Below are 72,089 nucleotides of genomic sequence, written 5' to 3' on the forward strand. Positions count from 1 at the left end.
TATATATGTACATATATACACACACCCACATATATAAAATAATATGTTTATTTATTCCATCTTGTTTCATAACTATTTTTGTTTTATTTGTGTTGATACAGTTACATTTTGTTCTGTTGTTGCCTTTTAACTGAAGTGCCAGTATGTATGACATGTGTCAGATCAGCCTATGTTGTGGTGGCTGGTCATTATCCTGTCTGGTCAACAGACTGAGGCCCCTGCTGAAGAAATACAGAGTCACTGTGTACTTGTCTGGCCATGACCACAATCTGCAGGTATGTAAGTGAGTGCACGCTCAATCATAAAAAATATCATGTGTACATAGATTCATCAAGGAAGTGTATCTCAGTGTGTTGTTATTTGTCTGTCTGTCTCTTTGACAGTTATTTATTCTTTTTCATATCCCACTTATCACACTGTGTTTGAGAAGAGTATGTGCAAGATTGCCCCTCTCTGTACAGGCGGTGGCATTCACTAGTGGGTGCTACAAAGACTGTACTTGTTGATAGTTCAAAGCTAGTTGGCATCATTTTCTGGCACCAAGACTGGCATGTGCCCACATTACACAATCACAGGTTTTATACATTTCCAAAAATTAGAAACCATCCAGATAGTTATTGGGTTAAATGATACTTTGTTTCATTGGATATTACTGGTCAATATAATTAGTCATAAAGATGAAATCTTATTTATTTTATATGAGCACAGTGTTGACATATTGTTCCAGGAAGATGAGCATTTGTTTTTCCTGCAGTAGTATAACTTACAGTCCAACAATTGGCTTCAACTTATCTCAATGAAGTAAATGATTGCACAATGTGATGGCTACTGAGTAAAGACAGCATTAAGAATGGTACACTGTAAGCCTTATCTTCACTATGCAAGTCTGTATGGCACAAAATGACCGTAAAAAAACTAAAGTCACTGCACAACAGAAGCAGAAAGGGAGGGGGGATTGAAAAGATGGAAACAATAACATAGAATGATACACTGTGATGGAATATCTGGTAACTTCATCTACCACTTGTATGATATGGTTCTATATTTAATTTTATAATTACCTCAACATTATGAAGTTATCTGTGTGTCTGTAAAACACGTTGGAGCAAGAGGAATCTACTGTGCAACGTGAGTGTTGCAGTCTAAGCATACAGATGTGTTGATTGTCAATATGTGTGTGTCAGTGTAAGAGGGAATCAATGTGCTGCATAAAGCCCTACAATGAAATAAGATTGGAAACAAGTGGTGGATATGAGAACAGTTCAATCAGGAGAGACTTTAACTTGACAGTTGAATAATTTTTTTTATTTCTATGCAATTAAGTCTTTTGGCATTTTGACCCCTATGTGATGTCATCGGCATCAGAGGGGTTGATGGAGAAATAATTATGAATGACTCTGCTGGACTGGACCATGGCTTCGGATTAAACCGGAGGAGATTGGGTTGAAGGGGAGTTACAGCGGATCACTAATGATAGCTGACTGCCGGGGAGAGGAGAAAGGATTTCAAATTTGATCACAACCGCACGACTGGCTGGATGAGATTGTGGCAATATCTGAATGGCCATTCAAAATGCCCACAATCAGCTGATTAATAAGAAGAAATATATATAGAGAGATAGATTTGTGAGTAATTGAATATTTCAAATTTCAAATTTATATAGCACGGTATCACAACAAGCAGTTGTCTAAGTATGCTGCACAAAAGTCCAAGTCCAAGAAGAAACACAAAATCCAACTTGTTCCACACCGAGCAAGCATGAGCAACAGCGGGGAGGAAAAACTCCCAGGTGTAAGAAACCTCCGGCAGAACTGGGCTCTGTGTGGACGGCCTCTGCCAGGAACGGTTTATGAGAAAGTCTTCCTGAATTATACTTCCTACTTATACTGCGCAGCATCATGTTGCAGCTGAATACCCCTCATCTTACCCTCCTCTTCCAAACATGAAAGAGAACCTGTGGCAGCCTTCACTTGTCATAAAAACTCAAGAGGCATTTAGTTTGTCCAGTTTTTACTACTGTAAAAACATGGCGGACTCTGTAGAGAGGACCTGCTCATCATGTAAATATAAAGTATTTGAATATAAATGGCTCATTCTAAGAAAAAGACAATCGTACAATTTAGATAAAACACACTAGTGAAAACATCACTAGGATTACTTTGTATTCAGTTTCTGCTCCCTTTCACCTAAATCATACACACTGAACCTTTAATGAATTTTGTCGCTGTATTTTGGTCTAATTGAGCACAACATTGATGCCTTTAATGCTGTCTGTCTCTGTATTTTTAACAGTTCATCAGAGAGGATGATGGGAGCTCATATGTAGTCAGTGGGAGTGGGGTGGTCAGCGATCCTGACACCACTCACCAGGACAGTGTTCCTCAGTCCTGGCAGCTCTACTCCAGTCCTGTCAATCACACCATAGGAGGTGTGGCTTACTTCCAGGTCACTGAGCATAAGATGACAGTCACCTTCATGCAGACTAACGGAAATGTGTTTACCGCACAGAGCTGCCAACACGTATAGTCAGAAGTAATGGAATGCTCTAAAACTGAAGATATGATTACTGATATCTTTGGGTGATGGCATGTTACTATTAAGTGAAATGTGTATATTCATAGTATTTTGTACTGTATGTCATGTTTTACACATGTAACAAAATATAAACTGTTTTATGTCTTTTGTTGTGCATTGTATTTCATGATGGAGGCCTCAATGTGCAGGATGAATTATAGCTCTACTTGCATACAAGTAAGTAGTAGAGCAATAGTAGAGCCAAGTTGAGCATTGTTAGGTTTGCAACCAAAACATCTGCTCTGGCATTTTCACTCAAAATTGGACCAAATTAATATTTGATTGTCATATTACTGCTTTTATTTGTTCAAGTTTTTATTTACTTTGCTTGCTTTTCAGTCAAAGCACTTCCGTTTTTTAAAGTGCTATATGAATAAAGTGTATTAGTAGTAGTAGTATCAATATTATTATTATCGTATAGTATTCAAGTGAGTTTACTATGAGTGAGTGACGACAACAAGTTTCTGGAATCAGTGTGGGCGCCCATCTGCCTTGACTAGAGGAGAATAATGGAGGAGAGGAGAGATGAGTGGATAAGAGGGGAGAGAAGAGAGAGAGAGAGACAGAGAGAGACTGTTGTTGTCATAAAAATATAAATATAATGAATAGTGATACATTGAGATGCAATTATATTATTAATAATAACAGTTTATCATCATCAGCATAATCATAATATGGTGGTAGTATTAGTAGTGAAATTTGGAGAGAGAGGGAGAGAGATAGAGAGATGGAAGCACAAACAATGGACTTTAGTTACATGAAGTAATATGATAAAAATATGGGGCCACAGGCACAGTTCAGTGCATGTTGGGAGTTGTAGAAGAAAATTGTTGTTGTTTTCTCTATTTCATTTGATATTTTTATGCACCTTTCAAGTTCCTGCTTTTCTTCATGACATCGATCTTTGTGTTTACTGTATCTACTTTCCCAGGAGGATGGCTTTTGAGACAGCTTTCCTGATTACATGTTGTTATGGCCTGGCTGGCTGAGACCATAACAATAATAATAATAAATGTATTTATACATAAAATGCAGCTAAAATGTATTATCATAGCAACAGGTCTTGAGTTGTTTCTTAAAACTATCAATAGAAGAAGCTTGTCTGATGTGTGGTGGGAGTTTGTTCCAAACCTTTGGATAGCATAGCATAGGAAAGCATAGCAAGAGAAAGCTGCTTCCCCAAACCTTTTATAGTTTGTTTTTGGGACATTGAGCAAGCCCGCTGTAGACGACCTGAGGGAATGATTTGTAACATATTCCGATAAACAGTCAGAGATGTATGACGGTGCTGTACCATTAAGAGAATTAAAAACAAGTAAAATAATTTTAAAATCAATCCTCAGTGATGCTAGAAGCCAGTGTAAAGACACTAAAATAAGAGTAATATGGAATCTTTTACTATTTCTCATTAAAACCATGGCTGCTGAATTTTGCAAAAGCTGTAGGCGATCGATGGATTTTTTCAGTAATCCTGAATAAAGTGCATTACAGTAGTCCAGGCAAGAAAGTATAAAAGCATGAATCAACTTTTTGGCAGTTTCCAAAGTGAGGTACAGTCTTACTCTTGCAATGTTTCTTAAATGATAAAAGGCAATCTTTGTGACATTGTTATGTGTGGATTAAAATCTAGTCCTGAGCAACACCCAGGTTCTTTATTTTTGATTTGTTTTGCTGCTCTAACTTTGCTGATAATCTTTTGTCCTTGAACATCAGTACCAATTACAAGATTTTCAGTTTTATTTTCACAGGCAATTTATAACTTGGTTTGGCGCATCAGAGTCATCTGGCACTAAATAAGGGAAGACACATGATGGATCAGATTTTTCAAAGAACTAAAACAAAAAAGAAATTCAACTGATAAGGCTGACAGGAACTGAATTCCAGACCAAAACAATATCAAATTAATGCTACAGAAATCAAAACTCATCTGAATGGCAGGATAAGCATGGCTATTATTATATGAGGCAGTGGCCAGCTACCTCTACTTCACTGATGGCCCCCAGCTCCAGCCAAAGCAGGATCTTGCAACACAAGACACACAAGCAAGTATACCTAGGCAAGATGCTGAACCCCAAATTGCCCTTCATTGAAATAAAAACTGTATGAATATGTGTGTGAATGGGTGAATTGCAAACTGTATTGTAAAGTGCTTTGAGTGATCATCAAGACTAGAAAGGTGCTATATAAATACAAACCATTTACAAGCTCTCACATCACAGTGTGAATTCAATTTACTTGAACCCCCAATGCATACAGATATGCCACATCAGCAGGGGTGCTGAAGCTGTTTATCACATGACTTAGTGAATGATTGGAACATAATTGTATAATAAATTAGCCTGTCCAGGACTTCCTGGAGTTGTATTCACATTTATTTTCACAGAGACCCCTCCATCGGCAAAGAGATGAGTAGATAATGAGTGAATTTTCTTTTTGCGTTGAACTATCCATTTAAGTGATGATTCAAAACCTAAACTCTGAATGTTGACCATTAGAAAGAATTGTACTGCCTTGTGTGATGTCTCTCCCCACTCTGCAGTGAGTAAAACACATCTGAACAAGCCACAACATTTTTATTCTTTCACAGAATTCCCCAAGTGGTCGACAGGTAACAAATGCATGGAATACTTTTTCAGCATTCTTTGAGACGAGATGTTTCTCATTTTCATATTTTGTAGGTGGAAGAAGGCTGTCCCAGAGGCTTGTTTTCATGTAACTCCAAGGTTCCCCACAGTAAAGCTGGGGGCCAGGCTTAAGCCATGCAAGATAACTGAGTTCAGACCAAGCTGCAACATCCCGGGCTGAGCGCTGAGGCCAATACGGAAGTGCAAATAACTGCAGTTCACTGGGTGGCCACTTGAGACTGGCTCCAACGCCAGACTTTAGAGCAGAATTAAACCTGTTTACAGCCTGGTTCAAAAAACGGTTTTATTCTCAAACAGTAAGTTCTTCCTTCATGACAACTCTGGGGAGGGGTGATTTTTTTTCTAACTCGCTCGTTTAGATAATATAGAGGTTTGAAATTGTGAATGATTATCACTTGATTGACATGTGACGTCACCGTTAGCTCGTCACTCTGGCTGTTAGCCTGTGGTCTGCTCGGCTTCACCTGAGCTAACAGGCCAATCCCCGTCACCTAGCACGAGCGGAGTCTGTGGAGGAGTTTTCACTCACATGTCGGATGAATATCATCGTTTGTTGTTCGGCTGATGTCCTGACGGAGAAGTGGAAGACGTCTGTGCTGCAGTGTCTGTGGTGAGTAAAGTACTGTCTTTGATTTACGTGTCAGTAGTGATGAGGCCTCCTTGAGGCCTCCTTGAGCTCACCGGTCGTAGCCAGAGGTGTGTTCCATCCAGGGCCGAAGGTGATGTTGCTTACTGCGGGGTTAACCCCCTTCACTTTCACCAGCAATTGGAAAACAACACACCGGAGCTCCGCTTCATATCAACTCGTTACGCTATAATGTGATCCATATAACGTTATTAAAGATTTAAAAAACAACAAAGATCTTACCAGCCTATACACCTCTCCTACACAGGGGAAGACCACGCCTCCACGACACACACTTTCATCAGAAATGAAACTTATCTCTCTCTCTCTCTCACGTGTCTGTGTGTGTCGGGTCAGATCAAGGTGATCAGTGGGACCTTTCATGTGACACCTGCATTTAGAGACGCGGTCTTTCAGTCGCCTGCAAAGACCCCCTCCTTTGCGCTTACCGTTCTGAACGCTGTCTCTGTCCATGCGCACTGTATGGAAGCCCTTGATGGTGGTGTTGTCGTCGGGAACATCCTGGTGCAGCCATGTCTCCGTAAAGCACATTAAACTACACTCACGATACTCCTTCTGACTTTGGACCAGTGCAGTCAGCTCGTCCATCTTATTCCCCAGCGATCTCACGTTTCCCATGACAACGGAGGGAAGACTCGGCTTATAGCTCTTCTTGATAAGTCTTTGTTGTTTCACAGCCTCCCTTTTCCTCTGTAGTTTTTTGCGTCCTCTGCATCCCCTGTGTGTCCGTATCAAGATTTCAGCCGGAATATCGTTGTCCGTGGTCACCGGAGGTCGCTCGCTCTCTCCAACTCCACGCAGGGAAAGACCGCGTCTCTAAATGCAGGTGTCACATGAAAGGTCCCGCTGACCACCTTGATCTGACCCGACGCACACACACACACACACACACACACACACAGACACGTGAGAGAGAGATAAGTTTCATTTGTGTGTGTCGTGGAGGCGTTGTCTTTCCCTGTGTGGCAGGAAAGGTGCAAAGGTAAGATCTTTCTTGTTTTTAATTTTTAATAACATTATACGGCTCACATTATAGCGTAACGGGTTGATATGATGAAATTATCAAATGTCTGCTGCAGAAGAGTGTTGTAAGAGTAGTGTGGCTCCTTTAAGAGAAGGGGCAGTGTATATGTGTACGCCACACATATACACGCTGTATGGAGTGGGAGAGAGCGAGCAAGAGAGAGCGAGTGGGAAGGATGAGAGACGGTGAAGGCAGCAGGGGCAGACAAGTCCCTTTCAGGTAATGCAATAACTTTATTACAGTTTCCCTTTTTCCAAATGAACAACTGAGACGATCCCTCATGCGATTAGTTTATCATTAATACCATGGCTATTTTGTATGCTACTTCAACTGTTCTTTTATGGGGTGCAGTTTGTAAAGCAGCTCACGCTGAAAATAACAGCAACATTTTGTCACATTTAGCTTCAAACCATGTTTAAAAAAATTTTGAGAGTCACTTTTTTGCACATTTACAACAATATTTGTTAACTTAGAGATATTTTGAATATTTAAATCCAAATGTTAAATGTTACACTTAAATGTTAAATATAAATGCTAAATATAAACCTAAATGTTAAATTTAAATCTAAATCTAAATCTAACTATGCAATCTAAATGTTAAATCTAAAAGTTAAATCTGAATCTAAAACTAAATGTTAAATCTAAACTAAATGTTAAATCTAAATCTGAATGTTAAATCTAAATGTTAAATCTAAATCTAAATGTTAAATCTTAATCTAAGTCTAAATGTTAAATCTTAATCTAAGTCTAAATGTTAAATCTAAATGTTAATTCTAAATCTAAATGTTAATTCTAAATCTAAATGTTAAATCTGAATCTAAATCTAAATATTAAATCTAAATGTTTCGGGTGAAACTAATTATTTAACTAATATGCAAATTCAAATGCCGGTAACAGGAAGTACCAAAATAAAAGCTCGAGGAGGTCAGAGTGTGTTTATAGTGGCAAATAATGGGAAAAAAAACATCTTATCCGGGGAAATGGACTCTTGGACATGGAATATCGTTTTAATAACTACATAAAATAACAAACACGTTTGGAGAAACTTTATTTGAAGAGTACTTTGAGTTTTTAGTGTCACTTTTATGAAGACGATTCACGATATTCCATGTCCAAGACTGTTTATTTGTATAGCGCTAAATCATAATATACATTATCTCAAGGAACTATACATAGAAGGTCAAGACCTTCAAATCTTGTTTAATATAAAGAAACATAACAGTTCCCACAATGAGCAAGCACTTTGGTGACTGTGAAGAGTAAAAACTCCCTCACTTACAGGGAGAAACCTCTAGCAGAACCAGGTTCAATATGGACGGTCATCTGCCTCTACTGGTTGGGGTGAGCAGAGAAAAATGGGGAGAGAAGAGAAATAGTGGGGAGGGGGAGGCGAGAGAGACCTTACTCTAGTTCTCTTACTAGTTCTAGTTACTTACTAGTCAGCTCTTACTAGTTAAAATGTAAACAAACACAGTGTAAAGAAGTTATTGATTATCAATGATGGCAGCACCAATTAATATAATAATTAATTAAGTATTGTTGTTAATAATAATAATAATAATAATAATAGTTGTTCTCCTTCGGTTCTGGAGTCAGAGGTATCTGCAATGAGAGAGAGAAAGAGAGAGAGGGACTATGGGAGAAAAGAGACACGTCAATAACATAGTTTTTGACATTTATTAAAAAAAATAAATGAGTGGGGGGGGGGGGGGGCAGAGAGACAGAGAGAAGTGGAAAAGTGCTCTGTGGATGATGGGAGTTTCCCCTGCAGTCTAGACCTATAGCAGCTTAAGGGATGGTTCAGGACTCACCTGATCCAGCAAGGCTTTATCAAAAAGGAATGTTTTAAGTTTAACCGTAAATGCACAGAAGTTGTCTGCCTGGTAGCTGAATGCTCTACCTCCTCTTCTACTCTTACAGACTCTTGGAACCACAAGAGAGCCTTTTTTTGGGAATGAAAACACCTACTGTAGATGCTTGAGAGAGAGTCTGAGCCAGGGACAGTAAATATGGTTGAGGTTCCATCAATAAGGTGAGTAATAAAAAATGTGATACCTTACAATATACTGTGGTGTTAACTGTGTTCTGAGAATGTTTTTGAAATCTGTGGGGATTTATGTAGATAACATTTATTTGACAACTTGTACCATTTCTATTTGGGGGGGCAATTCACGGCTATGCTCAGTATCAAATTCTAAATCCACATTAAAAAATTGAGGAGTAAAAAAATATGAAAAGATGAGGAGGGGGGTTGATTTTCATGTGATTTTTATTGTGTTGTAGACTGGTTTGTTTTAAATGTCCCCCAGGCAAAATGGAACGTGCGTAACTTGTAGTGACTACAGTATCAGTATAGTGCCTGGAAAAGATAATTTTGGATACATGCCTCGAGCTGCAACTGACAACTGACACAGAAAGTAATGCATGTAAGACACATTGTCATCATCCACAGGGTCTCCTCCTGTGTCCTTTCACCTCCCCTCTATAATGTGTATACTGATGACTGCCGCAGCTGGCATGACAACAGATTACTTTTCAAATTTGCTGATGACTCTGTGACAGTCAGTCTCCTCCATGCCTTGGGATGATTATTAACTATGATCTCTCTGATGTTCCTGATGATGGCTGTTTGTATTACAGATAGCAAGTGGCTGATCCCTTATTCAGTAGAACATGTACTTGTACAATGTAACTTGTACAATGCTCAATGATATATATATCCATTTCAGATTTCTGCAACATACCTTGTAATTTTATCCATAATTAATTATGAAAATAAATCCTGTTTATGATTTTTGATATATGACAATTTGATTGTGACTGATCATAATTCAAGGTCAGCTTTAATTTGCCTCAATTCAAGATACTTTAAATTAAGTTTAAAGTGAGAATGTCATCGTAGAAATCCTGAACTTGAATTGTGACTAATGAAGCATTGTGTTAGTTCATGCAGGACACAGAGTCATGTGCTCAGCTACCGATAGGTTTATGGGTACTCGTCAGTCACCCACCAATCACAGCCCATTCTCTCACCAAATTGGTCTCTTTAAATACGACCTCATCCTCACTGATCCCTGCTCAGCTCTAACACTTTTAGCACTGTAATGGAAATGTTACATTTTTGTATGTATGGTGGCTTAAGAGACTTGAGTTTTATGGCCTTGAGAAACCACAACTTTATGGTATCTTTTAGTATCTCTGATTGGGATCAAACAACTGGGTTCTCACAGGGGGGGTCATCCACAGAACATGTAAACAAAAGGACAGGATGTCTCCTCCAGTGAGTGAAACTAAAGAAGGGTAATATATACCTTTGCATGCTTAGTGGGAGGGGGCTGTGAGTTATAAGAACACAGATTATCCTATGTTCTTTGCTCATTTGTGCATGTCAATCAGGTGATGTGTACTAATGAGTCCATCTGCAGATGCTGAATTAAACTTATAGAAAGAAGTGTTTGACTTTGTGCTTGTTTCACAGAAATTGCTGCCGCAGCAGAGAGTACAAACACGGTTGTGGTAAATTATCTTAACCAAAGTACCTTGCCTGCTACGCCCACTGGGGGGTTCTGCATATGTTCCCTGTCTTAACTTAGCACGCTGCTCAGCTAACCAGGGAACATCCAAAGAATGGAGCCTTCAGCGCCAATCATAACTGTGTCCCCATTGGCAACAAATGGGTAAATCATAACAAAGGGTTCCTGACTGAACTCGGAATTAAATGGTTAATATCTGAAACTATAATAGTTCAACTGAATTGTAGTTATCTAATGTTATTTTAATGCTACCATTACCTGTCTTGACATGTACCGTAGATGCTTGAGAGAGTGTCTGAGCCAGGGACAGTAGACATCACTGAGGTTCCATCAATAAGGTGAGTATTGAAACACATGATATTCTACAATATACTGTGATGTAGATTCTCAGAAAGTTACAGAAATTTGTGGGGAAAAATTGTTTGCAGATGCTATGAATGTCGTGTTAATTTCTGACACTCAGTTCACATTTATAGAGTTGGCTTGTTTTGTCAAGAAACCATCCATGTAAAATAAAAGAACATGGAAGAAATTATTTATCATGTATTGCTATATTTATTTCTTTATCTGAATTCTCTGAATTTTTATCAGAACTAGTTCTTAAAACAGATCAAATCATTATAGCCGGTGATTTCAATATTCATGTAGATGTTGCCAATGACAGCCTTAGTTCAGCATTTAAATCAATAATAGACTCGATTGGTTTCACTCAACATGTGAATCAACCGACCCACTGCCTGAATCACACTCTTGATCTTGTCCTGACATATGGCATTGACATAGAAAATATAACAATATTCCAACAGAACCCGCTTCTGTCTGACCATTTTTTACTTACATTTGAATTCTGAATTGTTAATTACGTCAATTCTGGACGGAAAGTCTATTACAGTCGATGTTTATCTGACAAAACTGTTCACAAATTTAAACAACTGCTCCCCTTCTCACTTCCCTTCCCTCTCAGCCATGTGTCAGTACAATACAAGAAGATTATCAAAACCTTACTCCCACACTAGTTGATAACTTTGTAAATAGTACTGCAGCCTCACTAAAAACAGCACTTGAAGCTGTCACCCCATTAAAAAAGAAGAAAGTAAATCAGAGGAGATTAGCTCCGTGGTATAATTCCCAAACGCGCGTTCTAAAACAGACATCGCGGAAGCTAGAAAGGAAGTGGCGTTCCACCAATCGCCAAGACTTCCACCTAGCCTGGAAGAATAGCCTTATAAATTACAAAGAAGCACTTAGAAATGCCCAAACCTCTTATTATTCATTACTAATAGAAGAAAATAGGAACAACCCCAGGTTCCTCTTCAGCACTGTAGCCAGGCTGACAGAAAGTCACACCTCTACTGACCCATCTATTCCTCTAGATCTGAGAAGCAATGACTTCATGAGCTTCTTCGCTAATAAAATTACAACCATCAGGGATAAAATCCACCACCACCTCCCAGTGAATAACACGGATACATTGTCTGGTCCTGAAACCGTAGCACCAGATTTATGTCTAAACAAATTTTACTCTATTGATCTTCCTGAACTGACCTCGTTAGTTTCATCATCTAAACCAACTACTTGTCAGCTGGACTCTGTTCCAACTAGACTTTTTAAAGAAGTCCTCCCCCTAATTGACAGTTCCATTTTAAATCAGATTAATATGTCTTTGCTAACCGGCTACGTACCACAGGCTTTTAAGGTAGCCGTTATTAAACCTCTGCTTAAAAAGCCTACGCTTGATCCAGAGGTTTTAGCTAACTATAGACCCATATCCAACCTGCCCTTCATTTCCAAAATCCTAGAAAAAGCCGTTGCTAACCAGCTGTGTGGTTACTTAGATAGTAACGGTTTATTGGAAAAATTTCAGTCAGGATTTAGAACCTATCACAGCACAGAAACAGCACTATTGAAAGTCACTAATGACCTTCTTATGGCATCAGATGATGGACTTGTCTCTGTCCTCGTCTTGTTGGACCTTAATGCAGCCTTCGACACAATAGATCATAAGATTCTGCTACAGAGATTAGAACAACATATAGGAATTAAAGGAACAGCACTACACTGGTTTAAATCATATTTATCAGATAGATTCCAATTTGTTAATGTTAACAATGACTCCTCCATGCACATGCAAGTTAATCATGGAGTTCCACAATGTTCTGTCCTTGGACCAATACTGTTCACCTTATATATGCTCTCCTTAGGCAACATTATCAGACAGCACCACATACAATTCCACTGCTATGCAGATGACACCCAATTGTATATTTCCATGAAGCATGATGAATCTAATCGCCTAGTTCAACTTCAGGAATGTCTCAAAGATATCAAGGCGTGGATGACCCAAAATTTTCTACTTTTAAACTCAGACAAAACTGAGGTTGTTGTAATTGGCCCTAAACATCTCAGACAAACACTGTCTGACCAGATAGTCACTTTGGATGGTGTCAGTCTGGCTTCCAGCTCCACTGTGAGGAACCTTGGAGTGTTGTTCGACCAAGACATGTCATTTGACCCCCATATTAAACTAGTGTCTAGGACGGCTTTCTTCCATCTGCGCAATATTAACAAAATTAGAAACATCCTGTCTAAGCAGGATGCTGAAAAACTAGTCCACGCGTTTGTAACCTCTAGATTAGATTACTGCAACTCTCTATTAGCAGGATGCTCCATGAAGACTGTTAAAAGTCTCCAGTTGGTCCAAAATGCTGCAGCACGAGTGCTGACAGGAACTAGAAGGAGAGATCATATCACTCCTGTCTTAGCTTCCTTACATTGGCTCCCGGTAAAATTTAGAATAGAATTCAAGATCCTGCTCCTCACTTTTAAAGCCCTCAACAATCACGCCCCCTCATATATCAAAGAGCTGATAACACCTTATTATCCAAGTAGATCACTTCGTTCCCAAAACACAGGCTCTCTAGTGGTTCCAAGAGTCTGTAAGAGTAGAGCAGGAGGTAGAACATTTAGATATCAGGCTCCTCTCCTGTGGAACCAGCTCCCACTCTGGGTTCGGGAGGCAGACACTGTCTCAGCATTTAAAGTAAAACTAAAAACCTTCCTCTTTGACAAAGCCTATAGTTAGGGCTGGATCAGGTGAGTCCTGAACCATCCTTTAGTTGTGCTGCTATAGGTTTAGACTGCTGGGGGAACTCCCATCATGCACTGAGCACTTCTTCACTTCCCTCTGTCTCTCTGCCCCCCACACCTGTTTATTTATTTATTTATTAGTTTTAACATGTCATCATGTCAAAGTGTCACTTTGTCCTCCCATAGTCCCTCTGGCTCTTCTCTCTATCTCGTTTCAGATAACTCCGGCACCGGGACTACAGGACAACAACGACCACCATCACCATTGTCTTCATTTATTACAATAACTCAGCAATTCATTAATATATCTAGTCATGTTGTAGATCTATACATTGTTATTGTTATGGTTAGTCTTGATTTTGATGGTGCCAAATTGTTACTGGTCTCTCTCTCTCCACCTCATCTCTCTCTTCTCTCCCCCGCTTTCCAACCATCTCTCCTTTCCTCCCCCCTTACTTTTCTTTCCTCACCCCAACCGGTCGAGGCAGATGACCGCCCACATTGAGCCTGGTTCTGCCAGAGGTTTCTCCCTGTTAATGAGGGAGTTTTTCCTCTCCACAGTCGCCTGTGCTTGCTCATTGTGGGAACTGTTGGGTTTCTCTATGTTAATATTGTTTTAAGGTCTTGACCTTTAAATGTAAAGTGCCTTGAGATAATGTAAATTATGACTTGGCGCTATATAAATAAAATTGAATTGAATTGAATTGAATTTACCATTTGCACATTCAGTATGGCCAGAGGCATTATGTTTTCAAGTTGTCCATCCATCTGTCAGTCCCATTCATGTGAATGCAATATCTCATGAACAACTACGTTATGTTAGTCAAAGGTCAAAAAGTCAAGCTCACATGGCTTTGCATTGTTTTGAATATAATTTATCAAGATTGTCCAAAGGAAATATAATTACATGTGGCACAAACATTCATTTGGACTCAATGATGACTTGAATAGAATTCAGTTGTCAAAGATCAAATGGCAAGGTCACTAGGACCTCACAAAGCACACTTCTTGCCTTGTATATGTGATATATCCGAAATGCCTTCAGGGAATTCTTTCACATTTGCCACAAACATTCACATGAATTTGGGTTTCATTTTGGTAGCCAAATGTCACAGTGTTCTCACAAAGTATGTAAATATTTTTCCTTAAATTGATATCTAAAGATCAGCTCATGGGAATGTCGTCAAACTTGGTAAAAATATTAAATTCAATTCAAAGATGAAGGGTTTTATTCCATTCGAAGTTAAAGGTCAGAGTAACATCACTGTGAATGTGATATGTTAGGACTGTCAGTAGGGAATTTCATTATATCTGGTAACTTCGACTGCTTGAGGGAATTTCTTATCAACGTTACATGAGTTGTCACTTGGATTTCAGCCCTCTAGCTGGTCAGGGGCCTAAACAGGGTTTGCAGACTCTTGGTTCTGGAGCTTTTTGGAAAAATTACAATCCCTTTCAGGGCCTTCCCAAGGGCCTAGGAGCCCCAAATTTGACCCACTGGTCACGATGGGCTCTTTGAGCCTGCATAACTGATTTTCACCAAAACTGCAGAGGGGCCCAGGTGACCTTTGTGACTTTTGGTATCAATTAAGCCCATTTCTGAAGTTCCATTTTGATAGCAGCACCTCATAGTAATGGTTAATATTTACCAGTGTGTTAGGTGAATGTGTATATGTGCTCAGGAAACTATTTGTAATACGGTATGTTCTTGTAGCGTGAAGTAATGTTGATAATTACATGACGACGATTAAGCTAACATTAGGCACATTAATCTCCTGCAATGCTAACTGTGCGTCGTCTGTGGAATAGTAGTACACCGTGGCTGTGGAGAAACTATTGGCTATTCTATATTTGCGTTACTGAGTGAGTATAGTGTTCTTAATTGTGAGTTGCAATATATTATCAGTGTTGGGACCTGGTATCTGTGAACCATAGTTGGGCCTACATGTGTAGTCAAAAGCCTGACCGCATGTCTCCGTTGCTCTGGAGACAAAGTAGAGCTTCCAGAACTCAGTCTCCCAGGGTGCTTCATCTTCACACATAGGTGGTAAAACTGCTCCTGGAGACAACTCTCAACCACTATTGGTCACTGTGTGCCCCATGACCCACGAGGTCACCAGGCCAATATTAGCCGAGTTCCCCTCTCCTCGCCCTCTTCTCTCTTCGCTTCTTCTCTCTTCTCTTCCCCTGCTGACCTCTCCTGGAGGAGTAGGGTCTGGCCCTGCTCTCCCAGCCAGGGAGACTTCCTCCCTCCACAAGCTCCTCAACTTCCAGCAGACCTGCCTGGAGCAGACTGCTAAAAAAAACTTCCAAAGGCAGCGACGCGAGAGCCTTCCTAAGAACTTCAGCACAACTGGCCACGACACAAGGTCTGACCAGCAAGTGCACAACATTAATGGTGCCCCCGTGTGAGGGAAAGTCATTAATACCAACATTAATGATGCCCTGTGTGAGGCAGAGTACAGTTGGCAATAATTCATAATTATGCAATATTGAAAAAGAAAAAAAAAACTGAAATAAGTGGAATCCTGAATTTTCAGTCAAGCCAAAGTTTGAATTGAATTCCACTAGTCTGCCACCGGAGTAGACATTCAACCGTACTTACAAACAAGTGTATTGTGGTGAAATTGTATTTGTGATTGAACCCTTTATTAATAATAAATTATTAATAACAACCATTCTAAGTCCTCATAGTGTTACACTTAAAGCTTGCTATTGGTGCTAATAACTCCAATTGAATATTCCTTGTCAAATTTTAAGAATGTCTTTTAACATTTGAATATCTCATATTCAATGTTAACTGGTCAAGCTGTCAAATTTCCTGTAACTGTTAAGTGCTGTAATTAAGACATAGCGTGGCCCCGGCCCTATGTAACAGAGCTTATACCTGACTGTTACTGCCAAGCATTTCAGCCTAAGTTGGATAAGAGAGCCTGAGAAAGAGCCACAGCGTGCTTCCAGCCCTGTGAATTTATAGAACCCCTAACTGTCACTGCCCTGCATATCATTTAGTGTGATTAAACCATTTTGGTGAACTGATTTACCCACCATAATTTTGGTTAGGCTAGTGTACGACCAAAACTACACTACAAGGTGTCTGCCAGAGCAACACCGTAGCCAACCACACTGATTTGTTGATTTATATACCTTGTAAATCTAATCCTTGTATTTCAGACCCAACAATGGAGAACCCCTGTGTAGAACAGTTTGTTTCTTCCCTTGCACAAAGCCTGAACCCTGGCTACCCTGAATTCATCACTAAGTTGAACTTCAGTGAGTGTAGGAAAGAGATAGACTCACTACTTGACGACAGGTGTGATGCACAGACAGCATCCAAGGGTCCATTGTTGAGATGTTTGCTTTTAAATTTCCACAGGCAAACCAACCTTGCCTATCAAAGCAAAGCAGCCCTAGAACAGGAGGCAAAAGCCCTGAGAGCTCAAAATGCTCTTCTCCTCCAGGAGGTTCAATCTGCTAATAAGAAAGCCCTGCACTATTTAGAAGATCTGCAATCAGCAGAGTCAGATCTCTATTCACACAAGGAGGAGTTCCTAAAACTTAGATTAGAAGGCCTGGCCTCATGTCAGTTGTTCAGTCAAAGTGATTCTGGTTATTCCAATTCACACTCCTTCAATAGTGCAAAGTTAACTCCCTCTTCAGTCCGAGGATGGGACAGAATCCAATCCGACCCTAAATCTTTGGGAATTAAGTCACCTCCTGAACCTCCACTGACAGACAGAGGTTACAGCTCTCTAACTTCCCACCTCTCTGACACTCACATTGATGACACATGCAGTTTATCCTCCAGAAGATATTCTGCCTCATATTCTTCTCAGCCACTGATGCATGACACATTTTTCTGTGCACAACTCTCCGAAGCGGGGAGTACAACATTCCAGGATAGTTTAGCTCCTCCCCCTCAACCAGAGAGACCTGTAGCAGGTGATGCACGTGCCCGGACCTCACAATGTCCGCGTTTTGATTTGCTTGAGTTTCTAGCTAAAGATATTGGACAATTTGACCCAGGAAATGGTGATAACAATGTTGACAATTACTTTAGGGAACTAGATCTCAATCTAATTGACATGCCAAATGCATCAGAGAGAGAGAAGGTCAAACTTGTGTGGAAAACCAGCTCTACAGCTGTTCACAAGTTTATTCAGACACTTCCTGCCAGTGTCATAAATAACTTTACAGAGCTCCGTCAAGCACTAGTCGAGGAATTCTCCTCTACTGTTGACGAGATAACATCCATTGTTACAGCATCCCAAATTAAACATTCCCGTCGCGAAAATCCCAGAGATTATTTCAGACATTTAAGAAATGTTTATTTTCAGGGAAAGAACACACCAGGCCTAGAAGAACACCCCACCTTCAAGTCCTTGTTCTTGCGTAACCTACATCCATGTATACGCACACATGTGGTACTGATGACACAGCAAGGTAAACCTTCAATGCAGCAGATCAGGAAGATGACACAGGTAGCTTGGGAAACTGTTGTCACTTCCAAGGCTACAGTAGGTGCACCTGAGCCTGTCAACTCAAACACCAAGGTGTCAAATACATCCGCCGCCTCAAAACTTCACCCTCACAACAAACCAAAGGGGGGTGACAAAAGGCAGCGTAGGGACACAGAGCGTAACCGCCATGTCCACCAACTTCCCGGAGATAGGCATTCCCACAGCAGAAGCTGTAGGAAGTCATACACTGACATTCTGGCCCAGACACATTACCAGCCACTAGACTGCTCAGATGATGACCACAGCATCTCTGAATACAGTTCAAATCATAGTTATAACCCAGCAGACAGTTACAGCCCTGAGCCACGACACAGGCATTCCAGAGCTCGCTCCTCATGGCCGTAACCAACACAGTCTCTAATCTTTGTACTGACAGTAGGTATGACATTTCTTGCAGTTTATAGGTAAACAGTTTTGTTAGCAACAGCAGCAAACTCCAAAAACCTAAATTCTGATTAAACTTAGACACCACTGTCAACTTTGTAAATACATTTGGACAAACTACTCTCCATTCACTGATAATAAAATCCATATATGTCCTTTCACGACACATGTTAGGACATGAGAACATTATCACACAAAACAATGATACTGCCATTTGGATTCTGAGAAGGTTGAAAGATTTATGACACCCTTCCGGGCGAAACCTGCCCTGTTAAAATGTTAAAGTCTCCCAGATCAGACTGAGTCCACATTGACTAGCATCCAGTGAACAGAAGACTCTTGGATAGTCCAGAAATGGCCTTATCATTGTAGGTGCCACTCTTTCTGCATCTTACTCTAACAATTAACATGTCTAACTTTCCTTTTCTCACTAACCTAGTGAAGAATACAGGTTATTCATATTGTACTGTCATTGTGATCTGAATTATTTGTCAAACTTGACTCTTGCTTAGCCGATACAGTTAGTATAGACAAATGCCCAGATGTTAAAACCCAAATGAACTGAAAAATAACTTTTCCAGTTGTGGACTACACATGTTTGAGCTTTGCCCTCAGGAACACACGTCAGGTCCGATCCTGCGACCGAAGGGGGGATGTTGGGACCTGGTATCTGTGAACCATAGTTGGGCCTACATGTGTAGTCAAAAGCCTGACCACATGTCTCCTTTGTTCTGGATACAAAGGACAGCTTCCAGAACTCAGTCTCCCAGGGTGCTTCATCTTCACACATAGGTGGTAAAACTGCTCCTGGAGACAACTCTCAACCACTATTGGTCACTGTGTGCCCCATGACCCATGAGGTCACCAGGCCAATATAAGCCGAGATTCCCCTCTGCTAGCTCTCTTTCCTCTTCACTCTTCGTCCCCTTCGGCCTCTTCCCCTGCTGACCTCTCCTGGAGGAGTAGGGTCTGGCCCTTCTCTCCCAGCCAGGGAGACTTCCTCCATCCACAAGCTCCTCAACTTCTAGCAGGCCTGCCTGGAGCAGACTGCTAAAACCTTCCAAAGGCAGCGACACGTGGGCCTGCCTAAGAACTACAGCACAACTGGCCACGACACAAGGTCTGACCAGCAGATGCACAACAGGATCCACAAATCAACAAGACCACGTCACTGGACTTCGAACAGCACATCCAAAAAGGACCTTACCCTCTTTTTCATGGATGGGTAACACAACTGGGCTTTATTATTACGCTAGGCTAAGCAAAGGACTGTTTAATCCTATTTCTATTTCATGTGATGTTTATAAGTTTGACTGTTGCTGTGATATTTGGTAATGTGTTATTTGAAAGTTAATGTTAGTTCTGTTATGCTGATCACTTCTTTGCATGCATCTGACTACTTTCTTTAACCTGGCACCAACACCTCACACACTCATCTCCACAAACTTAACACCTACATGTGATCTCAGCCACATGGTCTCACCACTCCAGGGGGCCTTTTGTCTTCATAGTGGCCAGCCGCCATTTTGAAATCTCAGTCACTCACTCACACACACAAATACATGCATACTCGCATACACACCTGTATATAGTAAGTACACCTTTTGTTAGTTTTTGTGTTAATACTTTTATTATTCTCATAATAAATGTTTTTCTCCAAAACATGTCTTAGTTAATGTTGCATAAGTGTGAATTTTGCCAACCTCTACACTGTCAAGAACTCCATATCCTTCAACTTTGCTAGCTATTGATGTGGTAATTTTGGTTATAGTTATATCTTTTCCCGTCCTTTGAAGGGTGGTGCCCCGATTTATCTTTTATTAGTTTAATTATTATTTAATATTAATATTTAATATTTCAGTGATAGCCACATTTATTGAATGCCTAAAAGCACACCATTTAATGGTGCCCTGCGTGAATGAAAGTACATAATCGTACCCCGCGCGAGGGAAAGTACATAATAACAACATTAATACCAACATTTTTGGTGCTCCGTGTAAGGCAAAGTCATTAATAATAACATTATTTTGACGCCACGTGGGGCAGTGCACAACACTGGGTATTTTACAGACAACTGTTTGATAAAGTGGTATCAGAGGGGGAGGGTATAATGATTTGGGGTGGAGACCTAAATATCAGACTACATCCAAAGCTTGATTGTTAAGCCAGTGGAACACAGAAACCAGGGATTAGTAAGAAGTTTGTAAGTTTAATGTCAAAATTGGGAGTAGGTAGATAGACAGATAGATAGACATACTTTATTCATCACCGAAGGGAAATTTTTACATAAAGAGTAATTGATGTTTGGAAAGAATTAAATCCTAAGGGAAAATACTATACATTTTTCTCAGCACCACATTAAATATACTCCAGGATAGATTATTTTTTCATGTTCAGTAAGGACAGTTACAGGATCGAAAATTGTGAAATTGGAGTGAGAGACATATCAGACCTTAGTCCTGTATATATGACTCTGGCTATGTCAAAAGAACAAAAATCAACACTTTGGAGGCTAAATATAAATGTATTAAAAGGACAAATGAAGGACGAGTTTATTAAAGAAATTCAGTTGTATGTAAGGGAGAATGATAATGGTGAGGTGTCTCCCTCGGTGCTGTGGGATGCGTGTAAAGCTGTGATTAAAGGAAAACTAATTGCTAAATCAACATACTTGAAAATGCAAAAACAGGAAAAACTCAATAAATTAGAATCAGAGCTTAAAAAATTGGAAAAAGAACATAAAAAAAATGTGGACAAGAGAATAAACCAAAATATCAAAAGAGTTAGAACAGAGAGAAATTACATCTCAGGACAAGAGATTCAAAAAAAGCTGTTGTACATGAAACAGAGATACTACGAAGCAGGAAGTAAATCTACAAAACTGCTGGCGTTCAGATTAAAAAAGCAAATGGCAATTAATAACATACAAAATTAAGGACTCAGCTACAAATCTACCAAAATATAAGACGGAAGAGATACATACATGTTTTGAAACATATTATAAGAATCTATATTCCCAACCAAAAAGAAATAATAAACATAAGATAGCCACATGGCTGGATTCCTTAAATTTACACAGGGTGTCAGAGGACCAGAATTCAGCTCTGACAAAGGAAATCACAGCAGAAGAAATAAACTCAGCGATTCAAAGCTGAAGACCAACAAGGCTCCAGGCACAGATGGATACACCTCAGAGTTTTATAAAGTGCTCGGAGAACCAATGATCCCCTTGCTAAATAATGCATTTAACTGGGTGCTAAAAGAGGGAGATATCCCGAACTCCTGGAGCGAAGCCCACATTTCGGTTATCCCGAAGGAAGGAAAGGACAAAATGGAGTGTTCTAATTTTAGACCAGTTAGTGTCCTTAACCAGGACTATAGATTATTCACCACTATCTTAGCTAGACGTTTAGAAACAATTTTGCCAGACATAATTCATCAGGACCAGACGGGTTTTATAAAGCAGAGACAGACACAGGACAATATCCGACGTACATTACATGTTATGCAAAACATTATTGAAAAAAGAATAGAGGCGATAATATTAGGATTGGACGCAGAAAAAGCGTTTGACTCTATCAGGTGGGATTTCCTATATATGGTGCTGGAGCGATTTGGTTTTCATGCAACGTTTGTACAATACAATACAATCATTATATAATATAATAAACCTACAGCCAGGATTAGAATTAATGGGAATCTCTCAAACGCTTTCATATTAGAGCGGAGGTGTCACAAGGGCTGTTCAATTAGCACGCTATTATTTGCTCTCTATTTGGAACCCCTGAGTCAATGGATAAAACAAAATGAAAATATAAAAGGTATCAACTTTAAGGGAAATGAACAGCATTATTTGCAGCTGATGTATTAATATACTTAACAGATCCCACTAAATCTCTTCCAGCACTCATGTCAACACTTGAGGATTTTGGCTTATTTACTCTACTGTAACTTTACTTGAGAATTCATGTCCAATTATGTCTCTGCTCTGCGGTGGACAAGTATAGGAATGTTTTATACTGTTGTAAAATTGTACAGATTATGTAAAATATTGATGGAATATTGATATGTGGAATCAATAAAAAAGATAATTTAAAAAAAAAAGAGCTCTGGGTGTTGCAGGTCAAAAGATCAAATTTGGGGCCTTTTGGGTTCAAATTCCACCTGCCTCAGTTCGAGCCCCAAACCACCCGGGGGCCCCCAAATTGTCAGTAGAGGTTCCCCTGGGGACCCAGGCAGCGCAAACTACGTTCTGGTCGCCGCAGCCGGAAGTTATTTTTCTTAATCTCAGGGTGTGAAAGTTTAAAATACCTGAAAAAGGGAGTATTTGAGTGAACGATAAATGGACACAAACCTTTCTCAGATCATGTGTTTTATGATTCATTATCAGGGTAACCACCTACTGTAAATACAAATGCCACAATGTGTACAATTACTGCTGAATATCTACAGAACTGAAATATAACATACGTCAATAGACGATACTGAAATATTACTATAGACAATGTACATCCAAACAGACATTTAACATGTCTAAGCTGTCACCTAGCACTTGCATTCATTAAACAACTTTGGATACCAGTAATAAAGTAAACATAAGCATGTAAGATAAACACATACAGCATTCCACAAAATATTCTCTAAATCGGCTTACTTCTAATATACTGATAATATATTGCAACTCACAATTTAGAACAGTACACTCACTCAGTAACGAAAATATTTCAGGCAACATAAATATAGAATAGCATACTTGCAATAGCATACTTGCAATAGCATACTTGCAACAACATAATCACATAGTTTTTGTACTACTATTCCACAGACGAAGCACAGTTAGCATTGCAGGAGAATAATGTGACCTAATGTTAGCTTAATCGTCGTCATGTAATTAACAACATTACTTCATGCTACACAAATATACCGTATTACAAATAGTTTCCTGAGCACATATACACATTCACCTAACACACTGGTAAATATTAACCATTACTATGAGGTACTGCTGTCAAAATGGAACTTCAGAAATAGGCTAAAATGATACCAAAGGTCACAAAGGTCACCTGGGCCCCTCTGCGGTTTTGGTGAAAATCAGTAATGCAGGCTCAAAGAGCCCATCATGACCAGTGGGTCAAATTTGGGGATCCTAGGCCCTTGGGAAGGCCCCGAAAGAGATCGTTATTTTCCCAAAAAGCTCCAGAACCAAGAGGCTGCAAACCCTGTTTAGGCCCCTGACCAGGTAGAGGGCTAAAATCCAAGTGACAACTCATGTAACGTTGATAAGAAATTCCCTCAAGCAGTGAGTCCAAGTTACCAGATATAATGAAATTCCCTACTGAAAGTCCTAACATATCACATTCACAGTGATGTTACTCTGACCTTTTACTTCAAAGGGAATAAAATCCTTCATCTTTGAGTTGAAGTTAATGTTTTTACCAAGTTTGACGACATTCCCATGAGCTGATCTTTAGATATCAATTTCAGGAAAAATATTAACATACTTTGTGAGAACACTGTGACATTTGGCTACCAAAATGAAACCCAAATTCATGTGAATGTTTGTGCCAAATGTGAAAGAATTCCCTGAAGGCATTTCTGATATATTGCATTTACAAGGCAAGAAGTGTGCTTTGTGAGGTCCTAGTGACCTTGCCATTTGATCTTTGACAACTGAATTCTATTCAAGTCATCTTTGAGTCCAAATGTATGTTTTGGCCACATGTAATGATATTTCCTTTGGACAATCTTGATAAATTGTATTCAAAACAATGCAAAGTCATGTGAGCTTGACCTTTTGACCTTTGATTAACATAACGTAGTTGTTCATGAGATATCGCATTCACATGAATGGGACAGACAGATGGATGGACAACTTGAAAACATAATGCCTCTGGCCATACTGAATGTGACCATGGTAAAAAAATAAATATAGCAATACATGATAAATAATTTGTTCCATGTTCTTTTATTTTACAAGGATGATTTCTTGACAAAACAAGCCAACTCTATAAATTTTAACTGAGTGTCAGAAATTAACAAGACATTCATAGCATCTGCAAACAATTTTTCCCCACAAATTTCTGTAACTTTCTGAGAATCTACATCACAGTATACTGTAAAATATCATGTGTTTCAATACTCACCTTATTGATGGAACCTCAGTGATGTCTACTGTCCCTGGCTCAGACACTCTCTCAAACATCTACAGTACATGTCAAGACAGGTAATGGTAGCATTAAAATAACATTAGATATCTACAATTCAGTTGAACTGTTATAGTTTCAGATATTAACCATTTAATTCCGAGTTCAGTCAGGAACCCTTTGTTATGATTTACCCATTTGTTGCAAATGGGGACACAGTTATGATTGGCGCTGAAGGCTCCATTCTTTGGATGTTCCCTGGTTAGCCGAGCAGCGTGCTAAGATAAAAACAGGGAACATATGCAGAACCCCCCAGTGGGCGTAGCAGGCAAGGTACTTTGGTTAAGATGATTTACCACAACCGTGTTTGTACTCTGTGCTGTGGTGGCAATTTCTGTGAAACAAGCACAAAGTCAAACACTTCTTTCTGTAAGTTTAATTCAGCATCTGCAGATGGACTCATTAGTACACATCACCTGATTGACATGCACAAATGAGCAAAGAACATAGGATAATCTGTGTTCTTATAACTCACAGCCCCCTCCCACTAAGCATGCAAAGGTATATATTACCCTTCTGTAGTTTCACTCAGTGGAGCACACATCCTGTCCTTTTGTTTACATGTTCTGTGGATGACCCCCCCCCCCCCCGTGAGATCCCAGTTGTTTGATCCCAATCAGAGATACAACGAGATACCATAAAGTTGTGGTTTCTCGAGGTCATAAAACTCAAGTCTCTTAAACCACCATCGTAAACCTTAAAGTTGCCCTTTTAGATTAACAATTTGGTCAACCATTTGGTCAGTCCTCCACATACATCACATGTCTGATCATACAATTATACATACACAAATGTAAAATTTCCATTACAGTTCTAAAAGTGTTATAGCTGAGCAGGGATCAGTGAGGATGAGGTTTATGAGATTTAAAGGGACCGCTTTGGTGAGAGAATGGGCTGTGATTGTTGAGTGACTGACGAGCACCCATAAACCTATCGGTAGCTGAGCACATGACTCCGTGTCCTGCATGAACTAACACAATGCTTCATTAGTCACTATTCAAGTTCAGGATTTCCACAATGACATTCTCACTTTAAACTTAATTTAAGGTATCTCAAATTGAGGCAAATTAAAGCTGACCTTGAATAATGATCAGTCATAATCAAATTGTCATATATCACAAATCATAAACTGGATTTATTTACATAATTAATTATGGATAAAATTACAAAGTATGTTGCAGAAATCTGGAATGGATATCTATATCATTGAGCATTGTACAAGAAGGCAAGTAAATTATTTTAAAATAAACAGCATGGAACATGGACATGTTACTACATGTTCTACTGAATAAGGGATCAGCCACTTGCTATCTGTAATACAAACAGCCATCATCAGGGACATAGTCATCAGAGAGAACATAGTTAATAATCTTCCCAAGGTACTTGTACCATAGTTCTTTACAAAGTCTACCACCTGCCCCTTGATGATAGTACTCTGAGAGTTTGAGGGCTGATGCCTAAAACTCATTTCCTTGGTTTTTGTCACATTTAGTACTAAAAATGCACAGTCACACCAATACAGATTCATAATCCACAATGGGACCATGGCTGTTCTCATCTGCATGGAGGAGACTGACTGTCACAGAGTCATCAGCAAATTTGAAAAGTAATCTGTTGTCATGCCAGCTGCAGCAGTCATCAGTATACACATTACAGAGTGAAAATGAAAAGTGAATGATGACAATGCCTCTTACGTGCATTTGTTTACCCTCACTTTCTGTGTTAGTTGTCAGTTGCAGCTCGAGGTATCATGCATGTATCCAAAATTATCTTTTCCAGGCACTATACTGGTACTGTAGTCACTACAAGTTACGCATGTTCCATTTTGCCTGGGGGACATTTAAAACTAACTAAGTTTACAACACAGTAAAAAATCACATGAAAATCAACCGCCCTCCTCATCTTTTCATATTTTTTTACTCCTCAATTTTTTGATGTGGATTTAGAATTTGATACTGAGCATAGCCACGAAATTGGCTCCCCAATAGAAATGGTACAAGTTGTCAAACTTATGTTACCTACATAAATCCCCACAGATTTCCAAAACATTCTCAGAACACAGTTTACATCACAGTATATTGTAAGGTATCACATTTTTAATTAAAATGGTAAAATGATCAATGGTTGTATTTATATAGCGCTTTTCTAGTCTTGAAGACCACTCAAAGCGCTTTACACTACAGTTTTCCATTCACCCATTCACACACACACATTCATACAGTGCTTCTATAGCTAGCACTTTTTATTGTTCTATTGGGCAGTTTTGGGGTTCAGTATCTTGCCCAAGGACACTTTGGCATGCAGATGGGAAAACTGGGGATTGAACTTCCGACCTTCTGGTTGGAGGACGACCGCTCTACCCCCTCAGCCACAGCCACCCCCTCAGCCACAGCCACCCCCTCAGCCACAGCCACCCCCTCAGCCACAGCCACCCAATTACTCACCTTATTGATGGAACCTCAACCATATGTACTGTCCCTGGCTCAGACTCTCTCTCAAGCATCTACAGTAGGTGAAGACAGTTGGTGTTTTCGTTCCCAAAACACAGGCTCTCTTGTCGTTCCAAGAGTCTGTAAGAGTAAAACAGGAGGTAGAGCATTCAGCTACCAGGCAGACGCCTTCTGTTCACTTAAGGTTAAACTCCCATCATCCACAGAGCACTTCTCCACTTCTCTCTGTCTCTCTGCCCAACACATTCATAGCATCTGCAAATGTATACTATATAACAACAATCAACACGGAGGTGTGTTCCATCCAGGGCCGAAGGTGATGGTGCTCACTTCGGGGTTAACCCCCTTCACTTTCACCAGCAATTAGAAAACAACACACGGGAGATCCGCTTGATCTCAGAAATGAAACTTCTCTCTCTCTCTCTCATGTGTCTGTGTGTGTGTCGGGTCAGATCAAGGTGGTCAGCGGGACCTTTCATGTGACACCTGCATTTAGAGACGTGGTCTTTCCCTGTGTGCTAATCTCATGAACGCCTTGTGGGAATTTCTTCAAATTTGGTAAAAACATTCACTCAGATGCAGAGTTAGGGAAAAGCTGATGCAGTGCGTGTATTTCATTTTCACAAAAAAAAAACAATGACTGCAAATACAGAGGGCGTCTCGATAAAGAGGGAATGATTCACAAATCAAAAATCCTACCTTCCGTGAAGGGATAAGAGAAAGAAAAACAACACTTAACTAAGGTTAGTTACTAAATCAAATCACCTCCTGCGAGGGAATTAACTATAAACATTAACAAAAAAACAAAACTCCTACAATGAGGGACAATACTTTTAATATAAATATGAACAAAAATCTCCTTCAATGAGGGACAAGATCTAACAATAACTAATCTAATGAAAGGAGCTATGAAAACTAAGAGGCAAACGCCAACAAAAAACACTCTTAACGAGGCAACCGACTGTAATTGTGGATCTTTGACTAAAGGCTGGTGAGGCTCGACAAGGGACAAGACACACTAGCACAGGACAAAGGGGAGACGCAGACCATAAGCACACATGGAGGAAATGGGAAACAGGTGAGCATAATCAGGATCGGGGAAGACAATCAGACCGAGGCACATGAGGAAGGGCAAGTGACCTGAAACGAGAGAAAAGTTACTTTTCAAAATAAAACAGGAAATCACAATACAAACATGGAGACAAGACAAAAACTTAACTTGATTTTACTGTGGTGTGACATTATTCCCAAAAATCCTTACTACGCAAGTGCTGTGATTGGTCCGCTCAGAACGTAATTTCCGGGAGTTGCTTTTTCCGGTCTTTCTTCCTACACCGCCATTTTTAAAGTTCTTGTGTACCGATAGCAGCAATGGACCAACTGGAGGAAAGACTCATCGAGGAGGTCAGGAAGTACGACCACATTTACAATATTTCGTCCAAGAACTACAAAAACTGCCAAATGGCAAACAACTCGTGGCGAGAAATCGCCCAAAACACGGGGTTGGAGGTTGCGGAGTGCACAAAGAGATGGAAGAACCTCTGGGACAAATTTGTCCGGCTGCGCAGAAAACTCTCCACAAAAAGTGGCGACGGAGGCAGCCAAAAAGTCCCTGCATTTTATCATTTTTTATCATGGCTGGCACCACACGTAAAGCACTGCGAAACGGAGTCAAACTATGAGGCAAAGGTATGTGTTTTCTGTTACTACAGCTACATCATTGGTTATGTGTGTGCTTATGTGTAACGTAAAACATTAACAACATGTAATATTGGCTACTGGTTGTAAACAAACACATAGACTAATCAAGCATCCACTCTTTCATTAAAAACAGACGTCGTGCAGTTCGTCAGACAGCGACAAGGCTCTACATCTGCATCGCCCACCGAGCCCCCCCGGTCTACCACACAGGATTTGCCAGCTCCCCCTGCAACTCCCAGCAGGCCACCAGCTTTTGCCACAGTGGAGTCCCCGGTGTCTCGGCCCAAAAGAAAGAGGGACCAGCAGGACGAGCTTGCAAAGCAGATGGCAAACCTAGGAGACCGTAGGGTAGAGCTTCAGCAGCAGCTGCATGGGGCTGATGAGTGCTCCAGGTTCGGGCAAACGGTGGCCGACTTGCTCCGAAGGGTTCCAGATGACCGGAGACCTGATGTGATGTTCAGCGTCTACGGCCTGATACACGACAATAGACAGTGAAGGAGCCCACATCCTTGAACTTTGTATTGCATATAGTTTTTTTGTAAATATTTGAAGTGTGTGTTGTATTTTTTTTGGGTGCACTTTGTCCTGACTTTTTTTTAAATTATACCTTTTTATATATATATACATATATATATATATATATATATATATGTACTATGGCATGCCGTTCAGGAAATTATATGGAATGAAGTCTGAATATATTGAATGAAACCTTGAATATATGGAATGAAACCTTGAATATATGGAATGAAGTCTGAATATATGGAATGAAACCTTGAATATATGGAATGAAACCTTGAATATATGGAATGAAGTCTGAATATATGGAATGAAGTCTGAATATATTGAATGAAACCTTGAATATATTGAATTAAATCTTGAATATATGGAATGAAGTCTGAATATATTGAATGAAACCTTGAATATATTGAATGAAATCTTGAATATATTGAATGAAGTCTGAATATATTGAATGAAACCTTTAATATATTGAATGAAGTCTGAATATATGGAATGAAACCTTGAATATATGGAATGAAACCTTGAATATATGGAAGGAAGTCTGAATATATTGAATGAAACCTTGAATATATGGAATGAAGTCTGAATATATTGAATGAAACCTTGAATATATTGAATGAAGTCTGAATATATTGAATGAAGTCAGAATATATTGAATGAAACCTTGAATATATTGAATGAAGTCTGAATATATGGAATGAAACCTTGAATATATGGAATGAAACCTTGAATATATGGAAGGAAGTCTGAATATATTGAATGAAACCTTGAATATATGGAATGAAGTCTGAATATATTGAATGAAACCTTGAATATATTGAATGAAGTCTGAATATATTGAATGAAGTCAGAATATATTGAATGAAACCTTGAATATATTGAATGAAGTCTGAATATATTGAATGAAACCTTGAATATATTGAATGAAGTCTGAATATATTGAATGAAACCTTGAATATATTGAATGAAACCTTGAATATATTGAATGAAGTCTGAATATATGGAATGAAACCTTGAATATATTGAATGAAGTCTGAATATATGGAATGAAGTCTGAATATATTGAATGAAACCTTGAATATATTGAATGAAGTCTGAATATATGGAATGAAACCTTGAATATATTGAATGAAACCTTGAATATATGGAATGAAGTCTGAATATATTGAATGAAATCTTGAATATATGGATTGAAACTTGACTGACGTCAGACTTCACCGCAGTGTCTGCGGACATCTTGTGTAACGTGTGGATGCTATAGCTAAAAGTGAATGACAATGAGGTAGTCCGCTCACAATCTCGTTGCAGCAATATTAAACTATGAGGACATCAGTAACACACTGGCGAATATTCAGACTTAATTCCATATATTCAGGGTTTCATTCCATATATTCAAGGTTTCATTCCATATATTCAGACTTCATTCAATATATTCATACTTCATTCCATATATACAAGGTTTCATTCCATATATTAAAAGGTTTAATTTCCTGAACGGCATGCCATAATATACATATTATTATACTGTTTATATGACAATAAAGCACACAGGTTTGTTTTCAAACAGTTGTTCTGATATTTATTTCAGCACACACAGTACAGCACAAGCACAGTTTACACACAACGTATAGCTCATTTACATCACTGATGGAACACAGCTCACAAACATCACTGAGTAGTGTGCCCCGGGACACCATCTCGTTTTGCCATGGCACGGTTCCTTGAGGTGACTGAAAGAAAGCCATCAGGTCATTCCGAAAAGCCAATGCCACTCTGGTGGAACGGGCCCTGGACATCAGTGTGGGATCCACAGATTCAACGAAGTTCAAGTCATTGGCCACCACTTTTCTCCACTCGCCAGGCTGCACTGATCCACAACTGTCGGTGTCCACAAAATGCGGCGGGATGTATCTGCTGTCTGGGGGGCTCACCTCATCTGTGTAGGTGAGGTAATTGTGTAGGACCACACAGGCTTTGACGACATCCACATCTTTTTCAGGCTGAAACTCCCAAGAATTCTCCTCCGCGCAGCCATGATGCCGAATGTATTTTCAATTACCCGCCTGGCCCTGGAGTGGCGGTAGTTGTAGACCTGCTTGTCCATGTTCATGCCTACTCCTGTATAGGAAGTTATAACATACTGTTTAACAATGGTATATACATATAACACATTATTAGAGCTGCATAGATATAGATAGATAACTAGATATGTGTATGTAATACTTGCCTGGGAAGGGACGCATCAAGTTGCAGTGCAGAGGAAAGGCAGCATCAGCAACGATGACATGAGGGATCTGGACTCCGGTTCCTGGAAGTTCAGATGGTGAGGGCTAATTGAGCTTGTGGCTGAGCAGCATTGACCCAAACTTGCTCTCTTTGAAAATGCCACCATCGCTCTCTCTTCCATATCCTCCCACGTCCACCATTGTGAAATTGTATCTGTAAAGGACATCAATGCATCAATGTTATCATTAATGTTTTTTTACTGGACCCATAGATCAAACATGTTTTAAATTATTTTGCTCGATAGGAATTAGCTGGAATCACATGTTGCCATCAGCACAATGGAGTGAGCCCCTTTGTAGTTTAAGTAGTCGCTTCCTGCTTTTGGCGGTGCTTTTATGGTAACATGTTTACCATTGAGACTTCCAACGCAGTTTGGGAAGTTCCACAGCCGCCAGTAATCTGCTGCCATGGCTTCCCATTGTTTGGTTAAAGGACATGGCAAAAACTCGGGCTGAAACGCATGTCCACAATGCTTTGCAGACCTCCGACAAAATGATGGACACAGTGCTACACGCCAGTTTGTAGCTAGTCGCCACAGCTTGCTGACTTCCACCCGAGGCTAAAAGTCTCTGGGCGACATCAACACGCATGCTGTGCGTTGTCTGGTACGTTATTAATGGCTGTATACGGCGAAGAAGCTGGTCAAATCGCCCCGTTGACATTCAAAAGTATCGAAAGTGCATTTGTTCATCCAGGTCCCTCAGTGGGTGAACAAGTGTTGTAAATTCACCCGTGTAAATTTCACCCGCTGCGGAGGTTCAACATGGACTCCAGGATACTCTGCAACTTCTACAGATGCACCATCGAGAGTATCCTGACCAGATCCATCACGGCCTGGTACGGCAGTTGCACCGCCCTCAACCATAAGACTCTACAGAGGGTGGTGAAAACTGCTCAGCACATCACCAGGAAGGAGCTACCATCCAGACCTCTACACCCAGCGTTGTAGGAAGAAGGCTAACAGGATACTGAAAGACCCCCATCACCCCAGCAACAAACTGTTCTCTGTGCTGCCGTCTGGCAGACAGTACCAGTGGGGTGGCTGTGGCTGAGGGGGTAGAGCGGTCGTCCTCCAACCAGAAGGTCGGAAGCTCGATCCCCAGTCTTCCCATCTGCATGCCAAAGTGTCCTTGGGCAAGATACTGAACCCCAAAACTGCCCAATAGAACATCAAAAAAAGTGCTAGCTATAGAAGCACTGTATGAATGTGTGTGTGAATGGGTGAATGGAAAACTGTAGTGTAAAGCGCTTTGAGTGGTCTTCAAGACTAGAAAAGCGCTATATAAATACAACCATTTACCGCAGCATCCGGACCAAGACCACAAGACTCAGGGTCAGTTTTATCCCACAGGCTGTAAGACTGCTGATCTCCTGAGCTCTGTGAAAGTCACTACATCTGTTTAAAACAACATATTTATTTACACATTATATTATTCATAAGCAAAATTGATATTTATTTATTTAGTTTACAATAATTTTCATTCTGTCATTATCATCTCTATTCATCATATTTCCAACCAATTTAAAAATATAATGAGTGCAATAATCCATAGCTGTCCATACCTCCCTATAGCTGCTAAATCCTGACATGTATATATCTCATTTTAGCACCTTATAATGTTTTATTATTTTATTATAATGTTTTATTGAATTTTTTTGCACCTTATAATGTTTAATTTTTTGCACTAGTACTGACATTTGTACTTATTGTTTCATTTGCACTAGTGTATGTTATTTGTATTTTTTGTTACTCTTATTTTATGACACTTGCATGTTGAGTTGCTTGAGGTGCCTGGGATTTAAGATTTTCATTGCCAACATGTACGCTGTATCTGTTGTACAGATGACAAATAAAACCTTAGAAAACTTTGAAACCTTTGTTTCCAGCCTCGACCGGTTTAGTGGTCGTAAGGAGCACCTCCGCAAACGTTTTCTCTGTCGCCTGCGCCTCATCATTTGCAATATAAGCATTTGTTGTTCAATATTGATGAGCTCCAACTCCAAATACAGCCGCTCCACCCCGGTCACCATTGTTTACTGTTGTATACTGTGACCGGGAGACAAAGCAAGGATTCGGCTATAACCCCTGAAACCACACAAACACACATCCACACCCCCTAGCGGCATGGTGGGGAATTGCAGAGCAACGTGTTCCCTCGACGCAGAACTTTGAATGCTCAACGACTGTGTCACGCAGAAGCATAAACTAGGCTTCCTACAACGAGGGACAATACTTCTAATATAAATATAAACAATAATGTCCTCCGAAGAGGGACAAGATCCAACAATAACTAAACTACTCTAACAAAAGGAGCTATGAAAACTAAGAGGCAAAAGCCCAGAAAAAACACTCTCAACGAGGCAAACAACTGTAACTGTGGATCTTTGACTAAAGGCTGGTGAGGCTCGACAAGGGACAAGATACACTGGCACAGGACAAAGTGGAGAAGCGGACTATAAGCACACATGGAGGTAATGGGAAACAGGTGAGCATAATCAGGATCGGGGAAGACAATCAGACCGAGGCACATGAGGAAGGGCAAGTAACCTGAAACGAGAGGAGAGTTACTTTTCAAAATAAAACAGGAAATCAAAATACAAACATGGAGACAAGACAAAAACTTAACTTGATTTTACTTTGGTGTGACAGTAAGATAAACAAATACAGCATTTCACAAAATATTCTCTAACTCAGCTTACTTCTAATATACTGATAATATATTGCAACTCACAATTTAGAACAGTACACTCACTCAGTAACGCAAATATTTCAGCAAACATAAATATAGAATAGCCTACTTGCAACAACACTAGTCACATAGTTTTTCCACTATTCCACAGACGACGCACAGTTAGCATTGCAGGAGATTAATGTGCCCAATGTTAGCTTAATCGTCATTATGTAATTATCAACATTACTTCACGCTACACGAACATACCGTATTACAAATAGATTTATGAGCACATATACACATTCATCTAACACACTGGTAAATATTAACCATTACTATGAGGTACTGCTATCAAAATCGAACTGAAGAAATGGCCTTAATTGATACCAAAGGCTAAATGGCTGAAATCTTGCACACTGCTTCCTCAGTGGCCCCTGATGACCCACACGTGTTTGGAAAGCTCTGTGAGTTGCACGTCAAAAGTTATAGCAGACCCTTCTTTTCTGGCCTCATATTTCACAATTCAACTGGCCCCTATTTTGGCCCCTGACCAGCTAGAGGGATGAAGACATGCACACTGCTTCTCATTATAGCCCCAAAGGGAAATTTGTGTTTTCAAAGCTCTGCACCTTGCATGTCAAGAGATACACCCCCCCAAAAGCCCAAACCCAGCCTTCCCCTGCGTGCCTGCCTTTTGATTAAAAATACAAAGATTCAGATAACCTGATGATGGCGCGCTGAAGGCTGTTTCTTTGCGGAGCTCCCGCTCTGATCCCGATATTTTTCAGCCTAAAAGCATCTTATTCCAACCTGATCAATCTAACAATATTTTAACATGGCAAATAAACTTGCAGTCAGTCTCAGAGAGAAAGACTGGCTAATTTGAGGCAAACAACCCAGTAGAAGGTTATGGATCACCTGCTGCACTCTAGCATTGCCGCTACTTCCTCTCCGGCAGCTAGCATGAAGGGAGCTAGCAGCATGGACTTGTCCGAACTGGTGCGGAAAGTTACTCAAAACGTAAGTGAAATTATGGAGCAGAAGTTCTCTAAACTAACCGACACTTTGGACAAAATCGCCGGCAGCCTGGAAGGTCATGCTAAACGCATCACTGAAGCTGAACAGCAGGTCTCCGCCATGGAGGATCACGTCGCCACCCTCAAGCTCCGTCTTTCAAAGGTGGAGGACAGGCAGGTGACCATGGCCGAGCTGATAGATGACGCGGAGAACCGTAGCAGACGCGACAACATACGGATCTTAAATTTGAAGAAAGGTACAGAGGGTGAAAATCCTCAGGAGTTCTTTGAATCCTGGCTACCAACATTGCTCAGTTTGTCCGCCGCAAAGGGGTGAATAAAGATGGACCGCGCATCGGACCGCCAGACTGAGGAGTGACCAACCCAGACAGGTGATCATCAAACTCCACAACTCCCGGGACAAGCCTCGGATCTTAGCAGCCGCAAGAAAGGCGAAAAACCTGGAACATGGGGGGTAGCGCATCCTCATCCATCAGGACCTGTCCAGCGCGGTTCGGCTGAAGCGTTGCTCATATAATGATATGGTTTGAAAGTTTATAGATAAGGACATTAGATTCATGATGCGGTTTCCAGCCAGGCTTGTGATACAGCATAACGGGACGAAGTGCAGTTTCAGCGATGCAGAGGAGGCTCTGCGTTTTCTGGCCACGCTTGACTGACCACACTGTCGGTGAGGTGTGGATATAAACACGCCATAAGAAATGGTGATGCCAGCTCTATACTTACACCTCATTTAGACCAAGCTTAGCTCAGTTAAAAGCTTGAAAGCTCTGAGCTTCTTTATTATAATGTTGGCTTTGTTAAAACTGTCTCTGATTTGATATATGTGCTCCTCTGTTTTTCTTGTTTACATCCTTGGTGGTTACTTTATCATACACCGGATAGTCAGAGAGTTAATATAATTTTAAGGCTCGTGGCTCTGTGTCTGACAGAGGAGCGGACACTGCTGAATTTTGCCCAGATTTGTTTAGGTGCTATCTAATCATATTGTTGCCAAATTGGGATTGGAGAGGGGTCTTTTTTTTGGGGGGGGGGGGGGGGGGGGATTCTGTGTTCTTTTCTCTCTCGTGCCCTCTCTATAGTGATGGCCTCCTCTAGCATCACGTCCCCTTGTAAGACCCCATGGATACTTGAGACCTACTATATGGTAAATGGTTGTATTTATATAGCGCTTTTCTAGTCGTGAAGACCACTCAAAGCGCACTCAAAACAGTACAGTTTTGCCATTCACCCATACATTCATACATACATACAGTGCATCGAGAGTAGCACTTGTTATTATTGTTGTTGTTGTTGTTGTTCTATGAGGGGCAATTCGGGGTTCAGCATCTTGCCCAAGGACACTTTGGCAGGCAGATGGGAAGACTGGGAATCAAACTTCTGACCTTTTGGTTGGAGGACGACCACTCTACCCCTCAGCCACAGCCAGCCCAGTACTAGTCACATTTGAGTTTGTTTTTATTTTTGGGTGGGTTCTGGTTCCTCTAAGTGTGCGGTCGTCGTTTGGGGACGACCTCTTTTTTCACATGACAGACACAGAAAAGAACAGAAAAGAAAATAAAGCCAAGAGCGACAGGTTTTCGTGGACACCAATATTCATGTACATGGGAAATACACCTTTAAGATGAGTGTCACTAAATGTATTACATGGAAAGTAAAGGGAATTTATAATGTAGTTAAAAGATGTAAAATTCTGTCATCCCTAAAAAAGGAAGCGGCCCTGATAGCTTTTATACAAGAGACACCCTTGGCCCCCTAGCTCCTAATATTCTTTCCACCGTAAAGAGTCTTGGTGTCCATTTTAATTTCTTTTTTTTTAAATTTTGACCAGCATGGATCTCGAGAGGGTTATCCATACATTTGTAACCTCTGGGCTTGACTACTGTAATTCCCTGTATGTAGGCTTAGACCAATCCTCCATTAAACATTTAAATCTCGTACAAATGCTGCTGCTCACCTCCTGACTGAAAAAAAAAATAGAGACCATATCTACTGGCTTTCTGTTCAACACAGGATTGATTTTAAAATTTTACTGTTAACTTTTAAATCTCGGACTGGCACCGCCTTACTTAGCCGTCCCAAACTTATGGAACAACCTACCACTCCACATTAGATCTGCCCCCTCTCACACTTCAAATCACAACTAAAAACATATCTGTTCTCATTGACCTTCTCCTCAAATTGAATAAGTAAACATATTAAAACAATAAGTCCAACGCACAGTAACAATCAATCTATTCACAATTTTGCTCCCATTAAACACTACAGATGATTAGCTTCATAAACCTTGGATCTTCACACTCATTCATACATTAAGCATACAGTCCTTCCATTTGTATGTCTGCTACTCATGACATTCTACTATCATTATATCAACAGATCTTAACTATATGTTTGTTCTTAACCGTGGGTTGTTTTTAAACATTTGAATAACGTCAAGCTTCCCGTTATAATGGTATGGTGAAATGAGGAAATGTCTGCGGCGAGCAGAGGACAAGAAGAAAATTACTGCAGTAAAGTGGGAAAGATATTCACAGATCTAAATTTTCAGATCAATATCCAAAACCTTTCACGTTATAACGTGAGTTGGTACGGATGGATTTTTTTTCCTGGTGTGACAGCAAAACTTCCATAACTTTATTACAGTTTCTGTTTTTCCTAAATAAAATCTGAGATGATCCCTCCTGCAATTAATTTTTTTGTCGATACCACAGCCATTTTGTACACTAATTCAATGCTTCAGTCTCCATTGATCTTGCCACTACAAGCTCTCCATAATGTCAAAATTAATTTCAATAACTTGTTTTCTTGCTTGTCTTTACTTACATTTGGCATCATGTAAAAAAAGAGTAAATACAAAGAAAGATCTTACCTTAACACAGCCTGTACACCTCTCCTGCCACATAGAGAAAGACCACGTCTCTAAATGCAGGTGCAGCGGAAAGGCTTCAGGGACACCTCAATCTGACTCAATGCGCACACGCACACACAGACACATGTGCTATTATAGACCCTTCTCTGATGGATGATTACAGAAATGTGGATTCCAATTTAGAGGACAGCTACTGTATGTGAACAAATGAATTAAGAAATATACCATTCATTTTCGTTTTTATATTCAAATCGATACACTGAAGGAATATACACTATTTTACTAGTACTATTTACTAATTTGAAACTAGCTATGGTAGTAATTGATTGAGGGGACTTTTGAAGTTGATTCAGTTTTTGCCAGTCATGTTGGAATCAGTGGAACATGGTTGTGATAGAGTGTAAACTTTAACTGTCACAGCAATTTCAATGCTGTCTCATTATCCAGAGGACAAGTAATGTGATATCAATTTCAATGCATTTCAATTACATAGTCTTTATTGGCATGAGAATACAGTGCTTGTATTACCAAAGCACACAAATTAACAGTAATGATAGTAATAACTATAGGGCCATTATTATAGCAAAAACTATTGTCAAATGTGACTTAATCGGTCTGACTATAATCAGAATTGTGAATGCATACATTTATATGTGAATGTGTACATGGATCTGTATTTTAAATGTGTATGTGCATGTTTATAAACAGATTTGAAATTGTGTAAAAAAAAATCGTCACACCAAACTCCATTTAAAAATCTCTGAATTTAAAGTAGTTCCACCATAGTCCTGGTTGGAGCCTTTGTAGTGTATTCACTCAGTCTGTACTTCTTGGAGGAAGTTTTACATGGTGTTCATTAGGCTCAGCACAGCTGTGTTATCTATGGAGTCATTATTGTCATGAGATTCTGCGATTAGAAACACTGCGCTCAGACCTAACTGCTTTCTGTGGTCTGACAAGCAGTATATTCATCAAGCTCAGTGCTCCATAACTATCATTATTTTCCTGGTTTTATCCAAAGCAGGCCACTGAGTGTCAGTTATCTTCAAACTTAAAATACTTAGTCCACCTAGTGATATGAAGGCTGCAGCTCTTAAAACACAGACAAATCTCCACACGTATTTGTTAAAAAAACTGCCAATTTCCCAGACTTGTCTGTATTTTCAGCTCTTAAAGTAAAATACTTTTCAGGCATTAATCTCCATGTATGCATTTACATATTTGTGTACATGTACAGATATAAATACACTTCTGAAGACATATTTGAAGTTATTTTCTTTACACATTTTCAAATACGATTATACACATACACACAAACACATTCTATACACAGTTTTGAAGATCTATGGTCACATTCACAAATCTCATCATACATTTGGAGATTCCTTTACACATTCACAAATTTGATTGAGACTGCTGCAATTATGGCCCCATAAATAACCATGTTTCTTATACATAACTAATGACTACAGTAACAATATCAATTCTTTGGAGAAATTGCTGCCTGCATTTACAATCACAACCCCTATGGAGGACCAGACATGACTTAAGTATAATTAAATTAATGTATAAATAAATGTGGAAATAAATACATTTCCACATTTATTTATTTCTGTGTCTGTATGCTAATGAGAAAGGCGGTCCTAACCTCAGTCTCATGCAGGATTGGTCACAGGAGTGTGATGATCCAGTTCTACTACTTCTGCTTGCCAATGCAGACTGTTGTGCAGCAATTGCTGTTTGCAGTGTTGTGTCAGTTCACACTTAAAAAGAACGAGTTCATGTTAATTTTTTATTGGGATGATTTAGTAACGAACTTACGATCATGTGTTTAGTTATTAATCGAGGGTGTCTGATCATGTCTGTGCATGATGAATAAAACATTTTTGTGGAAATAAATTAATGTGGAAATAAATTAAAACATTTATTCATGTATTACTGTGTAACTTCCACGTTTAACTTCCCCCCATTCACTCGTTAAGAGCGACATAAACAGTGAGATCAGAGCTTGTTCACGAGAAGCAGCAGGTTCTGTTCTTCAACTAATTCTCAGAGACTTAGTTAAAGACCAATGGAAACACGGACACAGTTTCTCTCTGGTCACAGCTGTTCAGTGATCAGCTGCTTCATGATCAGAGCAGAAGCTGCAGTTGATTTGTATCAAGCTGGAGTTTTTGTTTCCTCCCCCAGTCTGACTTGCTCTCACTATAACTACACTGTAAAACATTGCAGCCCCATACTTATTCCCTTTAACTCGAAGAGCTCTGACAAGTTTTAGATTTTGAACTCAATTGTATGAGTTTTCAAAAGTTAAACTTGCAGTAATTTGTTGTGTTGACTATTTGAAAATGTTATCAGATCTGTACGTGTTGATTGAACTTGGGTGTGTAAGTTATCAGTTGAAAAAAAAGGAAAAAGGAGGGGGGGGTTGCTCTTCTTCTGCTGCTTCTTCTACCTTCCCTGTTTTCGACTGGTGGCGTAATTGCAGAAAAATTATACATGGAAGTATTTATAATTTGACACTGTTTTGATGCTTTTTAATTGTTCATCAGTTTATGCCTTTGCATCTCTGTCTTCCAGTTTTAAGAAGTTAAGACAGAGTTAAGGAAGATAACTGGGGATGTAATAAAGATACCGGTAATACATTTTGTATGTGAATTCTTCTACCAACCACCTCTCTCTTTATTTTAATTTATTTTATTTTATATTTAATTTATATTTTTACTTATGCTATTTTCCATCTATAGACGCTATATAGAAAAAAAAAATTGATTTTAAATTAGTGTTAGCTGTAGTCCATGATCATGTTTTGGTAAGCTAATAGTTATTAACTTATTGTTATATTAAGTATACAGAATTCGGTTTTAAAAGTTTTTGATGGTGGTCTAAAATTATTTTTGCCTTTTAGGTTGCTGGTTCCAACATGATCAGGAAATGTAATTTGTCAGCAGCTTCTTTCACCTCCAGAATAGTTATTTAAACACTAAAGGCTGCAACACAGCCACTATTCCAGAATCAGCCCTCCTAGATGCCTCTACACTGATTGCATTTGTACATTTCAGACACTTAATGCACTGAGTCATTTGTCAAGATATCATACAGCACAACTTAGCTGTTGTGCAGAGCAGCGTCAGGGGCCTCTGTTATTTAAATGCCCTTTATGCCCATTTCAGCAACCCTTTTCTGAATCAGCCCTTTTCAGTCATCTCAGAAAGCATTTGAAAACAGTGACATGCCCATATAAGGATTGTAGCTATAGCACAAATATGGACTCTTCATTCAATTCCCATAAAAGTAGAGCACACCAAGCAAGTTTTGCAGCAGACTTTCAAACTGATATTGTCAGTGAGGATCCCCATAATCTCCAAGCCAGTATTTCTGAGGTAACTAATAATTTGCATGAAGAATGCCCAGGCCAGAGCACAGAAGTGGGGAATGATGATCAGTGTGGCACTGACAGTCTAAGAAATCCACTTAAAAAAAATGGTCTTCCTTATTCCTAAAGGTGCAGGCTATCCTCCATGTCTCAAACACAGCTACTCAAGAAAGAGTAGACCACTTGAATCAGATCTTCTCCTTATCTGAGCCATTGATCAAAGAGGCAGTTAGTGACATACTGCAGAGAAACGGTCACAGTATTGCAGACCCTACACTGAGTGAAGTTGTTGCTGTCATGGATTGCAATGTTCTATCTACATCAACCTCTAAAGGTGCTGAGTTTAGTTCATCCAAGTGCAGAAACCTTTATTGAGTGCAACTATCCTTGTATAATGCCAGTGGAGTATCAGTTGGAGCAACCTGGTCATACCAGTGTGTATGTTCCTATCCTTTAAATGAAAAGACTTTCTCAACGAGATTACTGAACCAAATACTGCATCTGGTCAATATGCATCATGCTCTGATGGCTCTCATTTCCTTGAAAATGAGTTACTGTCAACAGGTGATCTCCTCCTACCACTCCAGCTATATATTGATGATCTTGAAATTACTAATCCGCTTGGCACATCATGCAAAATTCACAAACTTTGCGCTGTATATTAGGTCCTCACTAATGTGCCGCCAAAATACCCATCAGCATTACATGCTATACAGCTAGCAATACTGGTGACAGACCTCTATAAGTATGGATATGCAGCAGTGATGTTCATACTCTGGAACAAGATGGTGTCTTCATTGAAAGAGTTCGTCAGAATATCAGAGGCACCATCTTTTGTGTTTCTGTTGACAATCTGGCTGCTCATGGATTAGGTGACTTTGTAGAGTCATTTAGAGCAGGCCATGTTTGCAGATTCTGTATGGGCTCTGTAGAACAGTTTCAAGTAACTGAAGTCAGAGGAAATTTCCTCAGAGAACCAAAGCCAGCCATGACCTACATGTACAAACCATTCAAGAAAGTGACACTTTGAGCAGCCACTTTGGTGTTAAAGGTGGCTGTGTCTTGCGTGAGTCCCTGAATTACTTTCATACAATCATTGGTTTCCTCCAGATATACTCCATGGTCTTCTGGAAGGTATCATTCCCATGGAGCTTTCTCTTTGTGTTAAAGAGATGATTTGGCTGAAGTACTTCACTTTGTAGTATTTGAACCACAAGATTACATCATTCCCATATCAGCGCACCGATAAAGTGGATAGACCTCAGCCAACCTACCTGACCTGACGCGTCTGCAAAAAACGGTGAGTTTTCACGCACTGGAACACCCCTAAATCGTCGCAAAGAATAAGAAGAAGAAGAACTCCTTCAATAACAAAAGGTTTGTTGACGACTATTTTTCGTCATAGTCTTTGTCAACAAAATTAACACTGCATGACGCTCAACATTTCAAAAATATTTTGAAGACAATGGCAATCAGACACCAACACATGACAGCATATCATCTTGCTGCACCATCATTTTTCAAGCCAAAAACTCAGGTATCCAGGGTTGACTCTGTTCTGGTTTCAGCTCTACCAGAGGTTGCTCAAGTACACATTAGAGAACAAACAACTAGTGACACAATCTACAGGACATCAAAGGTGACCATTGATGGCAAGGACGATGCCATCTCACTTTCGCAAGACTCCAGCTCTACTCTATCTACTGATCTACTTTCAGATGTGTCATCTCCAGAACGTCTCAGCAGGTGGCCTCCAGGTCCTTTTCCAGTTCCCACATTTGTGCTTGATGTTGAACTGAAACTTAAATATGAAAATGCCGAATATGAGAAGAAAAACAGACACCTTAAGTTGATGAGAGCTAAAGCACGACATTTTAGAAATGCTTGCATCTACTTTATATGGTTTTAAGGTTTACCAAAGTGATAAAGAGACTGCAATGGCTACTGAGGCTCTTGTAGCTTGAAGGAAGCAGGATCTGAGACTGGCTGGAATGGATGGAAAAACAGCATCAAGTTTAAGGTGGGCAATTACAGGAACAAGATGAGATGGACTGGATGTCAGGAGGTCACTGTTAATGCTCGAAAAAGAAGTAGGAGTATTCCTGAAAATGAACCTTCACATTCCAATATTAAAAGACCCAAGCGAGTGTAACCTGGACGTGTGTCCCTCTCTCTTACAGAAGAGATCTATGCTGCTGACCTAAGTATAATATCTACAATATTTAAATCTCAGGTCTGTATCAAAAATCTTAGACCTAGGACCATTCAGCTCAGAATTATCGATGGTTTACTCAGATTCATGCTCACTCATCTTCTATGTTTGGGAAAGGAGATTGGCAGTAGCAGGCTCTGTAAGGGAGTAAATAAGACCTCCAACACACACAACACACAGGACCACAGTTTTATGAAACAGAAAATTATCTTTATATAAATATCCTTTTCAGTTTCATTTAACTTCTGTTTAAGTAGGAACAGCTTCATGTAAAATAATTAACTCAAATATACCACAAAGAAACAATTTAAACAACCAAAATGAATGTAAAACTAAAATAAAGTATTTCAATACACTTCAATACACAAATGCACTTTGTTTTAGGAAAAAAAATTAATAAATGTGGTACCACTTCACTGTTTCTCAGTTATAGTCGTTTAAATTCACTTAAAGTTGTTTGTCTCACTGGTTTGAACCATTTTACTTTGAATGTTCCTCGGTTGTCAACCTTCAGTTTCCTTATGATGTCAGTTTTAGTCAGTTATCAGTTTATCTTGGTTGTCAACTGTCATTTATTGGTTAGTCTTGGGCCCAAGAACAAAAAACAACCTGAGTTTCAGGCAGAATAAAGTAGCAAAGAAATGGATAAAGACCTTCTCAGGTGGGTTTCCTTTTGTTTTGGTTCCTACTGCCCTCCTAGTACGGCAAGCATCCTCGTGTCGACGTCCTGGCACGCAGAAGGCATCCACGAACAGCAATGAAGTCCTGGACCTCGATGAAGCAGTTCCTCACATGGCACAGACAGAATTGTCCCTGAAAAAAAAAACTGTCAGAATAGTTCTAAAATTGAGGAAAACACCCTGACGGAGCCTCTCCTACAACCAACTTCGGTGTCTTAGAGGTAGGTACTCGTTCATGGTTCACTGCTAAAAACTCTTAATCATATGCTAATTGGAGAACAGAGTGCTTCGCAGCAGCACGGAGTTTTTCTGACTTCTCTCAGTTCTCTGCTCTTTTTTTTCGTGTCACGCCCTCACACACCGAGAGCTGCAGGTCAAGGCGCGTTGCGGAAATCTGAATACCGGCCAAAAAACTACCATACGATGCATTTAAGGAACCCGGTATTTTCTAGTACTCTAAATCTAATCGGGGTTACACGAGCAGAAGTCAACTTCCTACCCAACTTTCCCCAAGGAAAGCATCCTTCAAGCCTTGAGCAGTTGAGGCAGACAATTGTTGAAGAAGTCAAGAAGACAGAGAAGAACCTGCCCCTCATTGGAAAGATGATGGAGACCACATTTCCCCTGCGCCGACAGACCACAGTGATGTCCTGCCCACCAGTGAACGAGCTCATGGTAATATGGATCAGCTCTCTCTTTAAAGTGAAAATTGTGATTCTTACTCATTTGGTAGCTATTTGCTGCTTGATAAATGTGTGTGAGATTCTTCAAATTGAACGGTTTAAGTGTTGTTGCTGTATTGTCCTCTTGCTATTACTTCAATTTAGTTGTATGCAGAGATACAGTGGATTATGAATCAGAACCTGCTCAACACATTCTATGCTGAGCTTGACTGCCATCTTCCTTCATAGGTTGAACCAGTGGAACATTGGACAGGTTTAATGATTCAAATGAGCTTTTTGAAATTTGCAATTAGTCCACTTTGTGTTTGCTATTTGTCTGATTGCATTAAAGATTTGAACAGGTTATTTGTGGACATATGTTTTGATTTGACTGTTTAAAATCAGCTTTGTTCAGTAAACTCTGCAGTATATAGAATTCTATTTTTATCTGAATAGGTTATCCATGACATCCACACCAAGCGCACTACCGTTCTCCATGCCCTTCCTGTGTATCTGCACAAAGACGTCTCTGGATTTTTCAGAACCTGCACAGTGAGATACTACTGTGTATTATGTAAATTGTTCATCAAAATACTAACATGTTTTAGGACTTACCTTTGTTTAGTCTACCCATACAGTTTTCTTGATGGTCTGTTTTCTTTCTCCACGCTACAAAGGAACTGAATTGGCATTTTGTTCAAAGTGATAAGATGTTCAGTAAAACAATTTCCTGTATATGTCCTTTAGCTTAGTTTCAGTCTATCTCACACCACTTAGATTCTCTGGTAAATTGGCTGATTCATGTGTGCAGAACATGGATCTTCTGTTTTTTACCTCTTACAGTGAGACCCAGGTCTCCCTTGTAAAATAGGTATTGGATCTCAAAGGGACTTGGTTAAATAATGATAAATTATATCAATCAATTGCCTCAAAGATTTTACGTTTTGAGTCACATGTTTTTAGGTATACTAACTCAACATATTTGACTAAAGTGTACTTCAAACAATGACAACACAAACTTATAAACATTGAGTTTTGTTAACATAAAAAGATGTGGTTGTCTACTTATTTTTTTAAGTTCTGTGGTTTGAAAACTGGAACCTTTAAGTAATAGTAACTGATAATAATTGAGTTTCCTTAACAGAAAACTGTAAGTCAAATTAACTGCAAATATTTGAGCACTTCATTTAAATTAACTGTTATCAAAAGGTACAAGTAATCCAAACTTTTATGTTCTGGAAAAATTTGACTTTTAAGTTGATCAGCTTAAAAAAATTGAGGCAATCAATTACCTCAATTTTTATGAGTTCTGGTAACTTATTTGGGTTTACAGTGTAGGGATGAACAATTAATTGAAATTTTATTGAAATAGCAATATGGCTTTCTGCAATCTTTAAATCGTGCAGCATAGTTTTCCTGGCCTACACATCATATTCTACAGACTAAAGAAAACATCTAACTTTTTTTGGTACAGATCCCTGCGATAATCATCTTAAAGGGATAGTTCATGTTTGTTGAAGTGGGGTTGTATGAGGTACTTCTCCAGTCAGTGTATTGCCTACAGTAGATGGTAGTAATACACTGACTATGGAGAAGAACCTCATACAACTTCAAAAAAACCTGAACTATATCTTTTTAATGTTTTTCAGTGAAAACGAGCGTAATGATGTAAAAAATGATCATTCACTCTACATACACCCCCTATATTGATGGGGTTTCTGCATGCCTTAAACAGTCTTAAATGGCTTGAATACTTAAACATGATTCATCATGTTTAGATTAAGGTTTAATATAATGTGGTAACTTTTGTCACCACAGAAACTTCAGAGCAGGGATTTGCAGTCTTCTCCCCTTTGTGTTGGTCACTGCACTCTACACACAAACATGCGCACATAAACACGAACACGCATGCACACATACCTACTCTAAAACAACACACCGAACACCAGCTCTTTGTCCTGTTAATGTCATGTCTTATTTATATTTTTATGTCTTCAGGTTCATAGAGAAACTCTTGACGTGATAAGGAAAGGAATGCAGGTTGGACTGCTAATTGGACACAAAGGCCCTCTCCAGGATTCATTTCCTTTGGAAGTCTTTTATGTGGCTGTGGTAGTGGTGTACAAGGATTCAAATCTGAGATAACCGGTCCATAAAATCTTGACCAAGAACAATGTTGCATATCAATGCATCTTAAAACATGCCTTGACATTAAAACAGTTTAACACATCAGCCCCACATATGGTGAGACTGTGCAGAGGCAAAATGTGGGATACTGTGAGCATTATGAAAACTACACAACAAACGTCTGCATCGACACAATTCTACAGACAAAATGTTTTTTGTTATGTGGGTTAGAGCCTCAAAAACGTATTTTACACATTTGAACAACCAAACTTACAAATCAGACCAGTATGTGAGGTTTTTCACCTTTTCGTTTTTCTAACTCGTTCCCTTTAAGTGTTAACTGACACAACACTGCAACTACTGCACAACAGCCAGCATTGACAGGCTGAAGTAGTAGAACTGGATCATCACAGTCCTCTGACCGAGCATACAGTCACAGAAATACAGAAATAAATAAATGTGGAAATAAATTTAAGACATTTATTTATCTACACATTTATTTATTTCTGTATTTCTATTTTTATACTTAAGTCATTTAAAGGTTGACAAAATAAGGTAAATGGTAGACATGGCTGTTCTGCAGGTGAACATGGTTGCGTTTCCATTGTGTAGCATACATACACTGAGAGATGCATAGCTACACACTGCATGTCCTCTGAGCCAATGACCATCAAGTAAACTTCAGGGTCCATAGGAATATTCACTACCATCTCAAATACCTAGTAATTAAGATATTGTGGTGGCAATTTCTGTGAAACAAGCACAAAGTCAAACACTTCTTTCTGAAAGTTTAATTCAGCATCTGCAGATGGACTCATCAGTACACATCACCTGAATGACATGCACAAATGAGAAAAGAACATAGGAGAATCTGTGTTCTTATAACTCGCAGCCCCCTCCCACTAAGCATGCAAAGGTATATATTACCCTTCTGTAGTTTCACTCAGTGGAGGAGACATCCTGTCCTTTTGTTTACATGTTCTTTGGATGACCCCCCCTGTGAGATCCCAGTTGTTTGATCCCAATCAGAGATACAATGAGATACCATAAAGTTTTGGTTTTTCGAGGCCATAAAACTCAAGTCTCTTAAGCCACCATCGTAAACCTTAAGGCACCATCGTAAACCTTAAGGTTAAACCTTTTAGATTAACAATTTGGTCAACTCTTTGGTCAGTCATCCACATACATGTTTGCTCATGCAATTAAACATACACAAATGTAAACATTTCCATTACATTTCCCACTTTGAGCATTTTATGCTCACTAAACAACAATCATTTTCAGACAAACTCATCATCTTGAAATTGAGAATTTCATTCTAGACGAGGGCCCGGAAATTTAACATATCCAATTGCATTCTTCATTAAAGTACACAAATAGTACACAAATAACAATACACCAGACCAACAACACTTAAATACAAACAAAAATCTGAATCGATGTCAAAAATTCCAATGACACATTTTTCACATTTAAAATTCACTATGACCACCAATTCCATGCTTCAGGAATCTGTGTGTCCTTGTTCTTTTCCTCAAACAATAGGTAATTTAAATGAAAAACAATATGCACCACATTGTCAGATGTACAGTATGCATGTATGTGTGTATGCATGGGGGTGGCTGTGGCTGAGGGGTAGAGCGGTCGTCCTCCAACCAGAAGGTCGGAAGTTCAATCCCCAGTCTTCCCATCTGCATGCCAAAGTGTCCTTAGGCAAGATACTGAACCCCGAACTGCCCAATAGAGCAACAAAAAAGTGCTAGCTATAGAAGCACTGTATGTATGAATGTGTGTGAATGGGTGAATGGCAAACTGTAGTGTCAAGCGCTTTGAGTGGTCATCAAGACTAGAAAAGCGCTATATAAATACAACCATTTACAACCATTTATGTATGTGCAGCAATCAGTTCAGATTATGTGACCAACACCTCCTTGGCTGGTGAGCATCATATCCAAAGTACAATCCCATCTATTCTGTGTGTGATGTTCGCACATTTCCCCACCATGGGAAGAGTCCCCCAAATCCTTTGAAGACACTGTCAACTTGGAACACTCATATCTTCATGGCACATAATAGTGAGTGCAATCTGTATGGAAGTAATTGAGGTTAGGTCTCTCATTGGTGATCTTTTCTCGCAGTTGTCTTCATGGCTGCATACCATGAATTGACTTCAGGCTTTGTCAGTTCAAACAAGAGTTTCCATTTTTTGTTCTGCTTATGATGCTCAGTTTAGTTTGGTGTTGTTCTTCCTGCCAAGGTTTCACCTGCCATAGCAATGTTGGCAGGACGATGATGACTGTGAGCAAGAACAGGGAACACATCTTTTCCCTCGAACTGCATCCCAGTCGTCCCATCAGGTGTCACTGTTTGTCTGTCGGCATCATCGTTTATCAGCAGCGTCACCCTAGCCAACCCCCTAATCAATGTGCCGCCTCTTCGTGAGATTGGAGACGTGTGGTCCTAGAGATTTCCACCCCCTCCTTGCTCGCGGACACAAAGCAGTTGAAGGCTGAGGTGCACTCACTGACATCAATGCACGCTGTGTTCTGAAGAATCCACTTCTTGCTCAGGAACCTCCCTGCAATGGCTTGCATACATCCAAGTTTATCTTTCAGCAGCCTTCACTGCCATCTATGGATTTTGGTAGGGCTTCATTCACCTATCTGTGGATCTCAAAAAGCATAGGGGACAGGTTGCACAATAAAACATTTCCCTGAGCAGTGCCTTTGCAACTGCTGAAGAGTCCTGTTTAAATGTGGAGAAACACACATGTCAATAAAATCAAGACAGTATTGCTTTCCCTCACTTTGTCCTTCCATAAAATCAGTTCACTTTATATAATTCTGGATTCCTCTTTATATAGTACCAATTATATAACTCTAATGAAAATTAAAAAAAAAATTGTGAGTAATTTGTGAGTTTGACAATTCTTTTGTAAGCCAATATATCTGTATCTCTTCCTACATTTGGCATCCCCCCCTTTGACACTTGGTTCTGACCATGTGTCAACTATGAGGAAACATATATCTTGCTAAACAGGATTTCCCATTTGTTCCAGACCAAAAATGTATAGCCACCAAACAATCCACTTTCCTTCAAACAGTTATTTTTTGTTTGTTTTTAACTGAGCTGCCCTTATCTGCAGCTCCTGTAAATCTGTATTTAAATGTTAATGACCCATCAAATACATTAGGTGTTAATGACCTATCAGATTCAGAAACACCTCGGACAAGCAGACTGTGCTTTGCTGCAGCTTTTGCAGCAGCTTCTGCTCTCACATTCCCCTGCGAAACTGAAAAGTCTTTATAAAAATGCTTCACATTTGCAGAACGCAATTAGTTTGAATAACAACACAGCGTCAATCAGAACAGCAACCAATGTATGTTAGGTAATGGTTTTGAGAATTTTCCTTTAGCCAAAAATCTGCCAAATCATATACCACTCCCAATGCATACCTGCTACCAGTGTATATGTTGACACCTGTCACTTACATATTTGCATTTCTCAATCAATGCAACCAATTCTGCAGCTTCTGCAGAATAATGTAATGAGTGATTCAGCCAAATTTGTCATTCAAAGTTGTAACATCAAAACCCACTTGGCTTCTACCAGTTGCTGGATCTTTTAATGCTGAGTCGTCCACAAACAGCTTCATATCTGCATTTATCAGCTGTACTGTATCTGAGTCACCTAGCTTTTGAAAAGTGTTCAGTCTGACAATAATAAATTCCACAGTCCTAATTGCATTTATCACTGCAGAAATCTTTTGTGATTTACCTCTAAACCCCTGATTAAATTATTTTTATTATTGGGATCAGATGTTTTTTCCCTTCCCATAACCCCTTTTGGTCCAAAGTTCCAAAACTTTCAATACCAATTGTTTTTGTTCTCTTTTGCTTAATATAACATGGAGATCAGAATTTGATACCTTAAACAATTTGTCCAGTGAGTCAATCTAAGCTACTGAGACAACACAGTGATTACTATTCTAGTATAACCAACCTAACCTATCGTTAATCTTTAATCTAACTTTCTCTATCACATTCTTTAACTACTTACTCTAACCTTCTTTACCATCCTTTGTGTTAGCATAACATCTGTAATTACACTTGGGTGAGTAAATCTGCCCTCTCGGTGGAGCTGAGTCCAGATCAGGGTCGAGTCGGACACACTGAGACTTGGAGATTAGTTCAATCCCTACCTTCTGTAAACTGTCCCTGATATTCACTTCAGTTAACCAAAATTCACACGCTCCAGTACAAATATCCCTACATTTCTTTTTTTCCTTCTAATTTGTCCTCACTAACTCGTTCCTCTCTAACTCTACGCTTACCATCACTTATTAACATATACTGAACATTAAGAAAAGAAAGTTGAAGTGGATTAGCATTATCCTTATCTTTCTTTCCTTTACCAATGTTTAAACCCATTTCTCTAATAGGTTGTCGCAGCAGTCTTAACATAACTCTTATTTATCAATTTAAACTCCCCATTTGTTCAACAAAATACAAAATTTGGAGGACCAAAGTTATGCTGATATGGGAAAAGACATTTAGAAATTCCCTAATTTATTTTAATCCGTTCTTTTTAATTTACTCTTGTTAAAAATTTCTTGTTAGGATTTTAATTTTAGGATTTTAGTCTTTCTTAATAACCTCAAAAAGCCAATTATACCCCTAATATACTTAAATTTACTTAAATGTACTTACCTTTGGGGGTTGAGAACGTCTCTCTCTCTCTTCTTAAAGCAGATTCATGGCAGTGTCGAGATGATCCTGGCTCAGGTCTCAGTCCTTCAGTCCCAGTCACATCTCCAGTGCAAAACTCTATTTACTATATTATATCATAGTTTGTTAAATCATGAACTCGACATCAGAAACCAATATAACAAGTGTATTAAAATCAACAAACACTCCGTATATTCCTATTATTATATCTTGTATATATCAATACTCCTTAACTCTGTGACCTCCTCTCGGATCACCAATCTGCTTATTCTAATACCATACTCATTAGTTCCCAATTAACTATGTGACCTTCTCTAAGATCACCAACAGGCGTATTCTATATTAACTCTGTGGTCTCCAAGACCACCCGTGATCTCCAAGACCACCCGTGATCTCCAAGATCACCCGAAGATTCCTTGATTCTATATCGGTTCCAAACCTTGCCATGCAGACACGTCTGTCACTCAACCTGTGAGAGGACCGTTTCCCTTCTGAATTTGTCTTCCCAGAAAGACAGTGTCTTTGTGCTAATTGGTCCGCTGGATCACAGCAGTGAGAGCACTCTTTGGTTCTCAGGCATCAGGCCCTCACATCTCTACCTTCTTTTGTCAGGGAGGTTGAGGTCAGAGTCCCAGACTCCCTGCTCAGTTTTACCTTTCAGCCCAGAGAAACAGAGTGTCTACTCACAAGAGTGATCCTGCCGACAACACCAAAATTGTGGTGGCAATTTCTGTGAAACAGGCACTTCTTTCTGAAAGTTTAATTCAGCATCTGCAGATGGACTCATCAGTACACATCACCTGAATGACATGCACAAATGAGCAAAGAACATAGGAGAATCAGTGTTCCTATAACTCGCAGCCTCCTCCCACTAAGCATGCAAAGGTATTTATTACCCTCCTGTAGTTTCTCTCAGTGGAGGAGATATCCTGTCCATTTATTTACATGTTCTGTGGATGACCCCCCTGTGAGACCCCAGGTGTGAGATCCCAATCAGAGATACCAAGAGATACCATAAAGTTGTGGTTTCTCAAGGCCATAAAACTCAAGTCTCTTAAGCCACCATCATAAACCTTAAGGTTACCCTTTTAGATTAACAATTTGGTCAACTCTTTGGTCAGTCATTCACATACATACATCATGCAATTAAACATACACAAATGTAAAAATTTCCATTACAGGAGCAATGTAAGCCATGCTTCGGCATAAGGTCATATATCGTCTGGGGCTCAGTGCATCGCACTGTGATCATGTTGGTGGCAGACCCAGGTGGCAACACTACCAGGCTGTGGGGTTCCTGTCAGGGTGGCATGAAACAAACAAACGATTTGTGGAAAAGGAGTATATAAACTTCTTTCTTTTTTTTTTTTTGAGAAAAAAAAAAGTTTAAGAGAGGATGTGCTCAGTACTTACATGTCTGCAGGACAGCTTAAACATCATCCTATGGTCTGCAACGGTCAGCTCTTTTCTTAGGGTCCGACTGCACGCTTTCACCAATGCTACTGTCTTCATGACATTTTCGTAGAAGCTAACTCCTGGCTGAATCTCAGTGTATGTGACACTAGATTGGTTGACAATTTCAGTCAATGGTTGTTTATCTGTCAACAATAACTCAAAAGCTCAAAAGAGCCCAATAGATTAAACGTCAGGTCTGCCCATAGCTTCTTCATTGTAGAGAACACTTTGGCTATATAGCTCCAAACACCAGCGCTGGATAGGTGAGCGCAAATAACTCTCAAATGCTGGGTCTCATTTTCTGTACAGTTCCACCTGCTCATGTACCACCAAGACCTGATGTGGGTTAATTGATGTGAGGCTGTGGCACACGGCACCATCGGAAAACCACTGTCATGTACTCCATCATTTTAAAGCTTGTCGAGCAGACAGAGATCTGTTTCTGAGGAGAAACCAAGCACAGAATGATCTCTTCTGCTTTTATGCACTGATGAGGACCTTAAAATGTCCGTACAGATCTGAATCATCCCACTTCATAGATTTATCCAAACACCCCTTGTTTGTCTCGCCAAGGTTTCTCATTTTTTTTAAATGAAAGGTGGTTGGATAAATTACAAAATATCTGGTTGGATATACAACAATGTCCGGTTGGATAAACGAGAGGTGGTCAGATAAATTACAAAATATCTGGTTGGATATTGTGGTGGCAATTTCTATGTCTCTTAAGCCACCATCATCACCACAGCAGCGACAGTGTCAGCTGCCATCTCTTCCAGAGCCTTCTGTGTCTGGACAGGGAGAAGGAACTGTCTCCTGGAGCCCCTTAAATCACCTTTCCTTTGCTACATGAACACAATCAGACACATTAGAAGACAGATACAAACGGAGGCTCAGACGTAGGTGTGTGTGTTTGCATTAATGTGTGTGATACTTACAATAATCCAACAGGAGCCAGCCTCACCTCCAGGTGTTTGGTCAGCTTCACTGTTGGCACATTGTTGAACTGGAGACAAGAACAGACACAAAATAAGAGATAAGACAACCTGCATCCTCTGTGTCATCTCTCCCCTTGGTGTCAGAGAGTTAAAACCACAACCTCAGTATCAAAGTCCCCGTCTCTTCTCTGCCCACTGAAATACTTCTTATTCATCCAGTAATGAAATGTAACAGAATACTTTATATTAACAAAAGTAAAAGTAAAGTCACATTATTAAAACCTACTCTACTATAAGTAAAGAGGTCATTAAAATATTTGCATAAATACATTTGGTCAGAAGTATAAATGCATGTATATCTGTATGTATTTAGTATTTTTATAAATGCGATTTTAATTTTATTTCGGTAAATCATTTGTTTTATTATATTTCTAATATCTATTTGGTATATATCATAATGCATATATCAACAATGAACTGGTGTCTTTCTTGTTTTGCACATGTTAAATCTGGATATATAGATGTGTCATGATGTCAAGAATTATAGTTAGAGAACGGTTTTAGAAGTGTGGTCATAGACACAGCTGGATGAGGTTTGTGTGACACAGAGTCTCAAACCTAAAAAACAAAGACACATACTCTCTTTTCAACGTTGGGGTCAACGACTGCACAGTCAGGAGTTTCGAGCTCAGCAACAGCGTTTAGTGTCTGTTCCGTCTTCGAAAGCTTGACGTACGGCATGTCATCATCCTGCTAGCTCTCACATTTTCTCTTTCTGTGGAAAAACAGAAAAAACACAGAAAGCACGAATTACCAATGTTTAAAACTGTGAGGAAAGAAAAGAACATGAAAGCATCTCAATCGAAGAAATATAAATTCATGACAGACAAGGTGACTGTGAACTAGTCAGGCAGACTTACTGTGAGTGGCGGTTGTTCACGGGAAAAGGAAGGCTGTCTCCTGGAGCCCCGTAAACCCCCTTTCCTTTGCTACATGAACACAATCAGACACATAAGAAGACAAATAGAAACAGTAGCTCAGAGGTGTGTTTGCATTAATGTGTGTGATACTTACAATAATCCAACAGGAGCCAGCCTCACCTCCAGGTGTTTGGTCAGCTTCCCTGATGACACATTGTTGAACTGGAGACAAGAACAGACACAAAATAAGAGATAAGACAACCTGCATCCTCTGTGTCATCTGTCCCCTTGGTGTCGGAGTTAAAACCACCACCACACACATTTATACCTAACCCAGCCTTGTATAATCTCTGTTCTGATCTTAATATTGTCCTCCTGAACATGATGAACCAAAGATGAATAATATCTGTAACCTGTAGTTGCTCTGTGGTGTTTCCCAGAACTCGAAAGCACAGCACTATCACTGACACCATTGATTCTTTAATCAACTACAGAAGAGATCAATCATGCACAGTTTTTACAATTTAATGAAAGAAGAATTTCTTCGTGCCAAACGGGAGGTTTCTACCAATGTAAACGTCTCTACACTCAGTCAGGTTCACTACTCTGAGTACTCATGAATTACCCCCTCCTCCATTAATAAGTATCTTTCTTGATACAGGTATTGATAAAGTTCCTCTGAATTGCTCTCTAACCTATAGTTAGTACCTTACCTGTGTCTGGATGTGAGGCCCTGCCTGGCTGAACACGGGGCCTGACTGCAGGACACTTAGCTGCTGGTGGTTTATGGCAGCAGCCAGTTCACCATTGGGTTTCAGGAGGATGCTGCTCCAAGCTGAGAGGTGATGCTATTGGGGGGGGTCCTCATCAGAACCAGTCCAGTTGAACAAGTCATGCCATTCCTGAGCAGGGACATCTTGAGGAAGTGGATGGTTATTTGTGTCCTCTGACAGTTTGTTGACCACTGCCCAGACCATGTCCAACAACTCCTTGTCGTCCATCTCCTCCAAAGTAAGGTCACTTTCTTCCCTCAGGTCCATAAAATTCTGGTGTGTAGCCATCCATTTCATTGTTGTTCTTCTGTGACATTGATGAGAAACTGGGTTTGAGACACTGCAACAAGCTTACATGCTGATAAATACAAATGAATGATCCAATATTATCATGTATTATGAAATAAAATTATACACGTGTAACCCTTCTGAGAGGAAAAGAGAATAGTACTGAAAAATAGTAACTAGGTTCAATAACCAGTGAAATCAGAAGTTCTAAGATCGAATATGGAGCCCAGGATTGATCAAACTCAGTATACTCTTTAAGAAACAATAACGCTTTCCTATTTATTACAGGATGGGAAGGATGAATAAAAACATCAATCACACAAATTATCACAACTCTTACCCGGGTAAGTATAAAAAATTAAAATAAAATAAAGTTTTGTGTGGATGGTGTGTGTGTGTGTGTGTGTATGTGAAGTGTAAAAGGATTCAGGTTCCACGGCGTAGTATCTCTAAGTATCCTCCGGGGTCTGGCTCGCCATCAAACTTTGACTGGCTCCAACATGTTTGACCAGGTAGGTCAAACTATCAATGGGTCCATCAAAAAACCTGACCTACGATAAGTTGGATCAGAGCATTCATCTTAATTTTCTCAAATCTCAAAAAATGAATTATAGTACATTAATCATGTTAAATCTACATAAACTCTTTATCAATAGAGAATAGGCCTGGGCCGATATCAATAAATCAATTAATCGCACGATAAATTAAAATGAACTCTATAATTTTTCCGGCCTCGATATATTGCCATGTGCATGCGCGTTTGTTTTCCTCTTCTCTCGCCTCCAAGCAGACTGGATGACTAGAGGGTTCACTCTGTGCTCGGTCTCAGCACCTGGGGGCGTTTGTTCCATAGCGGAATGAACGGAGTGAACCCTCTTGTCAGTCATCCAGTCTCTTTGTCTCTGTGGGGGGAGGCAGGGCCGCTAGCATTGGCTCCACACCAAGCGGCAACATCCCGGGCTGAGCGCTGAGGCCACTGCGGAAGTGCAAAAAACTGCAGTTCACTGGGTGGCCACTTGAGGCTTGACTACATTACTGTGGGTAACTTTAGTGGGTAACTTTAGTAATAATGTTTTATTAGATTATTGGTTCAGAAATAACGTTAGTGCAGCTGCTGCAGTGTGAAACTTGTTGAGCTGGACTTTATTTATGAATGAACAGTTTACCTACCAGGTATAGACCTGTTTTCATAAATTACTAACAATTAAAGCAAATTATTGCACATGATGCATTACATTATAAATGCAATACTTTTAATGTGAAAGAACTCCATACTGCACATTCATTGTAGTACACTGTTTAATCCCAAACCATATTCAAATACATAGTTGAATATCTACAGAATATAAGGACATAGACGTTGTTTGAAAGTAACACTTATCTCGGCAATAATGCCATACTTTTATGTTTCCTGTCATTTTATTAGGGACGGACGAACCTGAGGGACACAGCTGTGCTGACCGTGTTCTGTCTCTTATGGCAAAAAAGAAAAGACTTTTTATCTAAAGTTTATCAAATCAGAAAGTAAAAGATGAACATTGTTGTGATAACAGTGTTAATTTTACCAACCATAATGGATATAGAAATTGACTCAATATTATTAACATGTTGACCAGCCTGAAGCTGCCGATCTCCACCTTGTTGCTGCTGCCACAGTGGATTCAGAGGACATCAGGTGTTACAGTGCTTCATGTAATGAAATGAAAAAAGTCACATTAAAGGATATTTTATGCTGAAATCATTGTCATATCTGTAGATATTAAGGAACAGAGGAGAAACACGATTATTTACAGATACTGTACAATACAATAGCCTATAATAATTTTTACACAATATCAGCTGTGTTAAGCAGCCAAGACTGGTACTTATAGTTTATTCTGTGTTCAGCAGGTGAAAGCACCACAGATTTCAGCCAAACTGATGTACTAAAAAAAATAAAAATTGTACAAAAAAATGTCTTTCTACCACATCTGTAATATTCAAGGTGATAATCTCTCACAGTGCTGTTGATAACAGTCCACATCAAGTCCGTCAACTTCTCTCAGTGTGAAAACAGATACATATATAATAAATATGGTGTGAGGAGATTATAATCATATCTAAACTGTTATATAATTACACATCTGCACTGGGTCTAATTCACTGTGAATTCCATAACAGGCTAAAAAAAGAGGTTGTGAACATTTGTGAAACATAGTTACTATCACATGCAACTTACACATGCAGCTTATTAGTATTAACTTATTAAAATTACAATAAAATGACAAAACACAACCCTTTACTAAAAGTAGTTGCTTCAAACTGTTCATTATATGTGTTAAATAAAAGGTAAATTACCACAATAACATTAAAAACCACTTGAGGCATGTAAGTATATGTGGTATGATTATGATAATAAATAAATCAATAGGTTTTGTTGTTGTAAAGTTTCAGTGTGTTCGTTGTTACGACCGCGACCATCCAGGAGCAACAACACCGCAGTGATAGCCGGTTAGCAGTAGCGGGTAGCATTAAGCCTAGCTCCTTAGCATGAGCTAACCAGGTAAGGATAAACTCTGTGGGCGTGGCTCGGTTGTCAGTCTTCACTCAGCCCACCTAGCGTCCACTCGCGCGCCTCCTCTTTGCCCATGTATGGGTTAGCCAGGAACTAGGAGGAGTCAGGCCCGGCAAGATGGCGCTGGGTGAAACGCCCACTACCAACCTCATTTTCACTCTTCAGAAACCAACGGGTGACGTCACGGACACTACGTCCATCTTTATATACAGTGTATGCTCCACACACACAGAGTGCAGCAAGTGAGCGTTGTGCGGAGCAATGCGAGGAAAAAAGATGATTGCAAAGCCTAATGCCACAGCCCGGTGTGGGAATATTTCGGCTTCAAACCGAATGAGCAAGGTGAGCCCATCAACACGGATGAGCCAGTTCAAAAGTGGAGGCAACAAAAAAAGGCAACACAACAAAGTTGCATGCCCACCTAAAGCACAACCACCCGACCCAGTGTTCCCAGCTGGGGAAAAAAAAGTGCACCTCGAGATGCAGAGCCTCAACACTCACTGAGGCGTTTGGTCGACAAAGTAAATATAAATGGAGCAAAAATGGTGTGCGCTCACAGAAAGTGTAGTTCGCTGCATCGCAAAAGAAATGCTGCCCTTTAGTACAGTTGAAAAGTCAGCATTGAGAGAGATGCTGCAAACGTTTGACAGACAGAACGAATTGCCTGCGAGAAAATACATGTCACAAACGGCCTAAATGTTCAATATTTATTTAAGTGCAATTTTGTTAATCGAGACTTGATAAGCCATTTTATTTATTGTCTTGGTTGTGTGTGGTTTTATATTTGAGTGCTGTTTTTGCTAACAGAGACTGAGAGTCCATTTTATTTTTTGTTTGTTTTATTTATTTATTTATTTAGGATATTTTCCTGAAATTACAATTACGATGGTAAAATTCACTGAAAAATAAAAGTTTATTGTATTTGAAAGGGTGTGCATTATTATGATATATTATCATGTTGACAATAATATCATTTATCGGCAATAATTTGTGGGACAATATATCGTCCAGCAAAATTTGTTATCGTCCCAGGCCTAATAGAGAATAACAATTTTACTCAATTACTGTTGCAACATGCTATCAAAATGTTCAGTAATAAAATAAGCAACACTCAAAATATCAGATTATGTTATTGAAATAATCTTCCTCACTCCAAATCAACAGTATCAAAATATCCTGTGCTCTTTACATCGTAATTAGCACATTAAACAATATCAATCATCTAGAAAGAAAAATATGTAATGTGCACAGCTAATAAAATATGGCTGGATGAGCTTAGAATGCACAAATAAGGTGCTAAACACACACATAATACAGCCCTATGTGCAACAAAGGAGCAAACAAATGTCTCACAATGCACCTTTAAAATGTTGGATCAGGGCTTCAGCATTAATGTGTGGTGTGTCGTAGTGTGTCTCTCTCGCGCCAATCAGCACCGGAGCTAGTGCTCCGATGTTAGCTCCTATGCTAACGGTTTAACTCGTTGCATTAGCTATTAGCCTTTAGCACATCAAGACGGCCGCTCACCAATGCGTTTCTCTTCCCGAGAGGTTCCTCCGACTGTGCTCACACAGGTCCTGGTCGTCCCGGGAGATTTCTTCGGCAGTTTTTCCGAGTCTGATCCACTTTTCTTGTTTTATCTTCCTATGGTGAGTGTCGGTTTAATGCGCCTTGCTCTCTCTCTCTCTTCCCGGCAACTTCAGAGGAAGTGAACCTGCTCCGATCAGCTCAATGGGCGGGGCTTCTTTTCTGATTGGGTGACAGACCGTCTCCAACCCGTCTCCTTCAAACTAAAACTCTCTATAAATTATTTTATTATGGTTCTATCTCTCCTTTTAGATAAACATCTGTTTTTTTATTATTAACGTAGTATTAATGAATTGATTTTTCCACCATGAATTTCACTTGTCTTCATTCAATCAACTAATTTATTGTTTTTAATACAGATTTTTAACCTGGGTTACAAAAGAATCTAATACTTTTATTTAGAAGCTGTTTTGTTGTGATATTTTTTCACTGTGATTTTGAGCTAAATGGAGATATGGACACTTCCTATGCTTCTATATACTATATACTATATACTATACATCCACTGTCATGATTATACCTGATTTCTTTGGAACTATGTTCTTTCAGATACAAATAAAAAAATCTATTCTATAGTTATCTTACAGGATCACATAACTGCCTCGTCCATAAGCAACTCATATACTTTACCACACACATTTATACCTAACCCAGCCTTGTATAATCTCTGTCCTGATCTTAATATTGTCCTCCTGAACATGATGAACCAAAGATGAATAATATCTGTAACCTGTAGTTGCTCTGTGGTGTTTCCCAGAACTCTAAAGCACAGCACTATCACTGACACCACTGATTCTTTAAACAACCACAGAAGAAATCAATCATGCACAGTTTTTACAATTTAATGAAAGAAGAATTTCTTCGTGCCAAACGGGAGGTTTCTACCAATGTAAACGTTTCTATACTCAGTCAGGTTCACTACTCTGAGTAATCATGAATTACAACTTCCTCCATTAATAAGTATCTTTCTTGATACAGGTATTGATAAAGTTCCTCTGAATCGCTCTCTAACCTATAGTTAGTACCTAACCTGTGTCTGGATGTGAGGCCCTGCCTGGCTGAACACGGGGCCTGACTGCAGGACCAGCTCTGTCTCCCATCTAGCCCTAATGTAATCAGTTGAAGCACTCGTACAGTCTCTGAGGTTTTTATATAACACAGATACCACCTTGATTTTTGACCCATTATATACTCGCATTTGTACATCTATCACTCCGTTTAATATTTGTGCGCTCCCTATTTCCCTTATAATATAATCCCTTAGCTGTAGTTATCTAAAAAAAATCCTAATTTTTTAATCCATACATTTCTCTAAGGTCCTGAAAAGACATTATGTTTCCATTCTTTAGTATTGTACACATGGCAGTGATTCCCTTCCTTTCCCAGTTCCTGTATGTCAGGTCACTCAAGTTTGGCTTGAATCTTTCATCATATGCAATCCAGCTCAACAATCTCACTTTCTTTTCCAATCTATGCCTTTTATTGAAATCAGCCCAGATAGTCAGTGTGTGGGAGGTTATTGGATCTATTGAACCTTTTAGTAGTTTTTATCAATGTAATGTTGCCCAAAAGGGATTGCACTGGTTTGTTAGCCACCCTCATCTCAATCTCTTTCCATTTGGAGTTATAATGCTTGTCACACCACTTGACCAAGTTGTGCTGCCTCATAATAATCCTTTAAATTTGGGAGTGCCATACCCCCCCGATTCTTAGCCAGTTGTTGCGTGCTATATTTTATTCTTGGTTTTTTACCACTCCAAATGAACCGCGATATCATTTTGTCCCAGGTTTTAAATCTTTCTAACTGTATATTGACAGTAAGGGATTGGAAGAAATACAATAGCCTCAGGAAAATGTTCATTTTAATAATGTCAATCTTTGAACTGAACTCCAGTGATATGGTCGACCATCTCTCAATATCCTCTTAATTTGTATATGAATCTGATCACAATGAAAACATGGCTGGAATTATCTTCTGAAGATGGCTTATCTGTTTTGTTAGGGTTACCCCAAGATATTTTATGCTTTCTGAGTTCCATTTCCATTTATAAGCATTTGTAATTTCTTGGGAAGGGGTATAATTAAAAGTCAGAATCTGTGTTTTATTCACATTTGTTTTATATAATGAATGGTCTCCGTATATACTTATATACTTAAATGTGTTAGGCTTGTATCAGGTCTTTCTAAATATATTATTACATCGTCTGCAAACAGACTTATTACATGTTTTTGTTTTTTAATATGTATTCCCTTTATTTCCTCACACTGTCTTATAGCCTGCGCCAGAGGTTCAATGTATAAGTCAAAGAGGAGAGGGGACAGGCAACATCCTTGGCGTGTTCCCCTCTGTAGCTTTATGCTTTTTGTTAGACTACCATTCATTTTTATTCTAGCTATAGGATTCTGGTTTATTGTATTGATGCATTTAATGGCGAAAGCCTTTTCGCCATCAAGACTCAGCAATATAGCCTTAGTTTCCTTCATTTGTATCGAGTTTACTATTTGCAGGGTCCTTCTTATGTTATCTAATGTTTGTCGTCCTGTAGTAAATCCAGTTTGGTCCTCGTCAATTAATTCTGTCATGAAATTCTGATCTCTCCTTGCTATAATGGATGTGTATATGTTGTAATCTACATTGAGCATAGAAATGGGTCTGTAATTGTTACAATATTCTGCGTCTTTACCCTCTTGGGGATTACAGATATGATTGCTTCATTACATGAGGGTGGCAATCTACCTTCCTTAAGGGCAGTGGCGGTTCTACATTGAGTTACTCCCCGGGCGAGGGGTGTTATATAAAGTAGAGTTATGTGTATAGTCTTTTTCCTTCGGATGCAGTTCACGCCATACATCAACCAGTCCATGTTCCTTCAACGACATGTTTACAAATTTAGATATATGTGTCTTATTTCTTTTTATACTTGTTGTGTCTACCCTATGATCCATTATCATATTAAAATCACCAGCACATATCACTATACCTTCAGATTCTAAGGCCATGACTGGGAATAATGACTTAAAGAATTGTTTAGTACTCTCTGGAGGGGCATATACATTAATTAACGTAACCATCTCTTCCTGTAGTTTCCCCTTCACTATAATATATCGTCATTCTGTATCCTTGATTTCTTTTAGACATTCAAATTTAGTTGAGTTTTGTATAAGTATTGCCACACCTCTTTTGTTCCTTTGTTTACAAGTACTGTAATAGGTGTTTCTAAAACCAAATTTCTTCAGCTTTTCATGCTCTTCCTGGGAAAGGTGTGTTTCCTGCATGAAGATAACTTGAGCCTGAAGTTTTCTCATTTTCAAAATGATCTTAGTCCTTTTAATTGGATTATTTAACCCATTAACATTTAACGACACTAATGATATGCTGTTCATTTATAGCTTTGGAAAATGGCATTATACTCCATGATATATATATATATATATATATATATATATTATATACCATGAGAACAAACAATAGCCCAAAGAACATTCAGCAACTCAGCAATAAAAAAAAAAATCGAACTAAGAATACAACAGTAGGCACTTGCCCCCCACGTTTCCCCCGTGGGTTGAGGGGAAATTCAGATGAAATATGGGGGCCCCTCCTTAGTGAGGTCCATTCTTGTTATCCAGATTCTCTTGAGCATCTGTCTCATTAATTCAATTCAATTCAATTTTATTTATATAGCGCCAATTCATAATTTACATTATCTCAAGGCACTTTACATTTAAAGGTCAAGACCTTAAAACAATATTAACATAAAGAAACCCAACAGTTCCCACAATGAGCAAGCACAGGCGACTGTAAAGAGGAAAAACTCCCTCATTAACAGGGAGAAACCTCTGGCAGAACCAAGCTCAATGTGGGCGGTCATCTGCCTCGGCCGGTTGGGGTGAGGAAAGAAAAGAAAGGGGGGAGGAAAGGAGAGATGGGTGGAAAGCGGGGGGAGAGAAGAGAGAGATGAGGTGGAGAGAGAGAGACCAGGAATAATTGGGCTGACTATAACAATAACAATGTAGTGATCTACAACAGGATTATATATATTAATGAATTACTGAGTTATTGTAATTAATGATAACAATGGTGATGGTAGTCGTTGTTATCCTGCAGTCCCGGTGCCAGAGTTATCTGAAACGAGAGAGAGAGAAGAGCCAGAGGGACTATGGGAGGACAAAGTGACACTTTGACATGATGACATGTTAAAATAACTAAATAAATAAATAAACAAGTGTGGGGGGGCAGAGAGACAGAGAGACAGAGGGAAGTGATGAAGTGCTCAGTGCATAATGGGAGTTCCCCCAGCAGTCTAAACCTATAGCAGCACAACTAAGGGATGGTTCAGGACTCACCTGATCCAGCCCTAACTATAAGCTTTGTCAAAGAGGGAGGTTTTTAGTTTGACTTTAAATGCTGGGACAGTGTCTGCCTCCCGAACCCAGAGTGGGAGCTGGTTCCATAGGAGAGGAGTCTGATAGCTAAATGTTCTACCTCCTGCTCTACTCTTACAGACTCTTGGAACCACTAGAGAGCCTGTGTTTTGGGAACGAAGTGATCATTATAGCTCACACATACAGTGTCCGATCAGTCCTAACAGTGAAGACTGAAGACCTATATACAATCTCTTAGATTATTTGTCTTCAGTGTCTAACATGTGTTATCTTTCACTTACTTATTCATTTAGATGCACTTACATACTTTATTTGTCCATTCCTCGGTATTTCTGTAGTTTATGTTTTGCTCGTGTTGCGGTGTCCTCTTTGTTTCCTACCTGTTGCCATGGCCACGGGCCAGTGTCCCAGTGTATCCTCATTCTGGCCATTGGTGTCTGGAAACGGATTTCTCTCTCTTTTAAAACTTTCTTAATTCCCGCGTACTCCTTTCTTTTCTGAATTATTTCCGTGGCATAGTCACATTATTGGAAATAGTATTAATTAGGTGATAAGTTGCAACATCATGTCCCACTTGGAGATTAGCCGTGCTGCACTGCTGCTGTGCCTGTGGAACAAAGAAGAAATGAACAATTAAGCCACAGTATCACTAATTCCAGCTCTGTCCAACAATCCATATATAATAGCTCCAAAGACTCCTGGAAGAGACATTGTCCTACCCTGAAGAGCAGTCATCCACAGGAGGAAAACACAAAAGGTGGCCACCTCACAGCCCCAGTGGTGTGACTACTCTTGGAGATTCTCCCATCACAGTGTCCTCTCCATGCAGTCTTTCTGAATCTTCATCTGACGTGGCTGGCTGGAGGGGTGTGTGGACCAGTTCACATGTGAGAACAAAGCCTTTGCAGGGACTGGAGAATATGCTCTGCCTTTTGGGTGAGGATAAATCAATATTTAGGCAAAAAAAATGGATGCGACTAAAGAGGAGATGGAGAGCCCGTCATCAGCAGCGATCACTTAAATGACGTTGACTGTTGTGCTGTGCTCCACGAGGAGTCAAAATAATGTTATTATTCATGACTTTGCCTCAAGCAGAGCACCAAAAATGTTGTGATTATGTACTTTCCCTTGCGCGGGGTACGATTATGTACTTTCCTTCATGCGGGGCACCATTAAATGGTGTGCTTTTGGGCATTCAATAAATGTGGCTATCAGAGAAATATTAAATATTAATATTAAAAATATGAATATTAAACTGATAAAGGATAAATCGGGGCACCACCCTTCAAAGGAAGGGAAAAGATAGCCAATTTAAGAAATAAGTCTTACTGACTACAAATTTGGAACTCTGATTAATAATTAAATAAATAACTATAACCAAAATTACCACATCAATAGCTAGCAAAGTTGAAGGATATGGAATTCTTGACAGTGTAGAGGTTGGCAAAATTCACACTTATGCAACATTAATGAAGATGGAGTTTTGAGACCATGTGGCTGAGATCACATGTATGTGTTAAGTTTGTGGAAATGAGTGTGTGAGGTGTTGGTGCCAGGTTAAAGAAAGTAGTTAGATGCATGCAAAGAAACTGATCAGTATAACAGAACTAACATTAACTTTCAAATAACATATTACCAAATATCACAACAACACAATTCAAACTTATAAACATCACATGAAATAGAAATAGGACTAAACAGTCCTTTGCTTAGCCTAGTGTAATAATAGAGCCCAGTTGTGTTACCCGTCCATGAAAAAGAGGGAAAGGTCCTTTTTGGATGTGCTGTTTGAAGTCGAGTGAAGTGGTCTTGTTGGTTTGTGGCTCCTGTTGTGCATCTGCTGGTCAGACCTTGTGTCGTGGCCAATTGTGCTGAAGTTCTTAGGCAGGCTCTCGCGTCACTGCCTTTGGAAGGTTTTAGCAGTCTGCTCCAGGCAGGCCTGCTGGAAGTTGAGGAGCTTGAGTAGGGAGGAAGTCTCCCTGGCTGGGAGAGCAGGGACAGAACCTACTCCACCAGGAGCGGTCAGCAGGGGAAGAGGCAGAACAGAGAAGAGAGCTAGGAAACTCGGCTTATATTGGCCTTGTGACCTCATGGGTCATGGGGCACACAGTGACCAATAGTGGTTGAGAGTTGTCTTCAGGAGCAGTTTTACCACCTATATGTGAAGATGAAGCACCCTGGGAGACTGAGTTCTGGAAGCTCTCCTTTGTCTCCAGAGCAAAGGAGACATGCGGTCAGGCTTTTGACTACACATGTAGGCCCAACTATGGTTCACAGATACCAGGTCCCAACATGACATTATGGCTTCATTGAATGAAAATGTATTTAACCTATCTCGATGTGCTTCTTCAGGTTGGACGGGGAGTTTTTGAATGCCAATATTTCAGTCACTCTCTGTAGGCATAACAGGCACTTAATCCGGTAGGAAGAATCTTTCACTCCAACTTACGAAAATATTTCTTGAAAATACGGCCGGTGTAATGTTGTCTTCATCACCACCACGGAGTTCACCAAGTTTCACCACTTTAGTCGAGATGCTCGTCATCTGCTACTGGAGCATGAACGTAAGCAGCAGAGCCGGCAGCAAGTGCTTCCATGATGGCATCAATAATGTGACATGCCCGTGCAGTAAAATTTCTGTTCATTACACTGTGTCACATATGAATGTCACTATGTACCTTTAATCTGCACTGCAAACTGAGGAGTGATTATAACATAAATTGCTAATGATTACAATAAGTTTAAGACATATATTACGAATCATCAAACGAATCAAACAATATACTCTATGTGTAACAATCAGTATGTAGTGTATGTATAACTTGTGTGAAGAAATTATAATCTTTTTTTTTTTTAAAGGCAGTCTGATATTATGGTGTAAAATCAGAGACAAATATCTTTTAAAAAATAGCAAATGGTTTGGACAGATATAATGGTGTCAAGAGTAAGAAAAACTGTGTAAAAGAAAAAGAGACTCATCATGGTACGGTAGGGGCTCTCCAGAGGGAAAGTCCCAGCTCCAAGGCCAAAGCAACCCAGGTGTTTGGAGGCTTTCCAGGGGTAAATTCAAGTCCAACGTACGCAAGTAACCCCGGTGCTTGGAGACTTTCCATGGGGAAGGTCGTAACAGGTGTGGCCCTTAAGGATAGATAAAGCGGAGCAAAACCACTGTTAGTCAGAGTTCTTCTGGTGCAGCTCCGGCTCGCTACTGAATGCTCTCAGGTTTTGTTGTCGACAATAAAACTCTGCGGCTTTTAAGTTGACTTCTACTGCTTTTTTATTTGACTGAATTTTTGGAATTTTTGGACCACGAGTGGAACTTAGTTTTTCACCACAACACCCAGACAAGCGGAACTTCTTCTTCTTCGTGCTTGGCGGTTGACATGACAACGAATGTGTTGTGTAGTGTAAATGAAAAAAGAAGCTAACAGGCAAGCTAATTCAGAGGAACAAACTTTACTCTTTCTTATTCAGGTACCAGTCACAGTCACTCTCTTCTTCATGGGGTACATCGAGTGACACTGCCACCCACTGGCATAATATATATTGCAGGCACACGTATATACCACAAAAAGTTTCCGGCATTACGTCACCAACTCAAATTTCTTCTGATTTTAATTTGTAGTAATGAGTAACGAAGATGGTTAGGAGAAATGTATTGGAGTAAAAGTACACATTTTACTTAGGAAATATAGTGGAGTAAAAGTGAAAGTTGTCAGAAATAAAAATAACAAAGTAAAGGACAGATATGTGAAATTTCTACTTAAGTAGAAATGTAAAGAAGTATTTGTACTTCGTTACATTACAACACTGGGTAAGGTCAGCTCAGGTGCTGTTGGATGGGCGCTGCTGACTACTTCCAACACTGTGGTTTTCTCAACCCCAGAGCGTGGCGGATTCTCTTCCAGAGTGAAGTCTTCTTTGGTTTCTCAGGGAGAACACTGGAGAGAGACTTCTCCTCAGTGACATCATCCTTATTCTCTCCATTGAGCTCCCGACTGGAAACTTCAGCTTCATGACAGTGGCAGACCACATTGTAAGAAGCTTTGAGCTTCATCAGCTCTTCTTGGAGAACCTTCTTCTCCTGGAGCTCAGTGTTGAACTTCTCCTGGTTGGTAGTCTGATTTTGACAGACCTCATGATAAGAATCTCTGAGCTTCATCAGCTCTTCTTGGAGAACGTTCTTTTCCTGCTTCTCCTCCTGGAGCTCAGTGTCGAACTTCTCCTGGTTGGTAGTCTGATTCAGACAGACCTCATGATAAGAAGCTCTGAGCTTCATCAGCTCTTCTTGAAGAGCATTATTCTCATCCTGAAGCAGATCGCTGGTTTGAGTCTCCTTGTCCATGGAGTCAATCTTTTGGCTGTGAGCTTGCCTTTCCTCCATCTCTGTCACCACAAGCTCAACCCTGCTCAAATCCCTTTTCAAAAGGGCCACCTTCTCCTTCAGAGCCACATTGTCCTCTTCCAGAGCCTTCACCTTGTTGCTTTGTACAGCCAGTTTGCCATTGTGGGCTTTAGAGTGAGCTGTCATTTTCTCCTTCTCCCTAATCAGAAGCTCATCGTTCTGTTTGAGCTTCTCTTCCAGAGCCTTCACCTTGTTGCTCTGTACAGCAAGTTCAGCCAGTTTACCATTGTGGGCTTTAGAGTGAGCTGTCATTTTCTCCTTCTCCCTAATCAGAAGCTCATCCTTCTGTTTGAGCTTCTCTTCCAGAGCCTTCACCTTGTTGCTCTGTACAGCCAGTTCAGCCAGTTTACCATTGTGGGCTTTAGAGTGAGCTGTCACTTTCTCCTTCTCCCTCATCAGAAGCTCATCGTTCTGTTTGAGCTTCTCTTCCAGAGCCTTCACCTTGTTGCTCTGTACAGCCAGTTCAGCCAGTTTGCCATTGTGGGCTTTAGAGTGAGCTGTCATTTTCTCCTTCTCCCTCATCAGAAGCTCATCGTTCTCTTTGAGCTTGTCTTCCAGAGCCTTCACCTTGTTGCTCTGTACAGCCAGTTCAGCCAGGACACCAATGTGGGCTTTAGAGCGAGCTGTCATTTTCTCCTGCTCCCTTATCAGAAGCTCATCATTCAGTTTGAGCTTCTCTTTCAGAGCCTTAATCTCAGACTGCATTGTTCCACATGTCTGAAAAATGGAAACATGGAATTCATTATTAAAAGACCTGAACCTGAACATACATTTCTAAAAAAAAAAAAATTCTTACCAGGATGTCCATTTTGGTAAAGGGGATTTGTAGTTATGAGAGCAGTGTCTTCTTGATGAATTTTTACTGAACAAATCAGCGGTTGTCTCCGTAGGCAGGATTGTTGTCTTCACTAATGAGGACTGTGGTCTTCTCAGTTGACGGTCTGTTATTTTCACAAGCTAATAACTTGAAGCAAGGGAACTTGTTATTTATGTTTGCTTGTTCAGAGGACCAAAGAAATATCCTTTAATGTCTAGAGTTTTTGGTTCTTTGATTGGATTTGATAAGGATATGCAGGCCAGCAATCCCTTTGATGGTTGGCCCCTCATCAATCATCAAAGAAGATTTTTAAGAAGCAACTGTTTCCATGGCAATTTTTATAACTCCACAACATGGCGGCCCCTGGGGGTTTATCAGGTTGACTTCTATATGATGCACATCACTGCGGAGCATACACAAATCCTGAGCTAGGCGGCTACTATACACATGTTGCACTGATAGCTACAGTGATCCCTGTCTGAGACTGAGGTTAGTCTCTTGACCAAATGAAGAAAATCAATCAAGGATTTCAGATCCATTAGATAATGTGTGATATGCTTGAGGGAATAAATGAAATATGCTATGAAGTGTTAAATTAAGTATGTAGATATGTACATAAGCATCAACAAAATATAAGTCTATGTGTCAGTAAGTACATAGTGTGAAATCTTAACAGCACAAGCATTATAAAATAAATGTAGTAGGATGAAAATAAAATAATGAAAATGGAAAACACTGTAGAGCAGCTGTAGTCAACTACTTTACCATCACCGGAAAGTGGGTACATTTTTGCAAACTAATTTTTGCATTGTGTGTCACTGAGAGCATGGGGAATTGTGCATTTCTGCAGCATGTTTGGATTCGTGTTTGTAAAAAATGTGTGTGTGTGTCAGGAAAGTGTGGACCTTGATGCTGGCTGGTTTCTAAAACTGATGCGAAATAATTGAGAGGATGTATATTTACATGTTGATCTATGTGATTTTAGTGTGTGAGAGCTATTGATGCACAACACAGGCACTGACATTCTGTGATTAAGCATTGTATTGTTGTGTGTTGTTCATGTGTTCAATGTGATTTGACACTGCAAATAAAGGTTTCATATTTTAATTTCATTCATAGATTCATGGCTATTGAGCAGTGCTTTGTGAGTGTTGGTCGAATACTGTCACTGGCATAAAATATTAATGAAAATGCATATTATTAATATTTGTATGTGTGTATATTAAATCAATACAATTGTTAATGCATCTGCAGATGTGTTTGACTGTTTCCATTTAACTTAATTTACTATGTTCCACTTAATACTGGGCTAAAAGGATTTTTTTATGTAATATTTATGTCTTTGTTATGCACATTAGTCATCCAATCATTACTGATTTGATGATATAGAGCTCAGTCTGAATGCAGACAATTATTTCTTCAATGCAAAATATATTTTAAAAATCTTGCCTCCATTTGTTTACATATGATAATGAACAAAAATAATAACCAACAGATTTGACACATCTCACACAATTCATTGACCCTCAACATGCCTTCATCAGCCGTGAGTGTGGCACATTATGTCATTCTTTGTCGTATATGGTCATCAATAATTTAATAATAATTTATCTCAGACTCCCTCTCCGGAATCGAACCCTGTAGGCACAAAAAGTACCATTGAAAGTTGGCAGACATTCGAATGAGACGTCGCCACCACGAGGGCCAGCGATCAGTTCGAGGTCATCTAGTGTCACCAAAGCAGCCGGGGCACAACGAGTCTGATAAATGCACCTGTTGGGGAAGCGGAGAGCGGGCGAGGAGTGGAGTTCGGTTGGGGGGGTGGAATTTTGCGGGAGTTATTTTATATGCTGCAAGACTCAGCTCAAGTTATTGTGACATGGCCTAATGCTGCTCTCTTGCACGCTGAGACATCGGTGATTGCAATTGACCATGCACGTGCCAGTTGGAATGGCAGTAAGCCAGTTTTCAGACTATATTGTTGAGGGAAGGCTTCTAAGTCAGGCAAATTTATATTGCCAAATTACAATTT

The 72,089-nt window shown here is 39.6% G+C and overlaps 1 protein-coding gene and 2 long non-coding RNA genes across 3 annotated transcripts; 1 reads left to right on the top strand and 2 right to left on the bottom strand.

Moving 5' to 3' along the window:
- Positions 1 to 10,140: 10,140 nt before the first annotated feature.
- Positions 10,141 to 14,218, top strand: LOC138405476 (uncharacterized). Its single transcript, XR_011239215.1, has 3 exons — positions 10,141 to 10,566; positions 10,702 to 10,760; positions 13,728 to 14,218. It is a non-coding gene; the product is annotated as an uncharacterized lncRNA (long non-coding RNA).
- Positions 14,219 to 30,357: 16,139 nt separating this feature from the next.
- On the bottom strand, positions 30,358 to 48,051 carry LOC138405457 (uncharacterized). Its single transcript, XR_011239194.1, has 3 exons — positions 44,398 to 48,051; positions 31,517 to 31,728; positions 30,358 to 31,407 (listed from the first exon to the last, which is right to left on the bottom strand). It is a non-coding gene; the product is annotated as an uncharacterized lncRNA (long non-coding RNA).
- A 20,043-nt stretch (positions 48,052 to 68,094) lies between these two features.
- LOC138405407 (golgin subfamily A member 6-like protein 25) lies at positions 68,095 to 70,555 on the bottom strand. The gene is made up of 2 exons (XM_069513782.1): positions 70,037 to 70,555; positions 68,095 to 69,957 (listed from the first exon to the last, which is right to left on the bottom strand). Exons 1-2 carry the CDS (start codon positions 70,046 to 70,048, stop codon positions 68,689 to 68,691), a joined length of 1,281 nt encoding a protein of 426 aa, XP_069369883.1. The 5' UTR covers positions 70,049 to 70,555; the 3' UTR covers positions 68,095 to 68,688.
- Positions 70,556 to 72,089: the final 1,534 nt, after the last annotated feature.

This window comes from Paralichthys olivaceus, chromosome 18 (genome assembly GCF_024713975.1).
Source record: "Paralichthys olivaceus isolate ysfri-2021 chromosome 18, ASM2471397v2, whole genome shotgun sequence".
Classification (NCBI taxonomy): domain Eukaryota; kingdom Metazoa; phylum Chordata; class Actinopteri; order Pleuronectiformes; family Paralichthyidae; genus Paralichthys; species Paralichthys olivaceus.